Here is a 72,089-nt window from a genome sequence, read left to right as displayed (position 1 = left end):
GATGGTGGAATTCTTTGTTGCCAAGGTGACATGATTTCTACTGACCCTTCAATCCTGCTTCAGATATCATTATTAGAAAAAGATGGCAAAGTGTGTGCAATTCATAGCAGTAACACGAGTTAAATAGACAGCCAATCTAAACTTGTCAGGAAACCTGTTGCCACCCACATCACATTATTATTGCAAGATTGCCATTAAGAGAAATGTACAATTGGTGAGGGAAGTCAGAGGACCATCCCTATCTTTTTTTGCAGCAAATGCTGCTCAGCAGCTTACTTATTGCCCTGTGAGGAAATAGTTTGATTCTATTGCGATGGGTTAGACCAATAAGATCAATGAGACTGACAGAATTGACCCACCCTTTTTTTGTTTGCCTCTGAATTCCACAGGAGAGTGTCAATGGCTCCACTTGGAGCTGATTAAAGAGATGCGGACCTTCTGCAAGACACTGTTCCCAGTGGTGGATTATGCCTACTGCACCATTCCCACCTATCCAAGTGGCCAGATTGGCTTTATGCTGTGCAGTAAAAATGCTGTAAGTGTCAGTCTTTTTTCTGTCTTCAATAACGTAATTCTTAGTGGTTCATTACCTATTGAATTTAATGAGTTAAAGATGTGTTATAATGGTTTTGTATTATTTTTAAGCCAGTAGGTTTGAAAGTAGTGCTCAACAGCCAAAAAGGATCCCCATTAGCTGCTGCCAAGGCTATTATTCCTGGGGTCCAGCAACATTAAGGCAGTTATATACAATTTAAAATATTACATTTCATAACACTTTTCACAACACATTGTGTGCCCTCATGCCACTACTCTACTACCACATATCTACAATACTAAATCCATGTGTGTGTGGAGTGCGTGTCTTATCGTGTGTGTGTAAGCCTGTGTGTGTATACAACGTCATGTTGAGTTAAAACAAATTCTTAGGTGTGCATGTGGTGTATACGTGCTTGGGCCCATCCTGTAACCTCATTGCTTTAACCTTACAACCTCATTGGAAATTATTCCACCTGCCAATCAACATTGTCCATCAGGTTAGGTTGTAGGCTACAAGCCAGCGAACGAGCGAGCGACCGACAGGGTGTTGTCAATGTGATAATGTAATTTTGTAGCCTACAATGGAAAATCTACCCATTGCGAGCTTATGGAATTTGGAATTTTAGATTTGGATGGTTGACATTACAGGAAGGTAGGCCACAATTTACTTGTCTATAAAGAGTGAAAACAGTTGGCTCCTATAGCCTCTATACATTTATGGAACGAATACTAATGTGTGTTGAGACCGGGATATCTAAATGGATTAAAGTAAGTGAAATCCTTATCGTAAAATAGTACCCAAATTAATAAATGCATTGAAAAAGAGAAGTGACACTAACGAGGTCTAATACTGACCAAAGCTCCGGTTCCAATCCAGGTGCCAATGCCGTTTAGCCAAAATCCAGGCGTTTACATGAAAATAGAACCCTTTGGCCACGCACACCGGTGGTGGGTTTGACGTCGAAATGAGAATGCATGAGCAGAAAATAACCCCATACCTACTGTAAAATATGGTGGTGGATCTTTATGGGGCTATTTTGCTTCCACTGGTCCTGGGGCCCTTGTTAAGGTCAATGACATCATGAACCTTACCCCGTACCAGGACTTTGTTGCCTCTGCTGGGAGGCTGAAACTTGACCGCAAGACGATAACCCCAAGCACACATCATCATCCACGTTTTCAATGGCCATCTCAGTCTCCAGACTTGAAACCCATTGAAAACCTGTGGTTGAATTGAAGAGGGCACTCCATAAGTGCAGACGAAGGATATCAAGGATCTGGAAGGATTCTGTATGGATGAATGGTCTAAGATCCCTCCCAATCCAACTCGTAAAACATTTTATCTGTATATCTAACTTTCAATTTGTGTGATGCATTCTAACTTTGGATGACTTCATCCACATATAATTGTTCTATTTTATTCTCGCTGTGATCAAAAAATGCGCTTAGCTAATGTAGATGAAGTCCTTAAATAATTGAATGTAAGGATTTCTGGGATTCATATGCTAAAAGATGACTACAGATGTATGAACCTTACATTGACACGTTGATTCCAAGATGTGAGATAAAAAATAAAAAAAACACAAGTCGTTTTTCAGGCCTCTAAACAAGCTAACTATTTAAAAACATTCTGAAACGCACTTCTGTAGTCATGACCTTTTTCCAATGTTGGTCACAGTCCAAAATGGTCTTACGATAATTGTTTTTCTTTTTGTATTTAGCAAACCAATTTTAGAGATCCAGTGAGAGAACTCTCAACAAATGAAGTGGAAAGTATGAACCTGAGGTATTACAACCCGGAGATCCACAGTGCATCGTTCATCCTCCCTGAGTTTGCAAGAAAGGTAACCCTGTTACAAATACAAAATCAGATTTACTGTACGTGTCAGACACCTCATACAGCAATTTCAAGGGCATTTCATGATGAAGTATGAAAATGTATGCACTCACTAACTGTAAGTTGCTCTGGATAAGCGCGTCTGCTAAATTACTAAAATGTAAATGTTTGAACATTTCAGGGCATTTCCCTCGCCCTAGTGAAATTCCTACACCAGGTCTCTTCCATACTTGCTTTGTCTCACTTTTATCCATACTCTCTTTTACTCTTCACAGGTACTGAGCGAAGCATGAGTGGCATGATGGACACATTTTTTTATCCTTGACCTGATTCTCTTTGGCAACAGAAGCAACACCTCACCACAGCTGCTGCACCTCTTTTCACGGTCTCCATCAGGGAGGACTTGGTGAAGACTTGTTAAGTGGAAAGGAAAGGGCAATTCTGTTCCTTTCAGAGAGAGTATTAATTCCTTCCAGTGCTTCCTTCCAGTCTTACAAACTATTTGTATTTATTTGTTCTGGAATTTTTGTCATGTCTTGATTCTTAATGGTAATCACTTATGTCAACATCTAGTTGGAAAATGAGGTGGGAGGAAAAACATTCATACCTTACTCTTTGGAGCAATGTGATTCTAACACATTATTAGTATGGATTTAATCATAGTACTTGGTTGTATAAAGACAAGATTACCTCTTAAGATTAAGGTACACTCAATTGCAAAACATGCCCACTTCGGTTTAAAGAAAACCGATACAAACGTGTTCCTCTTCGCACCTCTCCGTCAAGTCATCCACCCAAATAATTCAAGATGATCCCAATAGTGCCTGGATTGTGTTTTTCCATTACAGTAGGAAACATTTGTTGAAGTGGTTTCTATCATAGTTTACCTCCAGGCAGATAGACGGTATGATTTTATATTGGTTGAAAATGATGTATTATCTGCCACAATGGAAAAACTCAGGTCAGGAGTTGAGAACATTTCCGCTTTAAAATGTCAACAGAAGTGTTGATTGTTTCCTATATAACACTTGTTTAGATATAGTTTATTCACCAATGGAGATGAAGTTACATGTGTGGGTTGATTGAATACTGAGGATGTACTGCACATCAATTTAGTTGGGTGTTTCTTATCCTTTGCTATACAATCCCTATATGTGGTACTATACGGTTGTTGATCTAGTATGGAATCATCCAGAATAATGATGTCAAAATTATGCCTTTTGGTTTTTATTTCTTTGGGATTTGTTATGAACATAGGTGTTGTGAAATATTGCAATCTATAAATCTCCATGGAGTACGTATCAGTAGTGCATCCATACTAAACCTATGTCCAAGGCAATGGTGTTACACATGAACATTAAGATCATGTTTTTATAAGAGTTATGAAATATAATAAATCAGTGAGGTAAACTGGATATCTGAGACTTGTTTCTCTGTTTTAAAGCTACACATCTCATCTAAAATGGAGTGACTATACAAACTCTATGAAATGAGAAATCCACCCTGGACTAGCTCAGGCATGAAAATTGCAGATGAAATTTTCTATCCCACATTATATGTAGAATTGTGTCCACTGCAGATATACAGTGCCTTCAGAAAGTATTCACACCCCTTGACATGTTCCACATTTTGTTGCGTTAGAGCCTGAATTTAAAATGGATAACATTTAGATTTTGTGTCACTGGCCTACCTACTACACACAATAACCCATAATGTCAAAGTGGAATTATGTTTGTAGAATATTTCACTAATTAATAAAACAATTAAAATCTGAAATGTCATGAGTCAATAAGTATTCAACACTTTTGTTATGGCAAGCCTAAAGTTCAGGAGTAAAGATGGGCTTAGCAAGTCACGTGAGTTGCATGGACTCACGATATAGTGTTTAACATGATTTTTGAATGACCACCTCATCTCTGTACCCCACATACAATATCTGTAAGGTCCCTCAGTCGAGCAGTGAATTTCAACCACAAAGACCAGGGAGGTTTTCCAATGTCTCACAAAGAAGGGTACCTATAGGTAGAAGAGAAAGAAAACAGGCATTGAATATCCTTTGAGCATGGTGAAGTTATTAACTACACTTTGAATGGTGTATCAATACACCCATTCACTACAAAGATACAGGCATCCGTCCTAACTAGTTGCCGGAGAGGAAGGAAACCGCTCAGGGATTTCACCATGAGGCCAATGACTTTCAAACAGTTACAGAGTTTAATGGCTGTGATAGGAGAAAACAGCGTATGGATCAGCAACATTGTAGTTACTCCGCAATACTAACCTAAATGACAGAGGGAAAATAAGTAAGCCTGTAGGGAATAAAAATATTCAAAAACATGCATCCTGTTTGCAATAAGGCAGTAAAGTAAAACTGCGGCAAATAAATTAACTTTATGTCCTGAATACAAAGCGTTACGTTTGGGGCAAATCCAACACACTTGAGTACTACTCCATATTTTCAAGCATGGTGGTGGACGCATCATGTTATCGGTATGCTTGTCATCGGCAAGGACTAGGGAGTTTTTTTGGGATAAAAAGAAACTGAATAGAGCTACACACAAGCAAAATCCTAGAGGAATACCTAGTTCTGTCTGCTTTCCAACAGACACTGGGAGACAAATTCACCTTTCAGCAGGACAATAACCTAAAACACAAGTCCAAATATACACTGGAGTTGCTTACCAAGACGGCATTGAATGTAACTGAGTGGCCTAGTTAGAGTTTTGACTTAAATCGACTTGAAAATCTATGGCAAGACTTGAAAAATGGCTGTCTAGCAGTGATCAACAACCAACTTGACAGAGCTTGAAGAATGTTAAAAAGAATAATGTACAATCCAGGTGTGCAAAGCTCTTAGAGACTTGCACAGAAAGACTCACAACTGTAATTGCTGCCAAAGGTGATTCTAACATGTATTGACTCAGGGGTGTGAATACTTCTGTAAATGAGATATTTCTGTATTTCATTTTCAATAAATTTGCCAACATTTCTAAAAACATGTTTTCACTTTGTCATTATAGGGTATTGTGTGAAGATGAATGAGATTTTTTAAATATTTTTTAAATCCATTCTGAATTCAGGATTTAACACAACAAAATGTGGCATAAGTCAAGGGGTTTGAATACTTTCTGAAGGCACTGTATATGTAATATACATGGTTCTCCCATATCATAGATACAGTGGGGAAAAAAAGTATTTAGTCAGCCACCAATTGTGCAAGTTCTCCCACTTAAAAAGATGAGAGAGGCCTGTAATTTTCATCATAGGTACACGTCAACTATGACAGACAAATTGAGACTTTTTTTCCCAGAAAATCACATTATAGGATTGTTAATGAATTTATTTGCAAATTATGGTGGAAAATAAGTATTTGGTCACCTACAAACAAGCAAGATTTCTGGCTCTCACAGACCTGTAACTTCTTCTTTAAGAGGCTCCTCTGTCCTCCACTCGTTACCTGTATTAATGGCACCTGTTTGAACTTGTTATCAGTATAAAAGACACCTGTCCACAACCTCAAACAGTCACACTCCAAACTCCACTATGGCCAAGACCAAAGAGCTGTCAAAGGACACCTGAAACAAAATTGTAGACCTGCACCAGGCTGGGAAGACTGAATCTGCAATAGGTAAGCAGCTTGGTTTGAAGAAATCAACTGTGGGAGCAATTATTAGGAAATGGAAGACATACAAGACCACTGATAATCTCCCTCGATCTGGGGCTCCACGCAAGATCTCACCCCGTGGGGTCAAAATGATTACAAGAACGGTGAGCAAAAATCCCAGAACCACACGGGGGGACCTAGTGAATGACCTGCAGAGAGCTGAGACCAAAGTAACAAAGCCTACCATCAGTAACACACTACGCCGCCAGGGACTCAAATCCTGCAGTGCCAGGCGTGTCCCCCTGCTTAAGCCAGTACATGTCCAGGCCCGTCTGAAGTTTGCTAGAGTGCATTTGGATGATCCATAAGAGGTTTGGGAGAATGTCATATGGTCAGATGAAACCAAAATATAACTTTTTGGTAAAAACTCAACTCGTCGTGTTTGGAGGACAAAGAATGCTGAGTTGCATCCAAAGAACACCATACCTACTGTGAAGCATGGGGGTGGAAATATCATGCTTTGGGGCTGTTTTTCTGCAAAGGGACCAGGACGACTGATCCGTGTAAAGGAAACAATGAATGGGGCCATGTATCGTGAGATTTTGAGTGAAAACCTCCTTCCATCAGCAAGGGCATTGAAGATGAAACGTGGCTGGGTCTTTCAGCATGACAATGATCCCAAACACACCGCCCGGGCAACGAAGGAGTGGCTTCGTAAGAAGCATTTCAAGGTCCTGGAGTGGCCTAGCCAGTCTCTAGATCTCAACCCCATAGAAAATCTTTGGAGGGAGTTGAAAGTCTGTGTTGCCCAGCGACAGCCCCAAAACATCACTGCTCTAGAGGAGATCTGCATGGAGGAATGGGCCAAAATACCAGCAACAGTGTGTGAAAACCTTGTGAAGACTTACAGAAAACGTTTGACCTGTGTCATTGCCAACAAAGGGTATATATAGCAAAGTATTGAGAAACTTTTGTTATTGACCAAATACTTATTTTCCACCATAATTTGCAAATAAATATATAAAAAATTCTACAATGTGATTTTCTGGAATTTTTTTCCTCAATTTGTCTGTCATAGTTGACGTGTACCTATGATGAAAATTACAGGCCTCTCATATTTTTAAGTGGGAGAACTTGCACAATTGGTGGCTGACTAAATACTTTTTTCCCCCACTGTAACTGCCACATCTAGCTACAGTATACATAACATTTCTACCTGCACTGTTCTGCTTTGCTCCCTCTGAGTACACGTTAATTACATATTTCTGAAGTCTGAAAGTAAACAGTTTTTAGTTAGTCTTGGATCCATATCAACATATCGCTGGGTGAGCAGCTTCACTTTAATATTGTCCTGCGGACATTGTAAGAAGGAGCACATGCCATTCTTTCCACCATTGTAAATGATCATGTTATCTAGTTTGTTCTGTGATTGAACAACTTATCAAATAAATATTACATGAAGATTCCACCTTCAAACTCTTATTGACCTCATAGCCCTTTACAATCGTAACCCGTATACTGTAGGAAAATTATAGATTTGGTCACTGATTTAAACGCCTAAGTTGGAACGCAGTGGCTGTACAGTAACATGCTATACGTGTCAGAGCTCAGGGTCTCCGCGTTATAGCTATGTGACCGATTCCGCAAGTAAATTTAACTTAATTCCCTTTATGGACTTCTCTCTACACATATTCTGACCTTGAACTTATCCTGTTAAACTCTGACCCCCTCTGGTGGCATTTTCTAAACGACACATAATATTGTATACTACCCTCATAAAGTACATTTCGGTTTCTAAACAATATGTCCTACAAATACATGCTTAGTACTGTTAGAAAGGTAAGAACTGTGGGATTCTGATTAAGGTGTCAGACACAACTACTACTACTGACTACTACAGAGCCCGAGATACAGCAGCTTGTGCAACATGCCATGCCTTAATTTTTTGTCTCACAGGAATGATATACATACAAGAATGCTGAAGTCTCTACCTATCCATTGATGTAAATATGTCCCCTGTCTGATTCCCAGCTTGTCCACTAGATAGTAGTAGGGGATCACATGAGGTCTCTTGGCCACTTGAAACCAGTTGCGTCTGGTTTGTGTAGTGAGTTACTGTGCCAAAATGGCTGAATGATGATGTAGTACACATACAAATACCTTTTGCGGTTAAATTCCCATGTTCCGAATAAAAAAATACAAGATAAATGGGTTTCCATCGCATTTTCAACTCTACTGATGTTTTTCTCTAAAAAATGCATTACAGTGCATTCGGAAAGTATTCAGACTCCTTCCTTTTTTCAACATGCTGTTATTAACTCATCAGTCTACACACAATACCCCATAATGACCAAGCGAAAACAGGTTTTTCTGAATTTTTGCAAATGTCTTAAAAAAAAAAAAAAAAACGTAAGTATTCAGACCCTTTGCTATGAGACTCAAAATTGAGCTCAGTTACATCCTGTTTCCATTGATCATCCTTGAGATGTTTCTACATATAATTTATTTTGGTACTTTTTACCCATTTTTCTCCCCAATTTTCGTGATATCCAATTGGTAGTTACAGTCTTGTCCCGTCGCTGAAACTCCCGTACGGACTCGGGAGAGGCGAAGGTCGAGAGCCATGCGTCCTCTGAAACACGACCCCGCCAAGCTGCACTGCTTCTTGACACACTGCTCGCTTAACCTGGAAGCCAGCTGCACCAACGTGTCGGAGGAAAGACCATACAGCTGGCGACAGAAGTCAGCGTGCATGTGCCCGGCCGCCACAAGGAGTCGCTAGAGCGCAATGGGACAAGGACATCCCAGCCGGCCAAACCCTAACCCGGACGATGCAGGGCCAATTGTGCGCTGCCTCATGGGTCTCCCGGTCGTGTCCCCCGGTCGTGTCCGGCTGCGACACAGCCGGACCTAGCTGTTTAGCCGGCTGGACATAGCTATCTGGCTGGCCGAACATAGCTGTCTTGCCGGCCGGCCAGATAGCTAAGTCTGGCCTTCCAGACAGCTAGGTCCGGTCACATAGCTAGGTCCTTACAGATTCCTAAGTCCTGCAGGCCGTCCAGACAGCTAGGTCCGACTAGCCAAACAGCTAGGTCCGGCTGGCCTTCCAGACAGCTAGGTCCAGGCCGGCCGGCCAGCCAGATAGCTAGGTACAGGCCGGCTGGCCAGATTCCTAGGTCCGGCCGGCAAGATAGCTAGGTCCGGCCGGTAGTTCAGTTTTTTTATTTGTAATACATTTGCACAAAAAAATAAATAATACTTTTTCGCTTTGTCATTATGGGGTATTGTCTGTAGGTTGATGAGGATTTGTATTTATTTAATCCATTTTAGAATAAGGCTGTAACGTAACAAAATGTGGAAAAATTCAAGGGGTCTGAATACTTTCCGAATACACTGTAAATGTTTTATTGCTCAATGAAAAGTAGTATATCATAAACCGAGGACCACACTGGAAATGTGTTTTTACACTTCCATGTGTCATCCTCTGGATTTTCTTGTTCTTCAATTGTTTAGTTTTTTTACTGTATAATGTGTTTTACCCAAAACACAATCAATCAAAAGGCTCCTCTCTGCTCTCTTTCTTCACTCTGGACCAAATGCTCAATACATCATAGGTACTCCCACCACCACTCTCAGCATCAGCCCATATTTATCAGTAGAGGAGGGAGAGACAAGATCAAAGTTTCCCACACACCTGGTGGAGCAGTGAATGGTTTGATGACTGAACGAGAGCGATAGGCATACAGTATACTATCTAATTAAAATGACTTTGAGAAAAATGACTTTGAGAAAAGGCTTTGCTATTATGTAGAAAGATGGGGCGGGGGAAAGGTGGAGAAAAAGTATTGTATGTTTCTCTCTTTCTTCTATAGGGTGTAGCTACATTAATCTCTGTTTGAATGAAGACTTTTCATCTATTCCACACCCTGTGAAGGCCATCCGTTCTGCAGCGATGTTTCATTTCCCCCTGCTTTGACTATGGCAATAGTCATTTTCCATCTGACAGCCTGAGTGACTGTTTAGCAGTTGAATTTTAATCACATTTCTCAATAGAAAAGCCCAGACAGGATTTTGATGTGTGCTTGGGGTTATTGCTTTGCTTGAAGTTCCACTTGTGGCCAGGTTTCAGCTTCTTGGTGTGACAGAGGGGATACAAACCCTGAGTCTACCGCAGGAGAAACCAACGTCTTATCATTACACCAAGAGGAAATGTCCTCTTGGGCCGAGGGCAGACACTGATATTGAATTCGCAGGCGGGGCTACACCTTCACGTGACCATTCCTCAGCTCATGTCCACTACACTGGCAGAGATAAATAGGTTTTTGGCTAAATACAGTACATTAGAAATGTGTTATAAGCATTATGCTGACCATGCTATCACGAGACAACCACCTTCTTCGAAGCAATTTGATCTGACGATGGATTACTGACTGAAAAATGACAGGATTTATCATGTGGATACACAAGGATGCATTCTGCCATAATTGTAATTCATATCAGGCATCCAAAACAGCAACTCTTGATCTTTGATAAAATAAAGTAAATATGTCATTATCATTTATCTTGCTTAAATATATTTCTGATGCTTCTGATATCCTTATTAGGGAATATGGAAATATTTATTCTCTGTGGAGAAAAGAAAACAAAGTGGATATTTACATTGATAGCTTTATTTATTTTCCAATTAAAAGTGAAAACAACTGAAAACAATTAATACAAGGAAGGAATTGACGCAGAGGCCTGGGATGGCTATCCTAGTGGGACTCGCATGCTAAAGTGACGATTAGAGTCTGCCTGATGTTGCAACAAACTAGCCGAGTCTGACCATCCTGATATCGTGAACTTACAGTGCCAGACAAATATATTGACACCCTTGCACTTTTCTAAAATAGTTTCCTTTTTCTTCTAAAGTAAGTAGATGTTTTATAGATTTTTTACTTTGGTATCCACACCTTGTTGATGTATTTTCAACATTGCAGAGCCAATTTAATTTTATGTAAACTTATGTACATATCTGGCCGGCCGGCCGACTTTTCAAAATTCTTCAAGCTCTGTCAAATTGGTTGTTGATCATTGCTAGACAACCATTTTCAAGTCTTGCCATAGATTTTTAAGTCAAAACTGTAACTCGGCCACTCAGGAACATTCACAGGTAGGTAGCCAGATGGGACCGGCCGGCCGGCCAGGTAGGTAGATCCGGTCGGCCAGCCAAATACATTTAAACTCAGTTTTTCACAATTCCTGACATTTAATCCTAGTAAAAATTCCCTGTTTTAGGTCAGTTAGGATCACCACTTTTATTTTAAGAATGTGAAATGTCAGAATAATAGTAGAGAGAATGATTTATTTAAGCTTTTATTTCTTTCATCACATTCCCAGTGGGTCAGAAGTTTACATACACTCAATTAGTTTTTGGTAGCATTGCCTTTAAATTGTTGAACTTGGATCAAACGTTTCGGGTAGCCTTCCACAAGCTTCCCACAATAAGTTGGGTGAATTTTGGCCCATTCCTCCTGACAGCTGGTGTAACAGAGTCAGGTTTGTAGGCCTCCTTGCTCGCACACCCTTTTTCAGTTCTGCCCACAAATTGTCTATAGGTTTGAGGTCAGGGCTTTGTGATGGCCACTCCAATACCTTGACTTTGTTGTCCTTAAGCCATTTTGCCACAACTTTGGAAGTATGCTTGGGGTCATTGTCCATTTGGAAGACCCATTTGCGACTAAGCTTTAACTTCCTGACTGATATCTTGAGATGTTGCTTCAATATATCCACATTATTTTCCTTCCTCATGATGCCATCTATGCTGTGAAGTGCACCAGTCCCTCCTGCAGCTGCCACCCCCGTGCTTCACGGTGGGGATGGTGTTCTTCGGCTTGCAATCCACCCTCCTTTTTCCTCCAAACATAACAATGGTCATTATGGCCAAACAGTTCTATTTTTGTTTCATCAGACCAGAGGACATTTCTCCAAAAAGTACGATCTTTGTCCCCATGTGCAGTTGCAAACCGTAGTCTGGCTTTTTTATGGCGGTTTTGGAGCAGTGGCTTCTTCCTTGCTGAGCGGCCTTTCAGGTTATGTCAATATAGGACTCGTTTTACTGTGGATATAGATACTTTTGTACCTGTTTCCTCCAGCATCTTCACAAGGTCCTTTGCTGTTGTTCTGGGATTGATTTGCACTTTTGGCACCAAAGTATGTTCATCTCTAGGAGACAGAACGCGTCTCCGTCCTGAGCGGTATGACGGCTGCGTGGTCCCATGGTATTTATACTTGCGTACTATTGTTTGTACAGATGAACGTGGTACCTTCAGGGGTTTGGAAATTGCTCCCAAGGATGAACCAGACTTGTGGAGGTCTACAATTAGGTCTTGGCTGATTTCTTTAGATTTTCCCATGATGTCCTGTGTATTCGTCTCCTCATAGTGAACCACAAAGTCCAGCATTCATAGCAAATGCAGATACCGGCCCGCTAGGTAGAGGGGGCGTGGCCACAAACTTGGTTCATGCCGTTATTTACTTCAAATGACCAACACATAGTAATCTCAGAACTTCTCTAACATTTTCACTAACATTTGTCATCATGCACGTTTGGTGTTCTGTCTGGCTGTGCTATTTACAATTTTGGATGCATTATTTGCAGCATGCTGCAGTTATACTGCACTATAACTGCAGTTATACTGCAGTGTACTGCAGTTATACTGCACTCTGACTGCAATCTTTTTCATAAGGGAAACAAATGTGAAAATGAGTTATTTTTCACCGTTCTACCTACAAGTGATTTACCCAGATGCTGCCAGTGGTTTGCGGCTATCAAGAACGATGCTTACTGTGACCAAAGATTATCAGAGGGATTTTCAGGCTGAACGGATTTTAGATGACAGCTGAGAAGTGATGTGATAACATCGGTTTCAACCTTCACAACAAAACGGAAGATTCTCCATTAGAGGTAATGTAATGTTAGCTGGACTAGGTAAATGATCTACGTTAGCTAACGTTACAGTCCTGGTAGTCACTGCTAGACTGGTAGCTACCTTCAGCAGAGTAAACATGTAAGCTAGCTAACGTTAGCAAATAAGAGTAACTCAATCTGGTAGCCATCTATTCCACCCTTGTCTCGAAAACCCACAGTTCTTGCTCATGTGAGTAGAACTTGGCAGTGAAGACATCATCATCAATGTACCGCTTCTCTTCACATGCCCGCTCTCTGAGAGAATGGAGCACAAAGAGCCTTTGCTTGAAGTGAAACTCCCCATCATCCTCTTCTCCTCCTGCTCTCCACCTGCACTGCATCCTCATAAACCAGGGCCTGTGAGAGCTTGGAGGACAAACCTTATATCCTCAGGTTGTAGTCCTTCATATTTTTTATGCTACTACCGACCGTGGCAAGCCTTTTGGACAGGCAGTTGGCAATACCTTGACCATCTATTAATAACAGATAATACAGACAAAAAAATATGTTAAAGTTAATCCAATCTAAACAAAAAAAACACTCAAAAATGACAAAAGCTGCTATACAATTACTCTATTACCATCCAACAATCGACCGTTCAGCAAAAAAAAAAAAAAAGTATAAATTATTATTATGCATATTTTCTCATCAGGCCACAGAGGAACCTCCGTTCTAGCACCAGACTGAAGGTTCCCTCCAGATTGGTCTTCAATCTGTTACTCTGCAGTCTGTGGAGTGCAGTCTGGAAGGGACTGCTGGTGGGGACCATCGATGGAGGATGCAGAAAGGTTCTAAATACTTTGACCAGGGAGATCAATTATATTAATTGATTTAACAATTGCACTGTTAAAAACTAACTGAGGAAGTACCTCTCAATCTGCACAAGCTGACCAACAGCTGTTCCATCTCCACTTTCCTGCTGTGCCCTGTATTTTATTTATTTATTAGAGAGGGCATACAATAATGCATGCCAAAAAATAACAACTTTGTTTAGTAATTTGAAATTAATTACATACATTGTGTAATGAATACTCGGACAGAGTGGTAAGATCCAATCGCAGAATAGCGATGCTTTATTAGAGTACAGACAAGGGAATAGCTTAATCGTGGTCGGGCGGGCTGTGGTCAAAACCGGGCCAGGCAGAGACAGGCAGAGGTACCAATGGAGCGGGCTTAGTCGTAGTCGAGGGCACAGGCACAGGATCAGAGGACGGTAATCACTGGGATAGACAAGCAGAGGATTAAGCAATTCGGGGAGTCAAACAACGAGGCACAGGTCGGGTACACGGGTAATCAAAACAACAAACTCTCTCTCTCTCTGAACAAAACGCTTAGCAAGTCACAATGGAACAATACCTCGCACCGACTGAACTTCTGAGCACACCTTATATCCTACACTAATTACTGACAGGTGTGCTCAGAACTCAGGTGAACCAGATCGAGTCTGATGACTCCCCCTCTCTGTAGATCGGGGAAGTGTCAGACTCTGTCTAGACCCAGCCAACCCCCGATCCCTTACACATTGCAATTGTATGTTGCTGGAGCATTGCAACATATTGCTCCTCCCAGCACGGAGCAGGTTTTTGCCTCTCAAGGGTGACACTGACATTCCTGCCCCAATCCGTAATGGTGTCTAGTGTTGTTCTTAAAACATAACAACAGTGACAGATGTGACAACATTTCTAATCAGCACTGAAATTCTATGCTTAGAGAATTGATATATTGGTGTACCTGTTAGAGACTGTGAAATGTCTGCCATTTCCCTTTCTGCCTCTGTTGCAACTTCTGTTGCTCGGGAAAGCCTCTGTGGCAGATAGTCCACTAAAACAAAACAAAAACAGGAAACGTTAGGAACATCACTAGAGTCAACCAGCATCAAGTAAATTAATAACGATTCCAAGTGTACTAATGTTGCCTCTGGTGCATCTTTATCCCATGGTGGAGAAGTGCATCAGTCAGGTCAACATGATGGGACGGCGTCATCTCTTTGGTGACCTTTCCAAAGTGCCTCAGATACAACCACAGCCTCTCCATCTGCCCCCCATGTGCCAGTCCAGCACCTTCAAAATACAGTACCAGTCAAAAGTTTGGACACACCTACTCATTCCAGGGTTTTTCTTTATTTTTACTATTTTCTACATTGTAGAATAATAGTGAAGACATCAAAACGATGAAATAACACATATGAAATCATGTAGTAACCATAAAGTGTTAAACAAATCAAAATATATATTTTATATTTGAGATTCTTCAAAGTAGCCACCCTTTGCCTTGATAACAGCGTTGCACACTCTTGGCATTCTCTCAACCAGCTCCATGAGGTAGTCACCTGGAATGCATTTCAATTAACAGGTGTGCCTTGTTAAAAGTTAATTTGTGAAATTTCTTAATGCGTTTGAGCCAATCAGTTGTGTTGTGACAAGGTAGGGGTGGTATACAGAAGATAGCCCTATTTGGTAAAATACCAAGTCCATATTATAGCAAGAACAGCTCAAATAAGCAAAGAAAACGACAGTCCATCATTACTTTAAGACGTGAAGGTCAGTCAATCCGGAAAATTTCAAGAACTTTGAAAGTTGCTTTAAGTGCAGTCGCAAAAACCATCAAGCGCTATGATGAAACTGGCTCTCATGAGGACCACCACAGGAAAGGAAGACCCAGAGTTACCTCTGCTGCAGAGGATAAGTTCATTAGAGTTAACTGCACCTTAGATTGCAGCCCAAATAAATGCTTCACAGAGTTCAAGTAACAGACACATCTCAACATCAACTGTTCAGTGGAGACTGCGTGAATCAGGCCGCCATGGTCGAATTGCTGCAAAGAAACCACTACTAAAGGACACCAATAATAATAAGAGACTTGCTTGGGCCAAGAAACACGAGCAAAGGACATTAGACCGTTGGAAATCTGTCCTTTGGTCTGATGAGTCCAAATTTGAGATTTTTGGTTCCAACCGCCGTGTCTTTGTGAGACGCAGAGTAGGTGAACGGATGATCTCCGCATGTGTGGTTCCCACCGTGTAGCATGGAGGAGGAGGTGTGATGGTGTGGGGGTGCTTTGCTGGTGACACTGTCAGTGATTTATTTAGAATTCAAGGCACACTTAAGCAGCATGGCTACCACAGCATTCTGCAGCGATACGCCATCCCATCTGGTTTGCGCTTAGTGGGACTATAATTTGTTTTTCAACAGGACAATGACCCAAAACACAGCTCCAGGCGGTGTAAGGGGTATTTGACCAAGGAGATTGATGGAGTGCTGCATCAGATGACCTGGCCTCCACAATCACCCGACCTCAAACCAATTGAGATGGTTTGGGATGAGTTGGACCGCAGAGTGAATGAAAAGCAGCCAACAAGTGCTCAGCATATGTGGGAACTCCTTCAAGACTGTTGGAAAAGCATTCCTCATGAAGCTGGTTGAGAGAATGCCAAGAGTGTGCAAAGCTATCATCAAGGCAAAGGGTGGCTACATTGAAGAATCTAAAATATAAAATATATTTAGATTTGTTTAACACTTATTTGGTTACTACATGATTCCATATGTGTTATTTCATAGTTTTGATGTCTTCACTGTTATTCTACAATGTAGAAAATAGTAAAAAATAAAGAAGAACCCTTGAATGAGTAGGTGTGTCCAAACTTTTGACTGGTACTGTATCTTGTGTTGAATTTTATCTAGAAATATAAAATCATGTCATACCATATAAAAAGGATTATTTGGTTAAACCTTATAAAATATGAATAAATACCTACTGACAATATTAATGATAATGTTCAAGTACCTGACATGGCATGTCATGTCCATAACCATGGAAAACTGGCACAACAAATTTGGTCCCATGCTTCAATTAAGGAAAGTTTCTCTAAATAGTTATGGACAAAATGTTAATGTAAAAAAATATTTTGGATGAAAACTGCTATTCAAATGTTAAAGTCGAGATCTTGAATAAAAATGGTTAATTACTTGCACGTGGTTGCATCTTCATGCAATATCATACATGAAGATGAGATTGATATTCTTGCCTCTCATCCCCTCCTTCATCTCTCAGCAGGTACACTGCATTTAACAAACTACAGAAGAGATACATCATTATTTGCACACTAAATTAATCATACACTGCACAAAATACTGAAAAAGAAAAAGAAAAAAACTCATTATTACTGCATCACACCTTTCACCCTTTTTCATGTTCAATAAGTGAAGCGGGTGCTCATGCTTGCAGGAAACCCCCAACACACCTGTCTCGTCCAATTTCGTTGTTTTGGGTTTGGACCTGATGGCGTTGCCTGCTTGAAAACCCTGGCAACCCTACAAATGTTTTTTAAATATCAAGTACAGTACAGGCATAACGTACTGCGCTGTTGCTTGAAACAGATCGCACACAGTTGTGCCAGGTTCAGTGTCTAAATGGATGATGCATGAGACAACCAATAATATTACATTCAACATATACAATACCAACATACTGTATCCAACCTTAAGACAACTGAGTCAAACAGATGAAGTGGAGGGACAACTGCATCATTTAAATATGAATTAGTGGTGAGGTTTGATATCATGAGTTCAAATAATGCTAGATTTAGTTCACATTCCCTTCCAGTTGTGCATAAGGTAACAATGGAAGGTATCCTTAAAATGCAGTGCATATTACATTCAGGCATAATGTTATCACTTCACCCCTGTTGGTGATATGGGCTTACAAATTAATTGATCCACATCAGCTTGGTTTGCAAAATACTTTTCCTCATGTTTTGGTGGATCATAACTTGATCCAGACAACTTTTTCCTCGGCAAATCAAAAAGCCCTTCCACTGCTACCACCATTGTTCCATTGTCCTGTAAAGAGATGTCAAATATACTTGGATACAACTTAATCATTTTTGGACCCCAGGAAGAGTATTTGTAACAGATCATGGGGATCCCAATAAACAAATAAAATGAAAGAAGTTAGGTAGTCTGTACAATTGTTTGACAAAAATGTAACAGAGATGTTTCTAATAGATAATTTGTGTTTATAAAAGAGGCAGACATCACAATTGATATCCTATGCTTTGATTTGTTTTTTGTGGTTGATAAAAAATGTAATAGGCCCAAAAAAATACAACAAACCTTGGGACAGAGCAGGCACTGGGTTCCATCGGCAGTTTCTGGGGCCAGACGGCGCAACATATCAAGTTCTAACATAGCATGTCAGAACTCCTCATAGGCCTCATTTGTCAGGGCAGTATAAAAGTCTCTTCCCTGAAATTAATTAACAGAGTCACTTAAAGGTACTCTGATTCATTATTGCATTCCATCAGAGTAGGCCATCAACACATACAGCAAATGCACTTGGTTTCTATGACAGATCTGTTTATCAAAACAGGAATTTGGTTATGAACCTTTGCAGACAAAGTAGACACATTATAGAATCAGATTATAAAAGTGATTACTTACTGTCCTATGAGGAAAATTGAATGACAGGCATATGGACCTCAGTGAAACACCACTCTCAAGCTGCAGGCTGGTTATCCACTTGAGTTGAGAGCAGACCACTGCAGTCTGAGGCTGGCGGGGTGTGCAAGGTCAGATCATGTACCTGACCAATGACACTGCTTCCGGCTCACACTGGCAGAGCTCTACTCGCACAGCATGCACTCAGCCTGAAAGAAGAAAAATAGTTAGTAATGAAAAGTTCCATTAAAAAGTCACAAATAAACTTAACAGAATGGAGCAAAAACTACAAATGTTCCAATGCAAATATCAATTGTTGTCCTTGTCATATCTGTGATACGTAACGGCACAATCCGCAGTCGGGAATTCAGTTTCACCATCGTAGGAAACTTTGCATTTCACATATTAAACATAATCAACAAGCTTAAGAAGTTTAGGTTTGGTGAAAAATGTATGGGATATAACGTTACCTCTGGGTGCATTAGAATTAGTCTTGTCCCGGCCATAACAGCCCATAGGGCAGAAGCCTATCTCCTGATTCAGTAGCGTGAGGCAACTTCATATACAAGTATACCCCCTGGACAGGACGCTAGTCTATCGCAATGCCTTACCCCGAATCCATCTGCTTAATGCGGAGTGCCAAGCAGAGATGCATTGGGTTCCGCTTTTTAGAGTCTTTGGTATGACTAAACTGGGGATCGAACCCAACCTTCCAATCTCAGGACCGACACTAACCCCAAGGCCACTGAGTTGATGGATGCATTATGCTTTAAATAAACAACATCTGCTGCAGATTGTCAGCTGCTTTAACTCAAAACTGAGGTTTTAGGTTTTCTCCTTCAATGATTTCACCTTGTAACAAGTTGTTTGTTGGCAATCACATACCGAAACTGTCTTGTGCACTTTTAATATCTGCAAAACCATGCCTTCCAAGTTGTAAAGGGATGGCCAGCCACATAATTTGTTTTAAAAGTCTCCCATGACAACAAAAAATATCCCATTGACTATATCCAGTAATAGTTTCTTATTGTTCTAGTTATGATATCATAACACAGTTACGCTACTACAATTAAGGCATAAGCCATAGTCAAGGGGTATACACTGAGTATACCAAACATTAGGAACACTTTCCAAATATTGAGCTGACATCAATAAGGGATCATAGATTTGACCTTGATTCACCTGGTCAGTCATGGAATGAGCAGGTGTTCTTAATGTTTTGAATACTCAGTGTATATCATTTGAAAATGCAAACAGAATTGCCTTGAACTTGTCGCGCAATAACAACATTTTGATAAACACTAAAAAGGTTATGTAGAGATCAAGTTGAAAGGTTTTTATTTACTGTAAGATATTACAAAAAAATGCTTTATTACTTACTATTACCAAAGTCATCAAATAATCTCAGAAGTCTACTGTGGTAGAGTGAGCACTTATGGCCATCTTTCTGCCTCCAGTGCCATTCGAAAGCAAACGGAAGGGTACTTTTAAATTGACCATCCTTAAGAGGAAGAGTATTAGTTAAGAGTTTGGGCTTGGTTTCAATGATTTAGCCATGGCTAAAAAGCATGACCTGGTGAAAATAAGTAAGTTGTGGGTGGAAATATTTCAGATAGACAGAGAGACAGAGAGAGACAGATAGAGATAGAGAGCAAATACATTTAGTTGATCAGTTTAAGTGCAACTGCAAATAGTACAAATTCTTTGTTTTAAGATGATGACAGTGATCCTTCGTGGGATAAACCTTGGCGAAGGCCTCAGACACTGACCATTTAACTTAACTTATGTTTGAGAAAATTGTTTCTTTGTCAATTGGGCACATGATCAAACATTGTAAATTATAATTACCTGCCAGATTTCCAGGTAGTGGACAATGTTTTTGTCTTTATGGGTCAGAGCAAAATATTGTCTCAACCCCACAGTCAGTGCACCGCCATATTATCTCTGGATGGATCCCACACACGGAGCAGATGGATTTTACTGGGGGGGCATGTTCTCCACAAGGATTTTGTGCAGCTGCTCCCTCATCTCTCAATGCAGCCACCGTTTCCCCGTTCCTCCTCTAAACGCTGGTAGTCTGGGTATCACTTGTAGGCAGACTATGCCCCTCCCTTTGGTCCTCCCTTTAGGCCTGAGGAGGTTCAGAGCTGGAGGTGCAGCACTGAGGGACAACGTGCCTCTTTCGCCTGCTATGTCAACTCCTGCTCCGTATGTGCACAAACCAAATCTCCCCGGAACGCTCCAGCAGGGAAACTACTTCCCCTTCCCGTGCCTCAGCGGCCTTGGTCCCATCCGTCCATAGACTTCTTTACTGATCTCCCCCCGTCTGATGTTTTCACCAATGTTATGGTTGTTGTGGACAGATTCTCCAAATCCTGCCATTTTATCCCTCTCTCTGGTCTCCCTACCGCTCTCCAGGTCGTTGAGGCACTCTTCCAGCAGGTTTTCCAGCACATCGTCCGGAGGACATCGTCACGGGTATGGAGAGCCTTCATGGAGAAGCTGGGGGCCATGGCCAGCCTCACATCCGGGTACTGGCCTCAGTCCAACAGGCAGGTGGAGAGGACCAACCAGGAGCTGGGGAGTCACTGCCAGGACCAACAGGTGGAGTGGGCCCTGTTCCTTCCCTGGGCAGAGTACGCCCAGAATTTACTCCGTCATTCCTCCACCGGGCTGACTCCCTTCCAGTGCGTCCTGGGTTATCAGCCGGCCCTGGCTCTGTGGACTCTGAGCCAGACCGAGGCCCCTGCAGTAGACGAGTGGTTCCGGCGTGCAGAGGAGGTGTGGAACACCACCCACGTGAGGCTCCAGCGCGCCGTCCGCCGTCAGAAGGATCAGGCGGACCGCCACCGCAGTGAGGCTCCTGTGTTCCATCCTGGTGATCATGTCTGGCTCTCCACCAGGAACCTCCCACTCCGCCTGCCCTGCCAGAAGCTGAGCCCCCGGTTTGTGGGGCCCTTCAAGGTCCTCCGGAGGGTCAACGAGGTAACTTACCATTTACAACACCACCCTCTTTTCATATTTCCCTCCTCAGGCTGGTGGTTCCTGGTCCCCTGGCTGATGCCGTCTCCAGCGACACCCCTCCGCCTCTCCTGGACATCGATGGGACCCCTGCCTATGCTGTCAGGTCCCTACTGGACTCCCAACGTCATGGGGGTCGGCTTCAGTACCTGGTGGACTGGGAGGGGTGCGGCCCAGAGGAGCACTGTTGGGTTCCGGCGGCCAACATCCTGGACCCCAACATCGTCCGGGATTTCCATCTCTGCCATCCGGGCCAGCACGCTCCTCGCCCTCGGGGCCGTCCTCCTGGCCGGTGTCCTCCTGGCCGACGTTTTCCTGCAGCTGGAGCCGCGCGGTGGGGTACTGTCAACCCTACTCCCGCTCCCCCTCTCCAGCGCTCGACGTCACCGGTCTACTAACCACCGGCTCTGGCAACCATTATTATGCACACCTGTTCCCCATCATTACGCACACCTGATCACCATTATTACGCACACCTGGACTTCATCATCACCTTGATTACCTTCCCTTTATTTAGCCCTCAGTAGCCTCAGTCATCAGGCAGTATTGGTTTGTTTTGATTTATGTTCTGTACGCTTCTCATGTTTTGTTTATCTGCATTTATCATTATTAAACTCATCTTCTGCACCTGCTTCCTGACTCCCGGAGTATACGTGACACATGCAAATGTAGCAAAACATTTTTGGGGGTCGTAATATATCATACGAAATGGATGAAGTAGTACACAATTTGATGTAGTAGTACAAAGAAACGGGGACCACTTTTGGCTCATGAGCACCACTTTCAAAACTACTGGCTGAAATTATACAGAAGTTTGAGAGTGCATCTTTAAGTAAAAATACTTTAAAGTACTACTTAAGTAGTTTTGGGGGTTACTACTTTTACTTTCCTCCACTACAGTTCTAAAGAAAATAATGTACTTTTTACTCAATACATTTTCCCTGACACTCAAAAGTACTCATTACATTTCGAATGCTTAGCAGGACAGGAAACTGGTCCAATTCACAGACTTATCAAGAGAACATCCCTGGTCATCCCTACTGCCTATGACCTGCCGGAGTCACTAAACACAAATGCTTTATTTGCAAATGATGTCTGAGTGTTGGAGTGTGCCCCTGGCTATCCATTCAATGTTTATATATTTTTATTGTGCCATCTAGATTGTAAGATTTGTACGGAATGTGAAATTATTTATAATTTACTTTTGATACTTAAGTATATTTAAAACCAAATACTTTTAAACTTTTACTCAAAGAGTATTTTACTGGGTGACTTTCATTTTTACTTCAGTCATTTTATGACATTTGGGTACTTTTTCCACCACTGGCTATCGGTACACTATAATTACAAGTAAGTACCCCTCAAGATAAACTTCATTATAACTAGCCAAATCCTGTGTAACACATAGTAATTACATTGTACTTAAGCAGATATTACATTTACTCTGTGGTGTACTAGTGTATTTATTCTCCCACTTGGATCTCGCTTCCACAAGCTTTAAATTGAGGGCCAGGTTGTTAGGATGAGTAATGTACTGTATAAGTACACATTAATTATAAGTAAGTACTCCTCAAGATACACTTAATTTTAATTAGCTAAAACCTGTGTAACAACTAATAATTACATTGTTCTTATGCAAATATTACATGTACTCTATGGTGTACTAGTGTGTTTATTCTCCCACTTGGATGGCGCTTCCAGAAGCTTTAAAATGAGGGCCAAGTTGTCAGGATGGGTATTGTACTGTATAAGTACACATTAGTTACAAGTAAGTATCCCTCAAGATACACAGGATTTAGCTAGTTAAAATGAAGTCTAACAATTAGTAACTACATTGTACTTAGGCAAACATTACATGTGCTTTGAAATAGTGTCTTATTCCTCATCTGGGATGACACTCATTAAATCTGTTTTCATAAGCTCAACCAAGTTAACGCTTTATTTTGGGGGCAAGTGCTAGCAACAACATTGACTGGAGATATATTTTGAACAGTGCACATTCATCATGGTTAAGTAATTAGAGCCTATTGAGCATAGACACACAGACACCCAGCACATCCACAAGGGATCCCAACCTTTGTCACAGTTGTTAATTAATCGGATGCAGCTGAGAAGAAGCGAAACACTAAGTTGGTGAATTTAGTGGAAACCTGCCCATTTGTAACAAGCATTCGTTGTTACACTTCTGTAATTACAGACTGCAACTACTACCATGTACATGTTGTTATTACATTGTAACTGAGTTGTTACAGTTAACTACAATACTTGTTACAGTGTAATTACACATGTAATTACACTGTAATACCCTTACAATGATTTTTTTTGCTGGAAACTTCCTGCAAGTTTGTGGCAAATTTGCTACAAACTAAATAGTGTGCCACGAAATGTTGCCAGAAGTGTGCAAATGTTTGCCACTAGTGGTGAATCTGCGGCAAACCTTTCCCAACAATAATATTTATTGGCACTAGTGGCAAACAGTTCACCAGAAGTTTTTTTCTGGCAGACAATTCTCTCAACATTCAATTTGAATCTGTGGCAAACCTGTGGCAACAAGTTCCAAGACCAGTAACCGTTGATGACCAATCAGGGGGATTTCTAAAGATCTGTTGGAAAATGGAAACCAAGCTATCTAGCTAGCTACCTACCAAAGTTGTCCGGTGAGTATCTAACTTATCAATTAAACTTCCTAATAAACTTAAACATTTAATTAGCTAAATTATGCCTAGTTAGCAATTACATGTTTTATGGGAAAGAGTGAAACACATTTGTTAATACCAGTTTCAATCTGTCAGTGCCACTGACGGGCTAGCTCTTAGTTAGCTAACGTTAGCTATCATATTTTTGCACAATTAATGTGATAGGTAGCTAGCTAGCTAATGATTTCCCTAAACACATATTTATTGGTGAATACGTTGCTGCCGATATGCATGTCAATATGCTAGTGTCACGGTTCAGTAGCATGTTAGCTAGCACAACAGCTAAGGTAGCAACATTATTAGTGATTTGACTTAAAAGAAAAACGTCACTTTTGCAGATTTGTATTTGTACAGTGGGGAGAACAAGTATTTTGCAGGTTTTCCTACTTACAAACCATGTAGAGGTCTGTAATTTTTATCATAGGTACACTTCAACTGTGAGAGACGGAATCTAAAACAAAAATCCAGAAAATCACATTGTATGATTTTTAAGTAATTAATTTAAATTTTATTGCATGACATTAGTATTTGATACATCAGAAAAGCAGAACTTAATATTTGGTACAGAAACCTTTGTTTGCAATTACAGAGATCATACGTTTCCTGTAGGTCTTGACCAGGTTTGCACACACTGCAGCAGGGATTTTGGCCCACTCCTCCATACAGACCTTCTCCAGATCCTTCAGGTTTCGGGGCTGTCGCTGGGCAATACGGACTTTCAGCTCCCTCCAAAGATGTTCTATTGGGTTCAGGTCTGGAGACTGGCTAGGCCACTCCAGGACCTTGAGAAGCTTCTTACAGAGCCACTCCTTAGTAGCCCTGGCTGTGTGTTTCGGGTCGTTGTCATGCTGGAAGACCCAGCCACGACCCATCTTCAATGCTCTTACTGAGGGAAGGAGGTTGTTGGTCAAGATCTCGCGATACATGGCCCCATCCATCCTCCCCTCAATACGATGCAGTCGTCCTGTCCCCTTTGCAGAAAAGCATACCCAAAGAATTATGTTTCCAACTCCATGCTTCACGGTTGGGATGGTGTTCTTGGAGTTGTACTCATCCTTCTTCTTCCTCCAAACACGGCGAGTGGAGTTTAGACCAAAAAGCTCTATTTTTGTCTCATCAGACCACATGACCTTCTCCCATTCCTCCTCTGGATCATCCAGATGGTCATTGGCAAACTTCAGACGGGCCTGGACATGCGCTGGCTTGAGCAGGGGGACCTTGCGTGTGCTGCAGGATTTTAATCCATGACGGCGTAGTGTGTTACTAATGGTTTTCTTTGAGACTGTGGTCCCAGCTCTCTTCAGGTCATTGACCAGGTCCTGCCGTGTAGTTCTGGGCTGATCCCTCACCTTCCTCATGATCATTGATGCCCCACGAGGTGAGATCTTGCATGGAGCCCCAGTCCGAGGGTGATTGACCATCATCTTGAACTTCTTCCATTTTCTAATAATTGCGCCAACAGTTGTTGCCTTCTCACCAAGCTGCTTGCCTATTGTCCTGTAGCCCATCCCAGCCTTGTGCAGGTCTACAATTTTATCCCTGATGTCCTTACACAGCTCTCTGGTCTTGGCCATTGTGGAGAGGTTGGAGTCTGTTTGATTGAGTGTGTGTGTACAGGTGTCTTTTAGACAGGTAACGAGTTCAAACAGGTGCTGTTAATACAGGTAATAAGTGGAGAACAGGAGGGCTTCTTAAAGAAAAACTAACAGGTCTGTGAGAGCCGGAATTCTTACTGGTTGGTAGGTGATCAAATACTTATGTCATGCAATAAAATGCAAATGAATTACTTAAAAATCATACAATGTGATTTTCTGGATTTTTGTTTTAGATTCCGTCTCTCACAGTTGAAGTGTACCTATGATAAAAATTACAGACCTCTACAAGCTTTGTAAGTAGGGAAACCTGCAAAATCGGCAGTGTATCAAATACTTGTTCTCCCCACTGTATTTATTATGGATCCCCCACTCTTCCTGGGGTCCAGCAAAATTAAAGTAGTTAGACAATTTTAAAAACATGACAATAAATTCACAAATGATTTCAAAACACATTAAGTGTGTGCCCTCAAGCACATATCTACAACACAAAATTCAATTGTAAGTGTGTGTATAGTGCGTATGTTATCGTGTGTTTGAATGCATGTGTCTGTGCCTATGTTTGTGTTGCTTCACAGTCCCCGCTGTTCCATAAGGTGTATTTTTTATGTTTTTTTTATCAAATTTTACTGCTTGCATGAGTTACTTGATGTGGAACAGACTTCCATGTAGTCAAAATCAAATCAAATTGTATTTGTCACATGCGCTGAATACAACAGGTGTGGACCTTACAGTGAAATGCTTACTTACAAACCCTTAACCAACAATGCAGTTTTAAGAAAGAATACCGTTGATGAGAATGGGGGCGTGCTCGGTCCTCTTCTTTTTCCTGTAGTCCACAATCATCTCCTTGGTCTTGATCATGTTGAGGGAGAGGTTGTTGTCCTGGCACCACATGGCCAGGTCTCTGACCTCCACCCTATAGGCTGTCTGGTCGTTGTCGGTGATCAGGCCTACCACTGTTGTGTCATCGGCAAACTTAATGATGGTGTTGGAGTCATGCCTGGCCATGCAGTCATGAGTGAACAGGGAGTACAGGAGGGGACTGAGCATGCACCCCTGAGGGGCCCCCGTGTTGAGGATCAGCTTGGCAGATGTGTTGTTACCTACCCTTACCACCTGGGGGCGGCCCGTCAGGAAGTCCAGGATCCAGTTGCAGAGGGAGGTGTTTAGTCCCAGGGTCCTTAGCTTAGTGATGAGCTTTGAGGGCACTATGGCGTTGAACGCTGAGCTTTAGTAGCGCTCATGCATGTTTCAGTGTTACTTGCCTCGAAGCGAGCATAGAAGCAATTTAGCTCGTCTGGTAGGCTCGTGTCACTGGACAGCTCACGGCTGTGCTTCCCTTTGTAGTCTGTAATAATTTGCAAGCCCTGCCACATCCGACGAGCGTTGAAGCCGGTGTAGTACGATTCGATCTTAGTCCTGTATTGATGCTTTGCCTGTTTAATGGTTCGTCGGAGGGCATAGAGGGATTTCTTATAAGCTTCCTGGTTAGAGTCCCGCTCCTTGAAAGTGGCAGCTCTACCCTTTAGCTCAGTGCGGATGTTGCCTGTAATCTATGGCTTCTGGTTGGGGTATGTACGTACATTCACTGTGGGGACGACGTCATCGATGCACTTATTGATGAAGCCAGTGACTGATGTGGTGTACTCCTCAATGCCATCGAAAGAATCCCGGAACATATTCCAGTCTGTGCTAGCAAAACAGTCCTGTAGCTAAGCATCTGCTTCATCTGACCACTTATTTATTGACCGAGTCACTGGTGCTTCCTGCTTTAATTTTTGCTTGTAAGCAGGAATCAGGAGGATAGAATTATGGTCAGATTTGCCAAATGGAGGGTGAGGGAGAGCTTTGTACGCGTCTCAATGTGTGGAGTAAAGGTAGCCTAGAATTATTTTCCCTCTGGTTGCACATTTAACATGCTGGTAGAAATGAGGTAAAACGGATTTAAGTTTCCCTGCATTAAAGTCCCCGGCCACTAGGAGCGCCGCCTCTGGATGAGCGTTTTCCTGTTTGCTTATGGCCGTATACAGCTCATTGAGTGCGGTCTTAGTGCCAGCATCGGTTTGTGGTGGTAAATAGACAGCTATAAAGAATATAGATGAAAACTCTCTTGGTCATGGCTCTATATAGTACTGTGCACCTCCCATAGTCTGTTCTGGACTTGGAGACTGTGAAGAGACCTCTGGTGGCATGTCTTGTGGGGTATGCATGGGTGTCTGAGCTGTGTGCCAGCAGTTCAAACAGACGGCTCGGTGCATTCAACATGTCAATACCTCTCACAAATACAAGTAGTGATGAAGTCAATCTCTCATCCACTTTGAGCCAGGAGAGATTGACGTTAGCTGTCTGTGTACATCTAAGGGCCAGCCGTGCTGCCCTGTTCTGAGCCGATTGCAATTTTCCTAAGTCCCTCTTTGTGGCACCTGACCACACGACTGAACAGTTGTCCAGGTGTGACAAAACTAGGGCCTGTAGGACCTGCCTTGTTGATAGTGATGTTAAGAAGGCAGAAGAGCACTTTATTATGGACAGGCTTCTCCCCATCTTAGCTACTGTTGTATCAATATGTTTTGACCATGACAGTTTACAATCCACGGTTACTCCAAGCAGTTTAGTCACCTCAACTTGCTCAATTTCCACATTATTTATTACAAGGTTTAGTTGAGGTTTAGGGCTTAGTGAATGATTTGTCCCAAATACAATGCTAGATTATGTTGGATTGGCTTCCATTAAAGAACACCCTCTGTCTCACGGATCCCCCCGGTACTGCTGCTCATTCCGTTCACCAGTTCCGGAGGTCTACGTCACCGACTTTCTAGGCGTCACTGACATGGCTCATTACCACCAACCCCGGACTGTCTTGTCTCATTACGCACACCTGGTTCCCATTCCCCCTGATTAGTATGTGTATATATGTGCCCTCTGTTCCCTGTTGTCCTTGTCGATTATTGTCCCATGGTCTTGTGAGTACCGTGTATTGTGCTCTTGTTGTTTACGGGTCTCGTCCCGTGTATTGTGTGGAGGTTACACCTTGCTCTTGGATTGGGTTACATCCCTTTGGTATATATATACGTGTTTGTGTTGGGTGGAGTAAATAAAAACCCTAATACGTATTCCTGCGCCTTTCTTCTATTCATTATACAATGTGAAACTCTGTGTTCTGTTAGACAGGTAACTCTTTATCCACAGTATAGCAGGGGATGTAAAGCCATAACACATAAATTTTTCCAGCAGTAGACTATAATCAATAATGTCAAAAGCTGCACTGAAGTCTAACAAAACAGCCCCCACAATCTTTTTATCATCAAATTATCTCAGCCAATCAGTAATTTGTGTAAGTGCTGTACTTGTTGAATGTCCTTCCCTATAAGTGTGCTGAAAGTCTGTTGTCAATTTGTTTACTGTAAAATATATATGCGGATGACTCAACACTATACACGTCAGCTACTACAGCGACTGAAATGACTGCAACACTTAACAAAGAGCTGCAGTTAGGTTCAGAATGGGTGGCAAGGAATACGTTAGGCCTAAATATTTCAAAAACTAAAAGCATTGTATTTGGGACAAATCATTCACTAAACCCTGAACCTCAACTAAATCTTGTAATAAATAATGTGGAAATTGAGCAAGTTGAGGTGACTAAACTGCTTGGAGTAACCAGGGATTGTAAACTGTCATGGGCAAAACATATTGATACAACAGTAGCTAAGTTGGGGAGAAGTCTGTCCCCAAGATAATAAAAAATGTATTGCAGACATCTCAGAACAAATTAGTCAGGATTATTCTTAAACTTCCAGCACTTACGCATCTTGACCATTCCCACTTTGAAAGCCTTAGATGGCTCAAAGTGGAGGAGAGCATCTCTCAGATTAAATTGTGTCTTGTACAGTGGGGAAAAAAAGTATTTAGTCAGCCACCAATTGTGCAAGTTCTCCCACTTAAAAAGATGAGAGAGGCCTGTAATTTTCATCATAGGTACACGTCAACTATGACAGACAAAATGAGAAAAAACAATACAGAAAATCACATTGTAGGATTTTTAATGAATTTATTTGCAAATTATGGTGGAAAATAAGTATTTGGTCAATAACAAAAGTTTCTCAATACTTTGTTATATACCCTTTGTTGGCAATGACACAGGTCAAACGTTTTCTGTAAGTCTTCACAAGGTTTTCACACACTGTTGCTGGTATTTTGGCCCATTCCTCCATGCAGATCTCCTCTAGAGCAGTGATGTTTTGGGGCTGTCGCTGGGCAACACGGACTTTCAACTCCCTCCAAAGATTTTCTATGGGGTAGAGATCTGGAGACTGGCTAGGCCACTCCAGGACCTTGAAATGCTTCTTACGAAGCCACTCCTTCGTTGCCCGGGCGGTGTGTTTGGGATCATTGTCATGCTGAAAGACCCAGCCACGTTTCATCTTCAATGACCTTGCTGATGGAAGGAGGTTTTCACTCAAAATCTCATGATACATGGCCCCATTCATTCTTTCCTTTACACGGATCAGTCGTCCTGGTCCCTTTGCAGAAAAACAGCCCCAAAGCATGATGTTTCCACCCCCATGCTTCACAGTAGGTATGGTGTTCTTTGGATGCAACTCAGCATTCTTTGTCCTCCAAACACGACGAGTTGAGTTTTTACCAAAAATATCTATTTTGGTTTCATCTGACCATATGACATTCTCCCAATCCTCTTCTGGATCATCCAAATGCATTTTAGCAAACTTCAGACGGGCCTGAACATGTACTGGCTTAAGCAGGGGGACACATCTGGCACTGAAGGATTTGAGTCCCTGGCGGCGTAGTGTGTTACTGATGGTAGGCTTTGTTACTTTGGTCCCAGCTCTCTGCAGGTCATTCACTAGGTCCCCCCGTGTGGTTCTGGGATTTTTGCTCACCGTTCTTGTGATCATTTTGACCCCACGGGGTGAGATCTTGCGTGGAGCCCCAGATCGAGGGAGATTATCAGTGGTCTTGTATGTCTTCCATTTCCTAATAATTGCTCCCACAGTTGATTTCTTCAAACCAAGCTGCTTACCTATTGCAGATTCAGTCTTCCCAGCCTGGTGCAGGTCTACAATTTTGTTTCTGCTGTCCTTTGACAGCTCTTTGGTCTTGGCCATAGTGGAGTTTGGAGTGTGACTGTTTGAGGTTGTGGACAGGTGTCTTTTATACTGATAACAAGTTCAAACAGGTGCCATTAATACAGGTAACGAGTGGAGGACAGAGGAGCCTCTTAAAGAAGAAGTTACAGGTCTGTGAGAGCCAGAAATCTTGTTTGTTTGTAGGTGACCAAATACTTACTTTCCACCATAATTTGCAAATAAATTCATAAAAAATCCTACAATGTGATTTTCTGGATTGTTTTTTCTCATTTTGTCTGTCATAGTTGACGTGTACCTATGATGAAAATGACAGGCCTCTCTCATCTTTTTAAGTGGGAGAACTTGCACAATTGGTGGCTGACTAAATACTTTTTTCCCCCACTGTACATAAGATTGTCCACGGTAGGGTCCCCAGGTACCTGTGTAACTACTTTAACTTGGTACGGGATAACCATAACTATTCCACTAGGAGTGAAACTGACGTTGTTCCTTTTCGATTTAAAAGTGGTATGGGGAAATACAGTGGGGGAAAAAGTATTTAGTCAGCCACCAATTGTGCAAGTTCTCCCACTTAAAAAGATGAGAGAGGCCTGTAATTTTCATCATAGGTACACGCAACATCTCACCCCGTGGGGTCAAAATGATCACAAGAACAGTGAGCAAAAATCCCAGAACCACACGGGGGGACCTAGTGAATGACCTGCAGAGAGCTGGGACCAAAGTAACAAAGCCTACCATCAGTAACACACTACGCCGCCAGGGACTCAAATCCTACAGTGCCAGATGTGTCCCCCTGCTTAAGCCAGTACATGTCCAAACCCGTCTGAAGTTTGCTAGAGTGCATTTGGATGATCCAGAAGAGGATTGGGAGAATGTCATATGGTCAGATGAAACCAAAATAGAACTTTTTGGTAAAAGCTCAACTCGTCGTGTTTGGAGGACAAACATTACATTTACATTTTTTTACATTTTAGTCATTTAGCAGACGCTCTTATCCAGAGCGACTTACAGGAGCAATTAGGGTTAAGTGCCTTGCTCAAGGGCACATTAACGTCATTTAGCAGACGCTCTTAGCCAGAGCGACTCACAAATTGGTGCGTTCACCCTATAGCCAGTGGGATAACCACTTTACAATTTGGGGGGGTTAGAAGGAACACTTTATCCTATCCCAGGTATTCCTTAAAGAGGTGGGGTTTCAAATGTCTCCGGAAGGTGGTGAGTGACTCCGCTGTCCTGGCGTCGTGAGGGAGCTTGTTCCACCATTGGGGTGCCAGAGCAGCGAACAGTTTTGACTGGGCTGAGCGGGAGCTATGCTTCCGCAGAGGAAGGGAGCCAGCAGGCCAGAGGTGGATGAACGCAATGCCCTCGTTTGGGTGTAGGGACTGATCAGAGCCTGAAGGTACAGAGGTGCCGTTCCCCTCACTGCTCCATAGGCAAGCACCATGGTCTTGTAGCGGATGCGAGCTTCAACTGGAAGCCAGTGGAGTGTGCGGAGGAGGGGGGTGACGTGAGAGAACTTGGGAAGGTTGAACACCAGACGGGCTGCGGCATTCTGGATGAGTTGTAGGGGTTTAATGGCACAGGCAGGGAGGCCAGCCAACAGCGAGTTGCAGTAGTCCAGACGGGAGATGACAAGTGCCTGGATTAGGACCTGTGCCGCTTCCTGTGTAAGGCAGGGTCGTACTCTCCGAATGTTGTAGAGCATGAACCTGCAGGAGCGGGTCACCGCCTTGATGTTGGCGGAGAACGACAGGGTGTTGTCCAGGGTCACGCCTAGGCTCTTCGCACTCTGGGAGGAGGACACAGCGGAGTTGTCAACCGTGATGGCGAGATCATGGAACGGGCAGTCCTTCCCCGGGAGGAAGAGCAGCTCCGTCTTGCCAGGGTTCAGCTTGAGGTGGTGATCCGTCATCCATACTGATATGTCTCCCAGACATGCAGAGATGCGATTCGCCACCTGGTTATCAGAAGGGGGAAAGGAGAAGATTAGTTGTGTATCGTCAGCGTAGCAATGATAGGAAAGGCCATGTGAGGATATGACAGAGCCAAGTGACTTGGTGTATAGGGAGAAAAGGAGAGGGCCTAGAACTGAGCCCTGGGGGACACCAGTGGTGAGAGCACGTGGTGCGGAGACAGCTTCTCGCCACGCCACTTGGTAGGAGCGACCGGTCAGGTAGGACGCAATCCAGGAGTGAGCCGCGCCGGAGATGCCCAGCTCGGAGAGGGTGGAGAGGAGGATCTGATGGTTCACAGTATCAAAGGCAGCAGACAGGTCTAGAAGGACAAGAGCAGAGGAGAGAGAGTTAGCTTTAGCAGTGCGGAGAGTCTCCGTGACACAGAGAAGAGCAGTCTCAGTTGAATGACCAGTCCTGAAACCTGATTGGTTTGGATCAAGAAGGTCATTCTGAGAGAGATAGCAAGAGAGTTGGCTAAAGACGGCACGCTCAATAGTTTTGGAAAGAAAAGAAAGAAGGGATACTGGTCTGTAGTTGTTGACATCAGTGGGGTCGAGTGTTGGTTTTTTTGAGAAGGGGAGCAACTCTCGCTCTCTTGAAGACGGAAGGGACATGGCCAGCGGTCAAGGATGAGTTGATCAGCGAGGTGAGGTAGGGGAGAAGGTCACCGGAGATGGTCTGGAGAAGGGAGGAGGGGATGGGGTCAAGCGGGCAGGTTGTTGGGCGGCCTGCAGTCACAAGTCGCAGGATTTTATCTGGAGAGAGAGGGGAGAAAGAAGTCAAAGCATAGGGTAGGGCAGTGTGAGCAGGACCAGCAGTGTCATTAGACTTAACAAATGAGGATCGGATGTCGTCAACCTTCTTTTCAAAGTGGTTGACGAAGTCATCCACAGAGAGAGAGGAGGGGGGGGGGATTCAGGAGGGAGGAAAATGTGGCAAAGAGCTTCCTAGGGTTAGAGGCAGATGCTTGGAATTTAGAGTGGTAGAAGGTGGCCTTAGCAGCAGAAACAGATGAAGAAAATGTAGAGAGGAGGGAGTGAAAAGATGCCAGGTCGGCAGGGAGTTTAGTTTTCTTCCATTTCCGCTCCGCTGCCCGGAGCTCTGTTCTGTGAGCTCGCAATGAGTCATCAAGCCACGGAGCTGGAGGGGAGGACCGAGCCGGCCGGGAGGATAGGGGACACAGAGAGTCAAAGGATGCAGAAAGGGAGGAGAGGAGGGTTGAGGAGGCAGAATCAGGAGATTGGAGGGAGAAGGATTGAGCAGAGGGAAGAGATGATAGGATGGAAGAGGAGAGAGTAGTGGGAGAGAGAGAGCGAAGGTTGCGGCGGCGCATTACCATCTGTGTAGGGGCAGAGTGAGTAGTGTGGGAGGAGAGCGAGAGAGAAAAGGAAACAAAGTAGTGGTCGGAGACATGGAGGGGAGTTGCAGTGAGATTAGTAGAGGAGCAGCATCTAGTGAAGATGAGGTCAAGCGTATTGCCTGCCTTGTGAGTAGGGGGACGGTGAGAGGGTGAGGTCAAAAGAGGAGAGGAGTGGAAAGAAGGAGGCAGAGAGAAATGAGTCAAATGTGGACATAGGGAGGTTGAAATCCCCCAAAACTGTGAGGGGTGAGCCATCCTCAGGGAAGGAACTTATCAAGGCGTCAAGCTCATTGATGAACTCTCCAAGGGAACCTGGAGGGCGATAGATGACAAGGATATTAAGCTTAAATGGGCTTGTGACTGTGACAGCATGGAATTCAAATGAGGAGATAGACAGATGGGTTAGGGGAAAAATTGAGAATGTCCACTTGGGAGAGATGAGGATTCCTGTACCACCACCCCTCTGACCAGATGCTCTCGGGGTATGCGAGAACACATGGTCAGACGAGGAGAGAGCAGTAGGAGTAGCAGTGTTTTCAGTGGTGATCCATGTTTCCGTCAGCGCCAGGAAGTCGAGGGACTGGAGGTTGGCATAGGCTGGGATGAAGTCAGCTTTGTTGGCAGCAGAACGGCAGTTCCAGAGGCTGCCTGCGACCTGGAACTCCACGTGGGTGGTGCGTGCAGGGACCACCAGGTTAGAGAGGCAGCAGCCACGCGGTGTGGTGCGTTTGTGTAGCCTGTGCAGAGAGGAGAGAACAGGGATAGGCAGAGGCATAGTTGACAGGCTGTAGCAAATGGCTACAAAAATGCAGAGGAGATCGGAATGAAATGAGCTAAGCATCTGGGAGCGGAGAGAGCAGGGCCTCCCTCACCAAAAAACGTCTACCTCAGAAACTAAAATTGTTTCACTGAACCACCCGAACAAAAACTCTCCCAACTTCCGCCTTTAGAAATCAGAATTGTTGTGAACCACAGCGGTTCAATGTTTAAAGGAATAGACTCAACCCACTTTATTCAGCTAGCCAACTATGACACCATAGCTAACTAGCAAGCTAGCATCCAATAACAATAACACACCGTTTAGCACCAACACTTGGTCACAACAAACCACCAATAGTGTGATAACACACTAAACAGATAATTCGTGTCTGTGTCAAGTTCCTTTCATGACGCAGCAATGATTAGACGTTGGCTAGCTAGGACAAGTATATTGTATTTAGCTACTACCGTACAGTTAGCTGGTCGTGTTGGGTAGCTAGCAATGGCCACTGTGTTGACTTTGTTTGAAGAACGGCTAGCTAGCTAGCTTCGTGCTACACCCGGCACACAATGGCTATTGTGTTGACTCTGACTCTGTTCGAAAAAACGGCTAGGTAGCTCGCTTCGTGCTACAGCCGGCACTGCCAAGACACAGTAACTACACACAACAACCCACGATGCCTAGCTATGACGCCGTAGCTAACTTGCAAGCTAGCATCCATTAACACACAATTTAGCATCAATACTTGGTTACAACAAACTGCCAAGAGTGTGTTAGCACACTAAACAGATAATTCAAGTCCGTGTCTAGTTCCTTTCATAACGCATAACGCAGCAAAAAAATTAAACGTTGGCTAGCACTACATTAACATTGGAACCAGCTCTCCAGCGTTGCTAATCGTTACCAGTAGCTACCCGCTAGCTAGCTAGCCTCGTGCTTCGATACTAACCTACAATTACCTACGGAAACCTACAATAACAACAATACTAACCTATAATAAATACAATACCTAACTACGGCTAACTACCTACCTACGATCTAATACATGGTTAAGCAAAAAATTAAACGAATGAATGCTGAGTTGCATCCAAAGAACACCATACCTACTGTGAAGCATGGGGGTGGAAACATCATGCTTTGGGGCTGTTTTTCTGCAAAGGGACCAGGATGACTGATCCGTGTAAAGGAAAGAATGAATGGGGCCATGTATCGTGAGATTTTGAGTGAAAACCTCCTTCCATCAGCAAGGGCATTGAAGATGAAACGTGGCTGGGTCTTTCAGCATGACAATGATCCCAAACACACCGCCCGGGCAACGAAGTGGCTTCGTAAGAAGCATTTCAAGGTCCTGGAGTGGCCTAGCCAGTCTCCAGATCTCAACCCCATAGAAAATCTTTGGAGGGAGTTGAAAGTCCGTGTTGCCCAGCGACAGCCCCAAAACATCACTGCTCTAGAGGAGATCTGCATGGAGGAATGGGCCAAAATACCAGCAACAGTGTGTGAAAACCTTGTGAAGACTTACAGAAAACGTTTGACCTGTGTCATTGCCAACAAAGGGTATATAACAAAGTATTGAGAAACTTTTGTTATTGACCAAATACTTATTTTCCACCATAATCTGCAAATAAATTCATTAATAATCCTACAATGTGATTTTCTGGGAAAAAAATGCTCATTTTGTCAGTCATAGTTGACGTGTACCTATGATGAAAATTACAGGCCTCTCTCATCTTTTTAAGTGGGAGAACTTGCACAATTGGTGGCTGACTAAATACTTTTTTCCCCACTGTACACTTTTTTATACTCAGCTGCCATTCTTTGGAATAGTCTTCCGAAGAATTTGAAATGTATAACCTCCATAGGTAGTTTCAAGTTCTCACTGAAAGAATGGCTAAATAATAGCATGTCGCAAAAGTGAGTCGTAAATTATAGTACGTGGCTGAGAAGGTAATGCCCGGGATAGCATATGATCTACCTTTTGGTGCCTGTTGTTTATCATATTGTGATTGTCTTGTATATATTAGGGATTGATTGTTTTATATGTTAAGGGTATGTGAGACAAGGGAGATGTACCTGTCCATAGTTGGTTATTAGGAAAGGGAACTGTACTAATTATCTCATGTTATGTAACAAACAACAATTTTGTCTGTCATTGTTTATTGCCGCTACAATTGCCTCCTAACCTTGCTGCATCCCCCTTCCCCCCTCCCTCTTCAAAAAGACCACAATGGAAATAAGCTTTTAAGCTTAATTGTGTTATCCTTGATGATTTTCTTAAATTGTATGTGGAGGCGTCACCGGCTGGAGCACCCTTATGTATGTATTTTAAAAAATTGTCTAATAAATTCAATCAGTCAATCTGGTCAAGAGTTTACTAAGGGTTGGTAACAGGCTGATTGGTCGGCTATTTGAGCCAGTGAAAAGGGCTTTACTAAAAAATTGCTTTTGTCATTTAGCAGACGCTCTTATCCAGAGCGACTTACAGTTAGTGAGTGCATACATTTTCATACTGGCCCCCCATGGGTATCGAACCCACAACCCTGGCGTTGCAAACGCCATGCTCTACCAACTGAGCTACACGGGACTATTCTTAGGTAGGGGAATTACTTTTGCTTCCATCCAGGCCTGAGGGCACACACTTTCTAGTAGGCTTAAATTGAAGATATGGCAAATAGGAATGGCAATATCATCCACTATTATCCTCAGTCATTTTCCATCCAAGTTGTCAAACCCCTGTGGCTTGTCATTGTTGATAGACAAAAATAATTTTTTCACCTCTTCAACACTAGTGTCAGTGTTTGTTGCTGGCATGTCATGCCTAAATTTGCTAATCTTGCCAATGACAAAATCCTTAAAGTATTTGGCAGTGCCGATTGTAGCATGTAAATCTTGGTTGGGCAAACTCAACCAATTTTTTTCGATGGATGCCAGCAAAGCCACTACACAACACAACACTAAACAATACATTATGGATATTTGACCCAGCCAGTGGCTTAATTCTCCCGCCACCAGCGCGTGAAGTCCACCAGAACATGAGCAAGTGTCAAGACGTGCCAACTTACAAGTCTTCTAGTGCAACTTAGTGACTGACTGAGTGGAAAACAGCTAACGTTATTTCGACAAACTAAGGGTGTTTTGACAGACAGAAAAAAATTATGAATTTGATGGTCATTCAGGTTAAATAGGTTGTCCTATCATAATTAGGTAGCTAGCTAATGTTAGCTTGAGCGTTAGCTAACGACCGCTAGCTAGCAATTTCCTTTGCTAATATCTGTGGTAACGTTTACTAGCTAGCTAGCTAAAGTTAGACTCGCGACCATGCTTGTGATAATGGCTTACTGGAGTCTTGTCGCGGAATATAGCTACAGTGCATTCGGAAAGTATTCAGACCCCTTGACTTTCTCCACATTTTGTTACGGCACAGCCTTATTCTGAAATTTCTGAAATTGTTTTTTTCCCCTCATCAATCTACACACAATACCCAATAATGACATATCAAAAACAGGTTTTTAGATATTTTTGCAAATGTATTAAAAATAAAAAAACTGAAATATCACATTTACATGACTATTCAAACCCTTTACTCAGTGCTTTGTTGAAGCACCTTTGGCAGCGATTACAGCCTCAAGTCCTCTTGGGTATGATGCTACAAGCTTGGCACACCTGTATTTGGGGAGTTTCTACCATTCTTCTCTGCAGATCCTCTCAAGCTCTGTCAAGTTGGATTGGGAGCGTCGCTGCACAGCTATTTTCAGGTCTCTCCAGAGATGTTCGATCGGGTTCAAGTCCGGGCTCTGGCTGGGCCACTCAAGGACAATCAGAGACTTGTCCCGAAGCTACTTCTGCGTTGTCTTGGCTCTGTGCTTAGGGTCATTTTCCTGTTGGAAGGTGAACCTTCGCCCCAGTCTGAGGGCCTGAGAGCTCTGGAGCAGGTTTTCATCAAGGATCTTTATGTACTGTGCTCCGTTCATCTTTCCCTCGATCCTGACTAGTCTCCCAGTCCCTGCAGCTGAAAAACATCCCCACAGCATGATGCTAACACCATCATGTTTCACTGTAGGGATGGTGCCAGGTTTCCTCCAGACGTGATGCTTGGCATTCAGGCATTCAATCTTGGTTTCATCAGACCAGAGAATCTTGTTTCTCATAGTCAGAGTGCTTTAGGTGCCTTTTGGCAAACTCCAAGCGGGCTGTCATGTGCCTTTTACTGAGGAGTGGCTTCCGTCTGGCCACTCTACCATAAAGGTCGGATTGGTGGAGTGCTACAGAGATAGTTGTCCTTCTGGAAGGTTGTCCCATCTCCACAGACAAACTCTGGAACGCTGTCAGAGTGACCATCGGGTTCTTGGTCACCTCCCTTACCAAGGCCCTTCTCCCCCGATTGCTCAGTTTGGCCGGGCGGCCAGCTCTAGGAAGAGTCTTGGTGGTTCCAAACTTCTTCCATTTAAGAATGATGGAGGCCACTGTGTTCTTGGGGACCTTCAATGCTGCAGATATTTTTTAATACCCTTCCCCAGATCTGTGTCTCGACACAATCCTGTCTTGGAGCTCTATGGACAATTCCTTCGACCTCATGGCTTGTTTTTTGCTCTGACATGCACTGTCAACTGTGGGACCTTATATAGACAGGTGTGTGACTTTCCAAATCATGTCCAATCAATTGAATTTACCACAGGTGGACTCCAATCAAGTTGTAGAAAGATCTCAAGGATCATCAATGGAAACAGGATGCACCTGAGCTCAATTTCGAGTCTCATAGCAAAGGGTCTGAATACTTATGTAAATAAGGGATTTCAGTTTTTTATTCATTTGCAAAAATGTCTAAAAACTATTCTGGACTGTGTCAGACATGGTTTCACTCGTTAGTTAACGTTAGCTAAGTTAGCTGGCTAGCTAAGTTACCATAGCTAGATTTTACTTATTCTCCATCTGTCACGGTTTACTAAGCCAGAACCCAGAAGCAGACCAGGACAAGGTGAGTTGAAACGAAGGTGAGTATTTATTTAACAGATTCAAAAAACGATGCAGAATAATCCAGGGGACAGAGTGGGCGGCGGAGATGAGTTGGTGGAGGTGCAGTGGCAGTTCCAAGAATGGCTCGGCAGCCGCCGACAACCAGGCAGGGGTTGGGTGAAGGTTCCGGGGAATTGACTGCAGATAGAAACAAAACGGAGGTAAGTACACGGCAAGCCAACAAGGTGCAAAACAACAAAACTAACGCTAGAAACTCCAAGGCTGATACACTGACAAGCATACTGTTCATGGCTAACGATCCGGCAGGGAATGGATGTCAGGTCAGGGCTTAAGAAGGGTGATGATCAGGACCAGTTGTGCAGACCGCTGATGAGATGCAGGTGCGGTTAATCGGGAGATCTCCCGCCTAGCAACGTCGCCCGGCAACCAGACCGGGAGCGTTCACGAACCCTCAGGAAACTGGAGATTCCGAGCAGAAAAATGGCAACACAGGCAGGAACCGACTCAGGATGCAGGGTTCATGACAGTACCCCCCCTCCGACGAACGCCACCAGGCGGACTACCCGGAGCGCCAGGATGGAGGCGGTAGAAGTCACGAAGGAGGTCAGCATTAAGGATCTGGCACCGAGGAATCCAACTCCTCTCTTCAGGACCATACCCCTCCCAGTCCACGAGATACTGGAAACCCCGGCCCCGCCGTCTGGAATCCATAATGCGGCGCACCGTGTAGGCAGGACCACCTCCGATCATCCGAGGGGGAGGAGGAGGAGGCGGAGGGGGTAACAGAGGACTGAGGAGAACAGGCTTGAGGCAGGAGACATGAAAGGTGGGATGGACTCTGAGCGTTCTAGGTAACTTGAGTCGAACCGCAACAGGATTGATCACTTTCTCCACCACAAACGGACCAATGAACTTCGGTGACAGTTTCTTAGACTCAGTCCGCAGAGGAAGATCCCGTGTGGCCAACCAGACCCTATCTCCGATGGTATAGGTGGGGGGCGGGAATCCGGCGACGATTCGCCTGGAGCTGATACCGGTCAGAAACTCTAAGGAGGGCCTTTCTGGCCCGATGCCAGGTCCGGTGGCAACGACGAATGTGGGCCTGAACAGAGGGCACTGAGAGATCCTTCTCCTGAGAAGGAAACAAGGGAGGTTGGTAGCCATACAGGCACTGGAAGGGAGACATCCCAGTGGCAGATGTAGGGAGAGTATTGTGGGCATACTCAACCCAAGGCAACTGAGAGACCCAGGAGGTGGGGTTGGAGGAGACAAGGCAGCGTAGCGTGGATTCCATCTTCTGGTTGGCTCTCTCCGCCTGACCATTAGATTGGGGGTGAAACCCAGATGTGAGACTGACTGTAGCTCCAATGGCCAAACAGAAAGACTTCCAGACAGCAGAGGTAAACTGAGGACCACGGTCGGAAACTATGTCACTGGGCAACCCGTGGACCCAGAAAACCTCCCTAACCAGGATCTCGGATGTCTCAGAGGCCGAGGGAAGCTTGGAAATGGGCACAAAGTGGGCGAACTTGCTGAATCTGTCCACGATAGTCAGAATGACCGTGTTCCCCTCAGAAGAGGGCAACCCAGTGACAAAGTCCAGGGCCAGATGCGACCATGGTCGCCGGGGAATAGGGAGGGGGTGAAGTAGTCCAGAGCTGGGCCGGTTGGCACTCTTATTCTGCGCACACACTGGACAGGCAGCAACAAACCTCCGAGTATCTTCTCCCATGGCAGGCCACCAAAATCGTCTGCGAAGTAACGCCATCGTCCGAGCCACGCCAGGGTGACAAGCCATCTTGCTGGCGTGGGACCATTGGAGGACAGCAGAACGAACCGACTCAGACACAAACAAATGACCGGGTGGACCGTTACCGGGACCGGGCTGCGTCCGAAGGGCCGCCATAACCTCCTCCTCAATCCTCCACATAACTGCTCCCACGACACAGTTCCGGGGAAGAATCGTCTCGGTCTTGGCCCCACTCTCCTCCGTCTTGGAGAACATCCGGGACAAGGCGTCCGCCTTGCCGTTCTTAGACCCAGGTCGGAACGTCAGGGAAAAATTAAAGCGTCCGAAAAACAAAGTCCACCTGGCCTGACGGGAGTTGAGACGTCTAGCCGATTGCACGTAAGCAAGATTCTTGTGGTCGGTCCAGACAATAAACGGTTGCTCCGCCCCCTCCAACCAGTGGCGCCACTCCTCCAAGGCAAGCTTCACCGCGAGAAGCTCCCGGTTACCCACATCGTAGTTCCTCTCCGCAGACGAAAGACGACGAGAGTAGAAGGCGCAGGGATGGAGTTTCCCGTCAGTGGAGCATCGCTGGGACAGGATGGCGCCAACCCCCACATCAGACGCATCCACTTCAACGATGAACTGATGGGCCGTGTCAGGTTGAGAGAGAATCGGTGCGTTGGTGAATCGCCTCTTCAAATCCAGGAACGCTCGGTCCGCCTCAGGATTCCAACTGACACATCACAGGATTCCAACACACATCACAGGCTGGGAGCAGTTCATGGTCACTTAGGGGTAAAGTGCCTTGCTCAAGGGCACAACAGCAGTCGGTAGTATACAGAGATATTGTAGCTGGGAACCCTTTGGCTGCCGGATCACTCCCTGCAGATTTCCCCACAGGCAGCTAGGGGTTCGAACCGATAACCCGCCAGTAATCAGCCTGCCTTTCTAACCTCGAAGCTACTGCCGCCCCTATTCATTTAGCTCTTTCCTCACTCCCTTGTCTTATCAACCCTTCCCTCCTCAAAGTATATAATTTAGAAATGTGGGTGAAACGATCCCTAAAAATTCATCCCTAGCGGTTAAGAGTGTTGGGCCAGTAACCGAATGGTCGCTGGTACAAATCCCCAAGCCATAAAGGTCAAAGAATTCTGCGGAAGACATTTTGGTTGACTGCATTCAGTTGTGTAACTGACTAGGTACCCCCTTTCTCTTTTGCAGCAGAGGAAATAGACCAGGAAACACTCTTGCTTTTGGATGACTCGACTATAGCCTGAAGTTAAAGAAGAATATTAAATACCTTTTTTATACACGAGGGGAGGTCCTCGGGACACACACATGAATACTTGGGACTGTGGACACACCAAGCGACACACCAAGCTTGAGCAGTAGCCGGGTCTAGCCAGGTACATGTTGAAAGATTTGTTGTGTATTTTGAAAACAGATTGTTAAAAGGAGTGGTCGGGTAGGCTGTTTGGAGTGTTAATGCGACAATAAAAAAATAATATATATATATACAGTACCAGCCAAACGTTTGGACACACCTACTCATTCAAAGGTTTTTCTTTATTTTTACTATTTTCTACGCAGTGGTCTAAGGCACTGCATCGCAGTGCTAGCTGTGCCACTAGAGATCCTGGTTCGAATCCAGGCTCTGTCGTAGCCGGCCGCGACCGGGAGACCCATGGGGCGGCGCACAATTGGCCCAGCGTCGTCCAGGGTAGGGGAGGGAATGGCCGGCAGGGATGTAGCTCAGTTGGTAGAGCATGGCGTTTGCAACGCCAGGGTTGTGGGTTCGATTCCCACGGGGGGCCAGTATGAAAAAATAAATAAATTAATTAATAATGTGTGCACTCACTAACTGTAAGTCGCTCTGGATAAGAGCGTCTGCTAAATGACTAAAATGTAAAATGTAATAATAGTGAAGACATCAAAACTATGAAATAACACATATGGAATCATGTAGTAACCTAAGAAGTGTTAAACAAATCAAAATATATTATATATTTGAGATTCTTCTAAATAACCACCCTTTGCCTTGATGACAGCTTTGCACACTCTTGGCATTTTCTCAACCAGCTTCATTAGGTAGTCACCTGGAATGCATTTCAAATAACAGGTGTGCCTTGTTAAAAGTTAATTTGTGGAATTTCTTTCCTTCTTAATGCGTTTGAGCCAATCAGTTGTGTTGTGACAAGGTAGGGGTGGTATACAGAAGATAGCCCTATTTGGTAAAAGACTAAGCCCATATTAAGGCAAGAACAGCCCAAATAAGCAAAGAGAAATGACAGTCCATCATTACTTTAAGACAAGAAGGGCAGTCAATCTGGAAAATGTCAAGAACTTTGAAAGTTTCATCAAGTGCAGTCGCAAAAACCATCAAGCGCTATGATGAAACTGGCTCTCATGATGACCGCCACAGGAAAGAAAGACCGAGTGTTAACTGCACCTCAGATTGCATCCCAAATAAATGCTTCACAGAGTTCAAGTAACAGACACATCTTAACATCGACTGTTCAGAGGAGACTGCGTGAATCAGGCCTTCATGGTCGAATTGCTGCAAAGAAACCACTACTAAAGGATAAGAATAAGAGACTTGCTTGGGCCAACAAACACAAGCAATGGACATTAGACCGGTGGAAATCTGTCCTTTGGTCTGATGAGTCCAAATTTGAGATTTTTGGTTCCAACCGCCATGTCTTTGTGAGACGCAGAGTAGGTGAATGGATGATCTCTGCATGTGTGGTTCCCACCATGAAGAATGGAGGAGGAGGTGTGATGGTGTGGGGGTGCTTTGCTGGTGACACTGTCTGTGATTTATTTAGAATTCAAGGCACACTTAACCAGCATGGCTACCACAGCATTCAGCAGCGATACGCCATCCCATCTGGTTTGCACTTATTGGGACAATCATTTGTTTTTCAACAGGACAATGACCCAAAACACACCTCCAGGCTGTGTAAGGGCTATTTGACCAAGAAGGAGAGTGATTGAGTGCTGCATCAGATGACCTGGCCTCCACAATCACCCGACCTCAACCCAATTGAGATGGTTTGGGATGAGTTGGACCGCAGAGTGGAGGAAAAGCAGCCAACAAGTGCTCAGCATATGTGGGAACTCCTTCAAGACTGTTGGAAAAGCATTCCTCATGAAGCTGGTTGAGAGAATGCCAAAGAGTGAGCAAAGCTGTCATCAATGCAAAGGGTGGCTACTTTGAAGAATCTCAAATCTCAAATATATTTTTGGTTTGTTTAACACTTTTTTGGTTACTGCATGATTCCATATGTGTTATTTCTTAGTGTTGATGTCTTCACTATTATTCTACAACGTTTGACTGGTAATGTATATAAAAAATGATGATGTCCCCCCCCACTTCTGAAACCAAAGTTGCACCCCTGGCCGGGACCACGCTGGTCTGGAAAGGAGGCTGTTTGTTAATGCAATATTTTTTTGAGACAGGGTTTGATTGGTTCTCTCAAAAAATAAGAATTCCTTGGGTTGAGAGCTCATTGTTTGGATTTGAAAATCCAACCATTGTAGTAGAAGGGGGCGGTGCTTGGGGGCTGAGTGTGGCTGTGCGTGTGGGTGTTTGAATGAGAGATACAGAGGAGAGCCAACCAGTAAAAGCACAGCCCCCTTCATTATTGACGCATTGTGCCGACAACATCAAAGAGCCATTCCAGACTGAGGTCAGGAGGACTTTGAGAGTTAGGTGTTAGCCAGACTAATGATTAACTGCAATGGAAAAGTAATTGTTTGTCTGCTTTACTACAGATTGCTCAGGACTTCTCCATTTTAAACCTGGACTGTTCGGGGAAACTCACTGAGAACTGGATCGCGGTCTTCAAGGACAAAACTTTGCTTCGCCAGCTGAGAGAAGCAGGCTCAAGATCTTTGAAGTGCAGGTATAGTTGGAAATGACCTTGTTGATGGTGCCTCAGATGCTCATTCATTTTTTGCCTGAAACAATCAAGTTATTCACTAAACATTCTTCTCTCCAGATACACAAGGTGACATCGCTTTAGGACTTCTGCCAGTGGTCCCCCCAACACCAGTCTACAAGATTGGCAGGAAGACATGCCGAACCACCTTTGAAGAGACCAGAAAGTCCTTCATTGACTTTATTTTTTATTTATTTATAGTTATGAACGCTCAAGTGTTCAGTTTATTTGTCTTATTTCTTGTTTGTTTCACAATAAAAAATATTTTGCATCTTCAAAGTGATAGGCATGTTGTGTAAATCAAATAATACAAACCCCCCAAAAATCCATTTTAATTCCAGGTTGTAAAGCAACAAAATAGGACAAATGCCAAGGGGGGTGAATACTTTCGCAAGCCACTGTACAGCGACTGAAATCACTGCAACACTTAACAAAGAGCTGCAGTTAGTTTCAGAATGGGTGGAAAGGAATAAGTTAGTCCTAAATATTTCAAAAACTAAAAGCATTGTATTTGGTGAATAAAGGTGATTCTGATATTACATTTACATTTTAGTCATTTAGCAGTTTTAGTGTTACTAAACACTTGTGATGTACTGTCTTATTAGTAATCACCTTTTGTCCCTCCCGAGGTGTTTGCCAGTGCCTGATGGGCATGGCAGTGTAGATCAGTTCCAGGCTCTTCTTGTCACAGATACTGGTCATGAAAGAGCCTGACTTACAGACTTGACCCAGCTACTATCCCAGAGAAGAAGACAGTGGGAATGGGGCCGGCGCCGGAGCGGATGGCTGCCGTTTTACGTGCTCCTAACCAATTGTGCTATTTTGTTGGTTTTTCCGCATTGTTTGTAACTTTTTTGTACATTGTTTGTAACTGATTTTGTACATAATGGTTCTACTACCGTCTCTTATGACCGAAAAGAGCTTCTGGATATCAGAACAGCGATTACTCACCTCGAACTGGACTAATCATTTTTCTTTAATGAGTCTGACGCAAAGGATATACTGTTGCTCCCGAACCAGGCCCAAATCCTCGTCATTCCAATGAAGAAAAGGGGGCGCAGATCCAGGTGCCTTGTCAGAATTCGTTGGAGAGTGGGTAAAACACACCTCTACCATGCGTTCTATTGGCCGACATGCAATCACTAGAGAATAAACTGGATGAGCTCCGTTCGAGACTATCCTTCCAACAGGAAGTTTCACAGAATCGTGGCTGAACGACGACACAGATAATATACAGTTGGCTGGATTTTCCGTGCATCGGCAAGACAGAACAGCTACCTCCGGTAAGTTGAGGGGTGGTGGTGTGTGTCTATTTGTCAATAACAGCTGGTGTGCGATGTCTAATATTAAGGAAGTCTTGAGGTATTGCTCGCCTGAGGTAGAGTACCTCATGATAAGCTGTAGACCACACTGTCTACCAAGATCATTTTCATCTGTATTTTTCGTAACTGTCTATTTACCACCACAAACTGATGCTGGCACTAAGACCGCACTCAACAAGCTATTTAAGGCCATAAGCAAACAAGAAAATGCTCATCCAGAAGCGACGGTCCTAGAGGCCGGGGACTTTAATTCAGGCAAACTTAAATCCGTTTTACCTAATTTCTACCAGCATGTCACGTGCAATCAGAGGAAAAAAAACTCTAGACCACCTTTACTCCACACACAGAGACACGTACAAAGCTCTCCCTCCATTTGGCAAATCTGATCATAATTATATCCTCCTGATTCCTGCTTACAAGCAAAACCTAAAGCAGGAAGTACCAGTGACTCGCTCAATATGGAAGTGGTCAGATGACGCAGATGCTACGCTACAGGACTGTTTTGCTAGCACAGACTGGAATATGTTCCGGGATTCATCCAATGGCATTGAGGAGTATACCACCTCAGTCACCGACTTCATCAATAAGTGCATCAACGACGTCCCCCCCCACAGTGACCTTACATACATATCCCAACAAGAAGCCATGGATTACAGGCAACATCCACACCGAGCTAAAGGTTAGAGCTGCTGCTTTCAAGGAGCGGGACACTAATCCGGACGCTTATAAGAAATCCCGCTATGCCCTCAGACGAACCAGGACTAAGACTGAATCCTACTACACAGGCGCTGACGCTCGTCGGATGTGGCAGGGCTTGCAAACTATTACGGACTACAAAGGAAAACCCAGCCACGAGCTGCCCAGTGACACGAGACTACCAGACGGACAAAATGCTTTTTATGCTCGCTTCGAGGCAAGCAACACTGAAGCATGCATGAGAGCACCAGCTGTTCCAGACGACTGTGTGATCACGCTCTCCGTAGCCGATGTGAGCAAGACCTTTAAACAGGTCAACATTCACAAGGCCACGGGGCCAGATGGATTACCAGGACGTGTACACAGAGCATGCGCAGACCAAATGGCAAGTGTCTTCACTGACATTTTCAACCTCTCCCTGACCGAGTCTGTAACACCTACGTTTCAAGCAGACCACCATAGTCCCTGTGCCCAAGAACGTGAAGGTAACCTGCCTAAATGACGTTGGTAGCCACGAAGTGCTTTGAAAGGCTGGTCATGGCTCACATCAACACCATCATCCCGGAAACCCTAGACCCACTCCAATTCGCATACCGCCCCAACGGATCCACAGATTACGCAATCTCAATTGCACTCCACACTGCCCACCTGGACAAAAGGAACACCTATGTGAGAATGCTGTTCATTGACTACATCTCAGTGTTCAACACCATAGTGCCCACAAAGCTCATCACTAAGCTAAGGACCTTGGGATTAAACACCTCCCTCTGCAACTGGATCCTGGACTTCCTGACGGGCCGCCCCCAGGTGGTAAGGGTAGGCACAAACACATCTGCCACACTAATCCTCAACAAGGAGGCCCCTCAGGGGTGAGTGCTTAGTCCCCTCCTGTACTCCCTGTTCAGCCACAATTGTATGGCTAAGCACAACTCCAACACCATCATTAAGTTTGCTGACGACACAGCGGTGGCAGGCTTGATCACCGACAACGATGATCTTTAGTAAATATTTTCTTAAAACTGCATTGTTGGTTAAGGGCTTGTAAGTAAGAATTTCACGGTAAGGTCTACTACACCTGTTGTATTTGGCGCATATAAAATGTTATTTGATAGCTACCTAATATGCAAATCCCACTTGAAATTAAATATCTAGCTAGCTAACGTTAGCTAGCAAGGATCTTAGGTAGCCAGTTTGAGTTGAAACGTTATTGAATGCTAGCTGGCTTCATCATATCCAACCTGAAATGCCAATGAATAGGTTACAAGATCTGGCATGATAGCCAATCGAAATCCCTCCAATTTGCAGCTGAAAAAGCTGTTGTTAGCAACATATTTGCTAACGTTAGCAATGCAAATCTTCCTCTCTGACATTACATGAAATTACATGTTAGGGAGATCCTTTTCATTTAGCTAGTTACATCACAGTATCATAGCTAGCCTCGCTCGCTAGCATTATCAAATAATGTAGCTAGCTAGTATAACCAACATTCACTCACCAACAACAGTCTCAGGTTTGACGGTTGACAGCCCGCAGAAGTAGTAGCTAGCGTTGGATGTAATCCATATCCTGACCACCTGCTCAAGATTGAACAACTTTATGGAAGCCCATTTTCACAATAATATTTCCCGAGCAATATGTGCGTTGCACACCAAGCTACTGTCAATGCTAATCTGTGCAGACTATACGTGTTCAGCATGGCAGGGGGCATAACCACACTGTGTTGTCTGGGGAAAACTGTTACTCCGTGCATAACTATTCCACCTAGGCGTTGCCACCACGCGTTAATGGGCAAGAGGGGGCATGTATGTTGACAGAATTATAATCCAAACCTCAGGAAACTGTGGCATACCCTTAATTTGTGACATACTGTTTTCCTAATCATCTTGCAAATCTCAGTTTTGGACTATACTGTTTATGACCAAAATTATCCTATTTTCACTTTGTAGTACTTTGACACTAGAATAAATGTTTTACTCATATCGATGCATACCAACCAGAGAAGTAGCTTTTTCGATTCAGTCACTCTTTAATACGTTTCAGTTTCATAATATTAATGTGAGAGTGATTTGAAGGAGTCAGGCGCAGGAGGGTAAATCACAGAATACAGAGTTTATTCTGTAGTACACAGTTACGTTGGATAGCGTCAACAGTCCAGTGTGCAAAACAGGCGCACTGGAACAAATACAGGCACACAGGGAAAATATACCCCGGCAATAAAAGTACAGGTAGCTCCACCGAGCTACACTCATTTCACATGAAACAATCACCCACAAGGACAAGGGGCCAGAGGGAACACTTATACATATGGGGAATATGAACCAGGTGTGTGTAATTGACAAGACAAGACAAATGGAATGATGAGATATGGAGCGGCAGTGGCTAGAAGGCCGGTGACGACGAACGCCAAAGCCTGCCCGAACAAGGAAGGGAGGCAGCTTCGTAGGAAGTCGTGACAATTCATATCGGTTATTTATCTAAATCCAATTTAAAGGCTTTGCAAAGTTAATGCAAAGTACACTAATAATGTAAACATATTCTCAAATATATCCTGGAAATGCAATTAACTCATTGTAAAACTTAATCTTTCATTCAATAATTAATGACATGATTCAAGTGTTCAGGCTGTATAGGCAGGTTTAACACTGGTAGCCCAATTCTGATATTTTACCTCTAATTGGTATTTTGACCAATCAGATCAGCTCTTTGGCCAATTAAATTGGTCTGGCAGTGTAAATGCAGCCTTTGAGTTGTTATCCTGTATCTCATACTAGTTCTAACCAGAAGATGGCATCCTCTACTTTCTGACATATTTGGTCCAGTGAATATTATCAGAAAGCCTGTATCAAAGACATATTTTATACAGTATTTTAAACTCATAATTGAATGTTAACAAGACAAACAAAACTACAATGCGGGATAACTTATATCCTCTGCAGTCAGATTGGCCATGCCAGGTGATGCAGCTGTGCTTCAATTCAAACTAACAAAACCTTTTCAATTCAGAAAATATGTTGGGTAAATTGCCACAGTATATATTTGTTGTGGTAAACAAGGAAATACTTTATTTGAGTTGTACGGAATGATTGTGAAATGGATAAATCAGTCCTTAGTCTGCTCACTTAGCATGTTTTAAGTCAACACTGACCTATAGGTTATAGGTTGAGAGCTTTTGTGAAAGAGCACAGTTAGAAAGATATGGCATATAGAAGCAGACCGGATAGACATCATGAAAATGATCGGAGAGGTTGAGGGTAGAGGAAGTTCAGGAGTGGAAACAGGCAAAATAGAATTATTGTAGGACTGACTGTGTCCATAAAATGTATGTGGTGGTCTAAGGCACTGCATCGCAGTGCTAGCTGTGCCACTAGAGATCCTGGTTCGAATCCAGGCTCTGTCGTAGCCGGCCGCGACCGGGAGACCCATGGGGCGGCGCACAATTGGCCCAGTGTCGTCCAGGGTAGGGGAGGGAATGGCCGGCAGGTAGCTCAGTTGGTAGAGCATGGCATTTGCAACGCCAGGGTTGTGGGTTTGATTCCCACAGGGGGCCAGTATGAAAAATGTAACAAAAGAATGTATGCACTCACTAACTGTAAGTCGCTCTGGATAAGAGCGTCTGCTAAATGACTAAAATGTAAAATGTAAATGGAAGTAGAGGCCTAAGCGTTGTTGTTCACTAGTTTACTCCAATTAGGGAAGGGGTGGTGGGGTTGGAAAGTAATAAAGGGAAATATATTTTTTTAAAGGATATGTATATATATGTATGTATATGTATTTATATGTATGTGTATATGTATGTGTATGTATATATATATATATATATATATATATATATATATATATATATATATATATATATATATATATATATATATATTTTTTGCAGAAAATAACAACATATGGGGGGATTGGAAGTGATGCAGACAATTACATTGATGGAAGTTACAATCGATCTGTGATATTAAAGCTGATCTACCCCCTAAAAAAGAAAAAGAAAAGAAAAAAATTAAAATTTTAATTAAAAAAACAACAACAACAAAAAGAAACAAGAGTGGTAATACAGTGGCCAATTATGGTTGCAACGGAGATCAGCTGTGCGGTTGATCTTAGCCCATATTGATGGTTCAATGAGAGATCACCTCACGGTAATACAGTGGCCAATAATGGTTGCAATAGGCCCATCATGTTGATCTCATGGATGGTCAGTCCTTACATCGATTATACTGCTCTACTAAGCAAAAGAGCAGTAACTGTTCATAGAGTGAAACTGAGAAAAATTACTTCAAAGTTGTTTTATTGTCCAGCCAAATGAACTGTAGGCAGATGATTATCTGTTGTCTTACTATGAGGTTATATTTTATTAATATTGACCCTGACCTCTGACATTATCTTTGACCCTAGACGGCAGTTCCTGCCTTCTTGCTTGGTACACCCACTGGAATACGTTTCCATGACAATTATTTTAACACAAACTTGTGTTCATGTATTTATTTACATGTGGCTATCAGTGTCATATAGTTTGATACTTGTATCAGCAAAGAACAATAAATAATACCAAGGTAAACCGTAGACACTGCAGCCCAAGGCTCTGTGAAACCAAGGTAAAAGGCAGTAACTGATGTACTATAAAATCTGTCCAAATGGAACGAAACTCTCTTTTGCAACTGTTGGACTAATGATTACATCCAATATCAGCTATTTCTATTTTCTTTTTTAAACTTTAGTCAGTTAAGAACAAATTCTTATTTACAATGACGGCCTACCCCAGCCAAACCCTCCCCTAACCGGGACAATTATGCACCATCCTATGGGACTCCCGATCACAGCTGGTTGTGAAACAGCCCGGGATCGAACCCGGGTCTGCAGTGACACCTCTAGCACTGCAGTGCAGTGCCTTAGACCGCTGCGCCACTCAGGATCCCTAAAAAGTAAGATGCAGGCAAGAGTGTGCAAGGTGGTATTGAATGTGTCACTGTCTGTCCATCTGTCACTGTCTGTGCACCTACATTGTAAACTTTCATTCATAGTCTAGGTTGTAGCAACCTCATGATGGATATAGGGAAAATACCAGTATCATGTAGTAGCCTAAACCTATCGCTGTTACATTTAACTGGGTGAATGGAATATGAATGACAGTCATCCAATATGCTGTAATATAAATAAGGCCATGCTCGTGAAAAAACGGCACTGACCGCTACTGTACCCTACACATACATTTATCTGTAAGGTCCCTCATTTGAGCAGTGACTTTCAAACACAGATTCAACCACAATGACCAGGTAGGTTTTCCAATGCCTTGCAAAGAAGGGCACCTATTGGTAGATGGATAAAAAAAAGCAGACATTGAATATACGTTTGAGCATGGTGAAGTTATTAATTACCCTTTTGGATGGTGTATCAATACACCCAGTCATAACAAAAATACAGGCATCCTTCCTAACTCAGTTGCCGGAGAGGAAGGAAACCACTCAGGGATTTAGGAGAAAACTGAGGATGAATCAGCAAAATTGTAGTTACTCCACAATACTAACCTAATTGACAGAGTGAAAAGAAAGAACATGCATTCTGTTTGCAACAAGGCACTAAAGTAATACTGCTAAAAATGTGGCAAAGCAATTATCTTTTTGTCCTCTTTATAAAGTGTTATGTTTGGACCAATACAACACATTACTGAGTACCACTCTCCATATTTTCAAGCAGAGTGGTGGCTGCATCATGTTATGGGTATGCTTGTAATCATTAAGGACTGGGGAGTTTTTCAGGATAAAATAATAAACGGAATGCACAGGCAAAATCCTAGAGGAAAACCTGGTTCAGTCTGCTTTCCACCAGACACTAGGAGATTAATTCACCTTTCAGCAGGAAAATAACCTAAAACACAATGCCACATCTATACTGGAGCTGCTTACCAAGAAGACAGTGAATGTTCCTGAGTGGCCGAGTTAACAGTTTTGACTTAAATCTACTTGACAATCTATGGCAAGACCTTGCAATGATCAACAACCAATTTGACAGAGCTTGAAGAATTTTGAAAAGAATAATGGGCAAATGTTGCACAATCCAGGTGTGGAAGGCTCTTAGAGACTTACCCAGAAAGACTCACAGCTGTAATCGCTGGAAAAAGTGCTTCTACAAAGTATTGACTCGGATGCAAATACTTATGTAAATGAGCTATTTCTGTATTTCATTTTCAATACATTTGCAAAAATTGCTAAAAACATGTTTTCACTTTGTCATTATGGGGTGTTGTGTGTAGATGTTTTTTTATTTTAATTTTTACTTTTTTGAATTCAGGCTGTAACACAACAAAATGTGGAATAAGTCAAGGGATATGAATACTTTCTGAAGGCACTGTAAATCATTGGTTACAACCAATATTACAAGTTATTTATTGTGTAGGCTGCTATCCTACTGTAAATAAAATCAAGTGGGAAGGAACAAATTGTCACGTTAGCTACCGCCGGCGACATGTGATAAAGTAGTCCGGTGGGAAGCAACTCATGTTGGCAACCACCTCGATACAACACCGTTGTACTGGTCATTCGCACCGGCTTGTCGTAACGTTAGCTAGTTGGCATGTCACGCTGACATCCAAATGGTGACAAATACTACAAGTTATTTCTCCCTCACCCATCGAAATAAACATAACTTTATTTTACAAGTTTTAACTATCGCCATGCTGCTGTTGTTGCTAGCTGGGAAGGGCTCATCAGGACCACTCACTGAATTAACTGAACCGTGGGTGGTTTTATTTGGCCCCCAAAATTCTCTTCGCAGTTATTATTATTTTTATTTTAGTTTATTGTTGGACAAAAAAAACTGTAAAAACAACAAGAAATCAGGTCCATGTGATTTTAATTTTGGAAATCTGTTCCCAAGTATTCCCACACATAATAGAGAGACGTGATCATATACAAATGTAAGCAAGGTTTGAAATGATTAGGTTTTAGTCAAATATTATATATATTTGGCTTCTTGTGGACAATTTATAGCCTACAAATGATTTGTAATTATGTTCCTGCCCCCCAACCATTCAGTCAAGAAGAAAATTGGCCCGCGGCTGAATCTAGTTGACGATCCCTTCCGTATAGCCTCTCTCTTGCCACTGCTTCCATCCACCACCAACCACAGTTGAATCATATCTTCCAGCTTGCTTTAATTTAATGGATGGCCTTATTTCAATGTTTAGTGGCTGATGAGCACTGAGATGTTTTATCTCTACATTTCTATTCATAATGTTAAGTTTGAAAATGATTAGATAGTCAACATGATTCATGATAACTATTAAGCTAGCTAGAAGTGGTAAACAATGAAGTTAACACACTTCAGTCCAATCAAAGTTATCAGAGAAAAAACGTTGATTTATCTAAGGCCAATGACCTTGAGCCTTATTGGACGGGCACTGCCAATGTAATTCTATGGCAGCACCCAAGGGGGCAGAAGCTGCTTGTCCTAAGTGGGCTCTCTCAGTAAGTGCTGTGGTGTTGTGAGTGACATCACCCTGAGCCAATCAATTGCAAACAGATAAGATCAACGACGCCTACACTCTGTGCTTTCTCTGGCTTCCCTTCCGCCACAGAAAGCACTGAGAGAGGATGAAACAGCTGCATTCTGAAGCAATGGTTTTGTTTACATTGTTCGCTAACTGATATTATATGGTTTTGTGACACAAATTAATGCCAGCATTACATGCAAAACAGCACCATCTGCTGGATAATGGTGGGACTTTTTATTAGATCAGCTTTAATATTGCAGATAGATTGCAACTTCCATCAGTGTAATTGTCTGCATCACTTCCAATCCCCAATATATATATACATATACATACATACACATACTGTACATACATATAAATACATACTTATATATACACATCCTTTTTATTGAAAAATTCAAAGTTTTGAATCCGGCGTCGTTTTGCCTATCAGTTCATAAACACTATGCCATGGAATCGGTACATCAAAAATCTCTTCTCAACTATTTTGCAATCTATATGGGACGGCTGTCAATCCTTTGGTCCTTAAATGAAACTGGTATACTTTTTTATTTATCACAATTTTCTTTAACCAATTATGTTCTTTAATGCAGGGTCGACAGACAAGTTCCTTACTTTTTCCCCCTTTCCCTCTTCCATTTTTGTGGTATGCTGAGATTATTTGGTTGTAATTTTGGGTAGAGCAGACATTTCCATATGTTTTTGTTAGCTGCATGTGCGACATAACTCCACCAGTCCTACCTATAATATCATTTACGAAGACTATACATTTTTTAAACATTTTTCAAAAAATTAAATTTTTTATCAATTAGTATATTTGAGTTTAACCACAAAATTTGTTGCATTATTTGTTCTGTCGTTTCTGGAGGATTAAATTGAAATTGTAACCAACTTTCTATGGCTTGTTTCAGAAATAGTAATATTTGAGAGATGATTTCCTTTTCAAATAACTGAAGTGAGAGGTTGTAATCTGAATAAAGGGGAAAAGGCCATTCTTGAACATTGGGTGAGACAATCTTACTAATTTGCTAGAGAACCAGTTCGGATTTAAGTATAACTTTTGTATGACTGAAGCTTTTAGTGATAGGTCTAAAGCTTTAATATTTAATAATTTATATCCTCTGAATTCATATTCATTATATAAATAGGCCCGTTTAATTTTGTCTGGCTTGCCGTTCCAAATAAAATGGAATATTTTTTTCTCATATAATTTAAAAAATTGTTCGCTAGTCATAGGCATGACCATAAGCAAATAGGTAAACTGGGATAATCCTAAAGAGTTAATCAGGGTGATTTTTCCACAAATAGACAGGTATTTACCTTTCCATGGTAGCAAGATCTTAAAAATATATTGGAGTGAGATCTTTTATTTCATTTGGGATATGTATTCCGAGCACATCCACATCACCATCAGACCATTTTATTGGTAAACTACATGGTAATGTAAAAATTGTATTTGTTAGTGATCCAATACGTAATATAGTACATTTATCATAATTTGGTTGTAATCCAAAGAGGTTAGAAAATGTATCTAGATCCTCTATGAGGCTGTGGAGGGATTCAAGTTGTGGATTTAAAAGAAAACAGCTTTTGTTTTCGAGATGAGTACTGAATTGCATGTTCTCTAAAGGCACATTTAAAAGTGTCCCATACAATAAGGGGATTTGCTGTACCTATTTTATGTTGGAAAAAATCAGTTATAAATTCCTCTGTCCTAGTTAAAAACAAGTTATCATCCAATAGGCTTTGATTAAATTTCCAATATCCTCGCCCACGTGGAAATTCAGTAAGAGTAATGTATATGCCAATTATATGATGGTCCGACGGCATCCTCTCCCCTATCAACACTTTTTAAAACTTTTGGTGTCAACAAGAATGACATAAGAAAGAAGTCAAGACTCACACAAATCACACAAAAATTATCAATGGAAATCAAATTTATCAACCCATGGAGGTCTGGATTTGGAGTCACCCTCAAAATTAAAGTGGAAAACCACACTACAGGCTGATCCAACTTTGATGTAATGTCCTTAAAACATGTCAAAATTAGGCTCAGTAGTGTGTGTGGCCTCCACGTGCCTGTATGACCTCCCTACAACGCCTGGGCATGCTCCTGATGAGGTGGCGGATGGTCTCCTGAGGGATCTCCTCCCAGACCTGGACTAAAGCATCCGCCAACTCCTGGACAGTCTGTGGGGCAACGTGGCGTTGGTGGATGGAGCGAGACATGATGTCCCAGATGTGCTCAATTGGATTCAGGTCTGGGGAATGGGCTGGCCAGTCCATAGCATCAATGCCTTCCTCTTGCAGGAACTGCTGACACACTCCAGCCACATGAGGTCTAGCATTGTCTTGCATTAGGAGGAACCCAGGGCCAACCGCACCAGCATATGGTCTCACAAGGGGTCTGAGGATGTCATCTCGGTACCTAATGACAGTCAAGCTACCTCTGGTGAGCACATGGAGGGCTGTGCGGCCCCCCAAAGAAATGCCACCCACCGCCAAACCGGTCATGCTGGAGGATGTTGCAGGCAGCAGAACGTTCTCCACGGCGTCTCCAGACTCTGTCACGTCTGTCACATGTGCTCACTGTGAACCTGCTTTCATCTTTGAAGAGCACAGGTCGCCAGTGGCGAATTTGCCAATCTTGGTGTTCTTTGGCAAATGCCAAACATCCTGCACGGTGTTGGGCTGTAAGCACAACCCCCACCTATGGACGTTGGGCCCTCATACCACCCTCATGGAGTCATGAGGTCATTTTGCAGGGCTCTGGCAGTGCTCCTCCTGCTCCTCCTTGCACAAAGGCGGAGGTAGCAGTCCTGCTGCTGGGTTGTTGCCCTGGTAGCGCCTCCATGCTCTGGACACTACGCTGACAGACACAGCAAACCTTTTGCCACAGCTCGCATTGATGTGCCATCCTGGATGAGCTGCACTACCTGAGCCACTTGTGTGGGTTGTAGACTCCGTCTCATGCTACCACTAGAGTGAAAGCACCGCCAGCATTCAAAAGTGACCAAAACATCAGCCAGGAAGCATAGGAACTGAGAAGTGGTCTGTGGTCACCACCTGCAAAACCAGTCCTTTATTGGGGGTGTCTTGCTAATTGCCTATCATTTCCACCTGTTGTCTATTCCATTTGCACAACAGCATGTGAAATGTATTGTCAATCAGTGTTGCTTCCTAAGTGGACTGTTTGATTTCACAGAAGTGTGATTTACTTGGAGTTACATTGTGTTGTTTAAGTGTTCCCTTTATTTTTTTGAGCAGTGTATATCTCACAAGATCAGGATATTTAAGCCTCCATATATCTACTAGTTCTAATGTATCCATGACATTCATGATTTCCTTAAGAGCATGAAGGTGATAGTTTGTAATGTGATTTCCTTTACAGTCCATTGAGCTATTTAAAACGGTATTATGATCTCCCACCATAATAATAGAGTCTTGTATTAGCTTGCAGGGTTGATAATGTATTATATATATTGTCAAAGATGTGTGGATCATCATTATTTGGTCCGTAAAGGTTAATGACCCATATCTGTTTATGGTCCAATAACATATTTAAAATAATCCATCTACCTTGCGGATTTGTTTGGACAATTTGCACATTCGTATCGAAATTACTGTTAATTAATATCATCACCCCTTTTCAGTTTCTTTGCCCATGGGAGAAGTATATTTGCCCCCCCACGCAACTTCATCTAGAATTGTTGAATGAGTTTCCTGTAAACAATAGATATTATACTCCTTCTCTTTGAGCCATGTAAATATTGTACTTCTTTTGTTATTATCTGCTAAGCCATTACAATTATAACTGGCTATACTTATTTCACCACATACCATAATGAGATACAAGTTTCAAATCTATTTATCATTATATATGTTTGTAAATTTACTAATATTAATACCATAGTGTTTGAGTGTCCATATAGCTGTACCATGATATTTGCATTGCTACTAAGTAACCCTCCAATTGTTCTCCACTATTCCCCCCGCTAAAGCCCCTCCCCATCCCAAGTTGTGCAGTCATCCCAAGATCCTTAGGCCCCCGAGAGGCAAGGACCCCTCCATCGAAAACAGCACACAGTGCCACCCACAAAACAGAAGCAGGTCAACTGCCAAAAGCATTTCCGAGGCTCTCACCTCAATATATATATAGCTATTTAAAAATATATATCTATTCAAATATCTTACATATCTTAATTTCCATCATTATCAATTAATATGCGTAATAATGTCGGCAGTTCATGCGTAGGATTGTCACCTATAACCCGGATTACCAATGTATTACATTACATTTTTGTCAAGCAATCATTATTTTAGCAAACAATTATTGTGGTTCATCCTATATTCTCCCTAACATCTTTACCCCCTTGCAACAGATGTGGGATAAACACACACGCACATACTCTAACACACTCAACCCCTTTCCTCCACAATCAACCATAAGATCAGATGCTCAACGATTGTTACATCCCAGAGCCCAACTCAAGAAAGGACCTGATTTACGAATACTTATACAGTTACAGCTGTTTGAGAAAGCATGCCAGATTGAGCAAAAATTTACAACAATATGAGATTTGATTAATCTATGTAAAGTCCTAGGTGATGGAGATCAGATCCACCCTCTTCCCCTGAGACACAAACTCTCTGGTCCCCCGTTGTAACCATTTCTCCCAAGCATCTCCGTGCAGTCAGACCTTTGATTATTTTGTGCCACCAGGGCCACAATAATATGCCCCCTCTCTGATTGTCCGAGTGTGACCCCCTCCCCATGGGTTACTTCAGCCAGTGTTGCCAGCACTGCCACTACCTGGGTGGGGGTACCCCACCGGAATCCCAACCTGCTAGGTACAAGGTCGTCAAGGTTCTCATTAGCAGCTTTGAGAATGTCCTTGTATATTATGCTCTCCCATCAGGGGGCTCTGGCTTTGTAGGACCAACCCTGCCAGGCAGACTCAGAATCTTGAGGGGGCGGTGCTGCTCAAGTAGGTCTCTGACCGCATTTATTTTTCTGTTTTGGCTGCATATAGGCAACTCACAGCAGGGCCATAAAACAGATGGGGACTTCTCTTTGGTGTATGGGTCGCTCAGGTGGGTGTCTAGGATATAGGTTTGGGGATAGTTCCATCATGATAGGACAATAAAATAAATAGATTCGATGTATACTTTATTTAAAAATGTATATCCCTCATCTGCACAAAATTGAAAGCTCCCTCTCACAACCCCTGCTCACAGACACACTTTGGTTCTGGGATATGCAACTATTTCCTTTCTCACTCACTTAACGCCACACTTTTTTCAAACACAGAAGCGCACACCACACCTTCCATCACAATACATCCACATATCCCCACATACACTTGCCTTTATGACGTGTCGCCACTACTGGTCTCTGTGGCTTTTAACTCTGATATAGTGACAGTATATCATTTCTGGCTACATTTTCTCGCAGTGCAGTACTTATGATCAATGGCTTTCCTTTTTGTTTCTGCAAGTGAAGGGTATTGATATCATGGTCAGTAACCTCTTGCAGTGCAGCTTTGTGATGAAGATGCGTATAGAATATAATATCCCTCATGGCACAATGGATAACATATGAAGCCCTCTGTCTGTACAATGTACAGCTTCATGTCTCCCTTTATTTATGATTGCAGTGCAGCTTTGTGATGATGGGTAAGAATAGAAGTACCCTTCATGGTACAGTGTATATATGATATATTCAGTCCTCAGTCTGACATTAATTTGGACATGGACATTGTTTTATTAAAAAGTTGGAATATAAAAGATGCCTTTATATTCCTACTTTAAAAGAAGTACACATTATAAAGGTATATATAGCATACATAAAGGCTTCATAAGCACTACATTAATGCTTTCCCTCATCATCTATAAACATATGTCATACTCTACAAATGGTGTGTAAAGGGTGACTTAACAATTCCATTGTAGGGTGAATTGCCAAATATGACAACGCACTATGTATGTTTATATACCATTAAAATAAATATTACAATATAAATAGACGCTTATAGATACCCATGAAGGGTACTTGGCCTTTCTAGGGAGTTTTTCCTAGCCACCGTGCTTCTACACCTGCATTACTAGCTGTTTGGGGTTTTAGGCTGGGTTTCTGTAAAGCACTTCGAGATATTAGCTGATGTAAGAAGGGCTATATAAAATAAAATTGATTGATTGATTGATTTGTGAAGCATGTATGTAGTGTTTATGATACCTTTATGTATGACATATAAAGCCTTTATAATTGTACTTTGTTTGAAGTGGGACTGACTTCACTAAGCCTGCCAATAATATTTTTAGGGTTGTTGTGAACTTTTACTCTGTGTGTGTGTGTGTGTGTGTGTGTGTGTGTGTGTGTGTGTGTGTGTGTGTGTGTGTGTGTGTGTGTGTGTTTGCGTGCGTGCGTGTCTCTCTGTGTGTGTGTGTGTGTGTGTGTGTGTGTGTGTGTGTGTGTGTATCTAAGTTCCAGAGAGGTCTGTCAAAGTGAAGCTCCAGGCCAAGTGATATGCATTTGATGATAGGAAAATGAAGGAAATCATGCCTATTAGACATACTTCGTCAGGAACTTTGCAGGGTGTCATGCTGACAGTTCCTATATTTGAAGTTTCTCTCAGGGAGGGCTGTGTATATTCGATACAGAGGTCTGTTGCCGTAAATCCTTCAAACACACCTCAGGGCACTCTCATTTCAACACATTAATCTTTGGATTTTTTCAGCCATGAAGTGTAAAAAAAAAAGAAAAAACAGTTTGGCCTCATGGGGAATCCATTTGGACCTTTGTGCAAGAATATCAAAGAGGCTGATGTGTGGGTGTCCCCTGAGGTTCCACATCACACAATGGTGAGGTCAAGACTGCGAACCCAAGGATGTTGTTGGTGCAGAAAATTGCAGTATCACTTTCATAAACTGAACCACTGGCCTTTCCTCTCCAAATACACACAAGACAGGTGATACAATTAACTGTGATAATAATATCATGAATGTTGTCATGGCTAATCAGAAATACAGTACATCATTGAGACCTATGTCTGGGCAGATTGATTTAGCCTAGGCCTATACGCAACAAGATAAAATGGAAATTCAATCAATGCATTGAAGGGGCAATCAGGATTTGAAAAATAACATACAGTGGGGAAAAAAAGTATTTAGTCAGCCACCAATTGTGCAAGTTCTCCCACTTAAAAAGATGAGAGAGGCCTGTAATTTTCATCATAGGTACACGTCAACTATGACAGACAAAATGAGAAAAAAAAATCCAGAAAATCACATTGTAGGATTTTTAATGAATTTATTTGCAAATTATGGTGGAAAATAAGTATTTGGTCAATAACAAAAGTGTCTCAATACTTTGTTATATACCCTTTGTTGGCAATGACACAGGTCAAACGTTTTCTGTAAGACTTCACAAGGTTTTCACACACTGTTGCTGGTATTTTGGCCCATTCCTCCATGCAGATCTCCTCTAGAGCAGTGATGTTTTGGGGCTGTCGCTGGGCAACACAGACTTTCAACTCCCTCCAAAGATTTTCTATGGGGTTGAGATCTGGAGACTGGCTAGGCCACTCCAGGACCTTGAAATGCTTCTTACGAAGCCACTCCTTCGTTGCCCGGGCGGTGTGTTTGGGATCATTGTCATGCTGAAAGACCCAGCCACGTTTCATCTTCAATGCCCTTGCTGATGGAAGGAGGTTTTCACTCAAAATCTCACGATACATGGCCCCATTCATTCTTTGCTTTACACGGATCAGTCGTCCTGGTCCCTTTGCAGAAAAACAGCCCCATAGCATGATGTTTCCACCCCCATGCTTCACAGTAGGTATGGTGTTCTTTGGATGCAACTCAGCATTCTTTGTCCTCCAAACACAACGAGTTGAGTTTTTACCAAAAGGTTCTATTTTGGTTTCATCTGACCATATGACATTCTCCCAATCCTCTTCTGGATCATCCAAATGCACTCTAGCAAACTTCAGACGGGCCTGGACATGTACTGGCTTAAGCAGGGGGACACGTCTGGCACTGCAGGATTTGAGTCCCTGGCGGCGTAGTGTGTTACTGATGGTAGGCTTTGTTACTTTGGTCCCAGCTCTCTGCAGGTCATTCACTAGGTCCCCCCATGTGGTTCTGGGATTTTTGCTCACCGTTCTTGTGATCATTTTGACCCCACGTGGTGAGAACCTGCGTGGAGCCCCAGATCGAGGGAGATTATCAGTGGTCTTGTATGTCTTCCATTTCCTAATAATTGCTCCCACAGTTGATTTCTTCAAACCAAGCTGCTTACCTATTGCAGATTCAGTCTTCCCAGCCTGGTGCAGGTCTACAATTTTGTTTCTGGTGTCCTTTGACAGCTCTTTGGTCTTGGCCATAGTGGAGTTTGGAGTGTGACTGTTTGAGGTTGTGGACAGGTGTCTTTTATACTGATAACAAGTTCAAACAGGTGCCATTAATACAGGTAACGAGTGGAGGACAGAGGAGCCTCTTAAAGAAGAAGTTACAGGTCTGTGAGAGCCAGAAATCTTGCTTGTTTGTAGGTGACCAAATACTTATTTTCCACCATAATTTGCAAATAAATTCATTAAAAATCCTACAATGTGATTTTCTGGATTTTTTTTTCTCAATTTGTCTGTCATAGTTGACGTGTACCTATGATGAAAATTACAGGCCTCTCTCATCTTTTTAAGTGGGAGAACTTGCACAATTGGTGGCTGACTAAATACTTTTTTTCCCCACTGTAGCTGTCACCCCACCACTTGTTTTGGTAAATAGCTGAGGGATGGGGCTGGAGAATGTTACCGCTCTCAAATTCATAGACAGTGCTATGGATGCAAGGATATAAACAATTATAATTTTAACCATGTTTTGAAGCAGTGTTTAAAATTTTTAGCTACATTGTTTACAAACAATGGAATAAAACAGGTCTTCAAGAATCAATGGCTATATACAGTATATAATTAATTTAGAAGTCCAAAAATGGATGTACCAATCCCAGATTGCCCTTTTAAAAACATTGATGGCTTAGTTTAGGCAGAAAGCATTATAGACTCCATATTCTTCCACACTGATAATCACAAAGTATATTGTCTGAATAGAAGTTGAGAGTAGAGTCACCTCAGTTCATATCCGTGTGCTCAACCCAAACACAAACTCCATAAGAATATTAATCCTTAGGGTGAGCATGGAAACAGAAAGACTCTAACAACTACAATTACCAACTGGTAAATTAAGAAAACTGGATATCTGCACTTCAAAATTAAGAGTGTCTGGCTTAATACACATTTCTCTAGAGTGCCTCATTCACAAGACTGAAACAGAGGAGGGCGGGCTTCTACTCGTGAGTAACCTACCTGTCAAGTGATCGGAGCCGGTGAAAACTTTCTCTCTGGTGTATTATACATGGAGCCATTCCACAATTTGATCAAAGAGTATGGTTTGATACAAGTGCATTAGCTAAAGGGACACCAGTTAAAGCAGTTGTGTTTTGTTGAATGAAGTGCCCAAATGTGACATGCCGTTGACAGTAGATGCATTTATTGTCTCACAGGCTCACAGATTGTTCTCATCTGGTGATCAGAAAACAGACAGACGGTCAAACACTTTGTAGTCAGCGCAGTGCTGTAAGGCATACCAGGCGTCAGACAGTTCGATTGTAATCTCAAGGTTTTGGAGTTGAAATCAGAGGGCGAGGAATTATATGCAGAGAAATATACAATAGATCTGTGGAAAGAAAGGGTGGTAAAACCAATGCACAGAGTTAAGGGCACTTATTTACTTGGTTTTATTGTATTTTTTTAATAGAAACATTTGAAGGAAGAAGTAGAACATTATTTGGATTAATAAACTAGAATCAGGATGAATAACCTTTTTCAAGCTGGTTATCTAATGTCTGAAGTCCTCACGTACCGTGCCGCACACATCTGGTAAAACCCCGGAAATGACACCTGCCAGAGGTCACTTTTTTGCAGATGGCTTGATACACATAAAATTACTGTCAATGTATTATTTTGATATTGATGTCAGAACCATTTTTAGACACATGACGTGAAAACGCCTTGCCATTAGTCAAGGGGTTAACTGATCAATGACTCCATTTGTTTTCCTCTGACCCCCCCACCCCACCGGCATACACCCACCACTTTCTGCGTCAGTGGTAGACAGGGAGAGAGGGCTATAAAGGAGTGGGGGACTTTGGAGGTAGAGCTTAACAATCAACATCGCTTTAGTGTTCAGTGACAGTAACCTATCCAAGGCTACCAGTGCACCTTCTCGACCACTCTCTGTTCTCCCACTGAACTCTCACCACTTTGTGCGCTCCCTCTATCTGTCTCTTAATCTAGTGTCTGCCTGTCGTCCATCCCCTGCGCTCTCTCTCAGCATGCAGCTCCTGGTCATTTTAGCGTCTCTCATGGGGGTTCTATACAGTGTTAGAGCAGCCGCCGTGCTTCCTGTCGAAGAGAGGAGCCCACTACTTAACAGGGTGAGTAGAGAATTTGTTTTTATTTTATCATTATTCATTAAAAAAAATATTGTCATAATGTTTTATTATTACTTGTATCATCAATTGTTATTTTCAGTATTCTTTTTATGGTTGTCAGATAAATCTGTGTTCAAATTTATTTGAAAAATGATTTGAATTGTGTTTGATTTGACAAATTCATTTCCAGTGATCAATTATCAATAACTGATAATTGATGAATTAGTACAATGACATTTAATGTTTTTATATTTATTTTTAGTAATGGGTTTGAAATGTCATTTATAAATACTCATAACGAATTAAATGATGGCTTTTTTATTTGAGTGAAACAAATATTTCTAACCTGGTTTGTCAGTTGATAAAGAAATAGGTCATCTTGATCAATAAAATATACTATTTCTTTGTAGCTAACATTGACATATTTACATATTCTCTACATATACGCAGCCACTGATATGCCACCTCTTCTGCCTTTCTATTAGGAATTGAGTAAAGAGCGCAAAGAGCTGATTCTCAAGCTGGTGTCTGGCTTGTTGGAAGGAGCGACGGACACCAACATGCTGCCAGGAGAAGGGGTGTCCCCTGTGGATCTAGAGGAGCCCCTGGAGTCTCGACTGGAGGAGAGGGCCGTCTACAACAGGCTATCACAGCTGCCGCAGCGCGACCGCAAAGCCCCCTGTAAAAACTTCTTCTGGAAAACCTTCACCTCCTGCTAATAGTGATATCCAGTCAGCCCACGCTATGCTCCGGTTGCATACCCCCAACACAACACAATCTGACCCAGACCCAACATGAACTGTGGTAGACCTGAGCTATACATATCACCCACCCAGTTTGAAGAGTGCTCTCAATGGCCTTTGAGACACTGACAGTCTGTTTGTTTTAAATATTGATGATTTATTTCTCTATTTATGTATGTATTTATTTCCGATTATCCAAAAACAATAAAGCATGGTTATGGTGAAATGTCTCTCTTTTTTCTTTGTTCACATTACGTTTGATAAATCTATTGAAGAACTCTCTGAATTAATTTACTAAAGCTGCAATATGTAACTTTTTGGACAACCAACCAAATTCCCTTAGAAATGTGAGTTATAGATCTGTCATTCTCATTGAAAGCAAGTCTAAGAAGCGGTAGATCTGTTCTATGTTTCCAGTTCTTAAATTTCGTTTTTAATCTTTTACTTTCTGTTTTGTACACCAGCTTCAAACAGCTGAAAACTAAATATTTTTGGTTATAGAAAACATATTTCACAGCAGTTTAGATGGTATAATGATTCTCTACATGGCGGAGCGATTTCTGCATAGTGCATCTTTAAGTTATTACATATATTTTTTTATATATTTTACACCCAATAGATGTCATCATAGAAATGTAATCATCTATAGGCTTTAACACATTTACATCAATTACATTTGCACTCCTTGCAGTTGTTTTCTGATTTCAGGTGCAGACTTTTATGATGTTGGGAAAACTGTATGTTGTGGTTCTGGAATTTAGGAAAGGTTCATGAAGTAGAATTATATTCAGCCTAAAATCAACTGTATGGTTTCACTGGATGTGTATAGATTGATAAGGCTTAATCTCTTGGTGAAGGATTGTGCAAATGAATGCCAGTGCCAATTAATTATAGTTGTGTGGACAGGTATGTTTGAGATCTGTTTACATTTTCTGGTCTTGTCCAGAACAACAAAACAAATTGCTGAGCATAGCTTACCCTTTCTGCCAAGCTTAATTTATCAGCTCTTTATCTGCAAAGCATATCCTAAAGAACACTAGTATTGATAAAATATCATCATCAAATATCTTCTTTATTTGTCAACTAATATTTTAACAGTTTGTAAGTGATATTTACAGGATCTACAATTGAGCTACAATTAAGATAGAGTTCACGGATAAACCTTTTTTTAAATGATTTTTTATTCATTTTGGCCAAGAATAGATATTTTTGTAACATTTGTTAGTTTTCTTCAAAATGTGAAGCCTTGGTTACATTAGTTTTCTAACCCTATCATGCAGTCATAATTTGCAATGGAGACATCATATCTAGTCTTGTCCATCAGCCGGATCGCGCTCTGTCAAACTAGTCACTGTTACATATGGTAGTAATTAGTCTGGGGACAAGGTTGCATTATATTCAATATAATGACCCACATATTACAATTAAAATACTTAACATGGTCAACAAAACACAAACATTTGTGAGAGATTAATTAAATCATATGCAAAAGGATTTATCAGATGACTTTCTTCTTTGGTTGTGAAAAAGGTAAATGTCTTTAAACAGGTAGAATATAACATAATATACTATTGATATCGATACACCACAAAAAATTAAGGCAGTGATATACATGCACATCTGGCTAAATGTCTGCAGGTTTTGTAGATTGAAAATACAGGACCTACTGTATGATTGTAAGATTTCTGTTAAAGTCTTGCTGTTAAAAGGTTTGAACGTCAGATGTTTCTTTCTGGACCAAATTCACTTTTTTATCGATCAGCTCCCTTGTTGCATTTATCCTTATTTATTCATGGTCACATGTTGGGACTGATGGTTCAGTGAATTATAGCAGGTAATAAAGCATGTCAGTAAGGATAGGACAATCATTCAAGAATCTAACCATGTATGCCTAAAAGCTAACATTAGGTTCCCCAGCATTTAAATTGGACTACAATTATCCTGTTTTGCTTGAGGAATGGGTTGGTTTTCCACATTTTTGTATCTATTTGTGATGGGTAAAAGTCTGTCACAATCACCCGCATACCGCATTATTTTATTATGCAAAAGGTGCAGTAGTGCTGCTAATATGGTGTGCAAACAATCTGATGTGAGCGACCTTCACAGACAGAAATATCATGCCATGTCATATACAAACTCCTCCCTCATGAGAGTTTAGACCAGTGGCAGTCGGTGCCGTTTAAGATGAGTGAGGACTATACATTTATTTTTTTGAGCATGGCCTTATTTCTATTACAGCATATTGGATGACTGTCATTCATATTCCATTCACCCAGCTCAATGTAACATTGATAGGTTTAGGCTACTACATGATACTCACATTTTTCCTATACCCATCATGAGGTTGCTACAACCTAGCCTATGAATGAAAGTTTACAACGTAGGTGCACACAGGTCGAGAGAAAGATTTGAGGTGACAGACAGTGACACATGGACAGACAGTGACACATTCAATACTGCCTTGCACACTCTTAGATGCATCTACAGTAGCTGATCCAGGGTTTAATCATTAGCCCAACAGTTGCAAAGAGTTTCTATTGGACAAATTCAGGTAAGTTTATCCCCGTTTCGTTCCGTTTGCTTCCGTTTAAGAAACGTTTTTCAACAGAATCGGCGGAATGAATACACCCCTGATTACACGCAAACAGTTCACTTTCAAACAGCTCAATTCCTTCTCGCATCTATGCGCTCTCCTCCTCTCACCTTTTCTCTTCGCTTGTAGACTTCATTGCACAACACATCAGCTGTCTGTGACCAGATGAAAATAACTTTCCAAGACAAACTTTCATATCATAACCGCTACACACAGCCTGCATCGTTGTCACCATATTAGCTAAAGTAATGTCATAGTCAACATAGCTAATAGTACTAACGCGTTAGTAAACCCACTACAATCATGCAGTACAGTGTACAGTCAGTAAGCAGTTTTGTAGTTACACCGGAGGGCCACGGGGGCAATAAATGAGTAAAACCAAAAGCTTATCTTGACTTGGAAGAGTTCCAGTGTTGGATAGTCATAGCCAGCTAGCTAACATAGCATCCCTCTGTTTGAGCCGGTTGTTTGAGTAGGCTAAACTAGCTAGCTGCATTTGCTAGCTAAGTGAAAGTGAAAGTGAATTTTTTTGGGGGAAATATAGCTAGCTAGCTCTCTCTCTCTCTCTCTCTCTCTCTCTCTCTCTCTCTCTCTCTCTCTCTCTCTCTCTCTCTCTCTCGCTCTCTCTCTCTCTTGCTCCTCCAATTAATTTGTTCAAAACTGCTATTGTATTTCTCTCTCTTTGAGTCAACTACTCACCACATTTTATGCACTGCAGTGCTAGCTAGCTTTAGCGTATGCCTTCAGTACTACATTCATTCTCTGATCCTTTGATTGGGTGGACAACATGCCAGTTCATGCTGCAAGAGCTCTGATAGGTTGGAGGATGTCCTCTAGAAGTTGTTATAATTACTGTGTAAGTCTATGGAAGGGGGTGAGAACCATGAGCCTCCTACAGAAGCTAGCTGTCCTCCAGCTACACCATGGTGCTACCCTACAGAGTGCTGTTGAGGCTACTGTAGACCTTCACTGCAAAACAGTGTGTTTTAATCAATTATTTGGTGACGTGAATATATTTTGTACAGTTTTATCTAAAAAGGATAACTTTTTTAATGTTTCAATATTTAAATTTTTATGAAAATGAGGAGGATGGTCCTCCACTTCCTCCTCTGAGGAGCCTCCACTGGTTTAGACATATAATCAGAGGAGGGATTAAAGTGAAATGGACCTCTCTATTCCCTACTGTATATTAAAGGTCTAATTTGATGCATTGAAACATTGCCAGTATCTACCACAAAACATATCTAGCACAAAACGTTCTAGTATGGTTAGAGTGTGGTTGTCCCCATGGTTATTTTGCATTCAGCCTTTCTACAAATGTCTGGGAATGTTGCAGGATAGTTGCTTGTTCTATTTTCTTGGTATTTCATTACTTTAACATAACTTTTTCTAAGTTCACACATGGTTACATTTAATTAGATTTTTGGTAATATCCTAGAAACGTTCTCAAAATAGTGTGACATAGGTCATGTTCTCAAATAGTTCAGAGAACTTTTTAAAAAGGAGGTGGAGTGTTTTATTTCATAAATAACAACTGGTGTGCTGCTTCAATTATGAGGGAGATCTCGAGCATTTTCTCACCTGATATAGAATACCTCATGGTAAGCTGCAGACCCTTTTCTCTATGAAGAGAGTTCTCATCCGTAATTATCATGCCTGTCTACAAGCCAACACCACTCTGGCACTCAAAATGTATGGGACAATAAACAAACAAGAAACCACTCACCCAGAGGCAGCATTTCTGGTGGGAGGAGACTTTTGTATTTGTATTTATTAGGGATCCCCATTAAAATATCCTGGGGTCCAAACAAACGTGGGGAGACTTACAACCGTCCTACCTCACTTCTACCAACACGTCTCCTGCACCACTAGGGTGGCTAAAACTGTAGACCACTGCAAACTGGAAAGCACATATCCTGAGGCTGCATTTATTGTAGCTGGGGATTTTAACAAAGCAAATTTGAGGACTAGGCTGCCGAAGATCTATCAACATATCGACTGTAGTACCTGCACTGCTAAAACACTTGACCACTGTTATTCAAACCTCCTCGATGCTAACAAGGCCCTCCCCCGTCCTCCTTTCGGCAAATCTGACCACGACTCCATTTTCCTTCTCCCTTCATATAGGCAGAAACTCAAACAGGAAGTAACCGTGCCAAGGACTATTCAACGCTGGTCTGACCAATCGGAATCCACGCTTCAGTATTGTTTTGATCACGCGGACTGGGATATGTTCCGGGTAGCTTGCGAAAATAATTTTGACGAATACACCGATACGGTAACTGAGTATATCAGGAAGTGTATAGGAGATGTCGTACCCACTGTGACTATTAAAATCTACCCTAACCAGAAACCGTGCATTCTCGCGAAACTGAAAGCGTGAACCACCTCATTTAACCATGGCAAGGTGACTAGGAATATGGCAGAATACAAAGAGTTTAGTTATTCACTACGCAAGGCAATCAAACAAGCAAAACGTCAGTATAGAGACGAAGTAGAGTCGCAATTCAACAGCTCAAACACAAGACGTATGTGGCAGGGTCTACAGACAATCACGGACTACAAAAGGAATACCAGCCATGTCGCCGAGACCGACGTCTTGCTTCCGGACAAACTAAACACCTTCTTCGCCCACTTTGAGGATAACACAGTACCACTGACGCAGCCCGCTACCAAGGACTGTGGGCTCTTCTTCTCCGTGGCCGACGTGAGTAAAACATTTAAACGTGTTAACCCTCGCAAGGCTGCCGGCCCAGACGGCATCCCTAGCCGTGTCCTCAGAGCATGCGCAGCCCAGCTGGCTGGTGTGTTTACGGACATATTCAATCTCTCCCTATCCCAGTCTGCTGTCCCCACATGCTTCAAGATGGCCACCATTGTTCCTGTACCCAAGAAAGCAAAGGTAACGGAACTAAACGACTATCGCCCCGTAGCAATCACCTCTGTCATCATGAAGTGCTTTGAGAGACTAGTCAAGGATCATATCATCTCTACCTTACCTGCCACCCTAGACCTACTTCAATTTGCTTACCGACCCAATAGATCCACAGACGATGCAATCACCATTACTCTGCACATTGCCCTATCCCATCTGGACAAGAGGAATACCTATGTAAGAATGCTGTTCATTGACTATAGCTCAGCATTCAACACCATAGTACCCTCCAAGCTCATCATTAAGCTCGATAGCCCTGGGTCTGAACCCCTCCCTGTGCAACTGGGTCCTGGACTTCCTGACGGGCCGCCCCCAGGT

General features: G+C 42.5%; 2 protein-coding genes and 1 long non-coding RNA gene across 3 annotated transcripts in view; 2 read left to right on the top strand and 1 right to left on the bottom strand.

Moving 5' to 3' along the window:
* Positions 1-3,789, top strand: part of srm (spermidine synthase) — a 5,682-nt gene extending 1,893 nt beyond the window's left edge. Inside the window, exons 5-8 of the mRNA XM_041846312.1 lie at positions 1-25; positions 390-535; positions 2,259-2,381; positions 2,650-3,789. The exon at positions 1-25 is cut by the window's left edge and continues 59 nt beyond it. Coding sequence (XP_041702246.1) covers positions 1-25; positions 390-535; positions 2,259-2,381; positions 2,650-2,667 — 312 coding nt within the window. The 3' untranslated portion in view covers positions 2,668-3,789. The remainder of the gene's footprint in view (positions 26-389; positions 536-2,258; positions 2,382-2,649) is intronic.
* A 10,899-nt stretch (positions 3,790-14,688) lies between these two features.
* Positions 14,689-17,444, bottom strand: LOC121537499. Its single transcript, XR_005995085.1, has 4 exons — positions 17,406-17,444; positions 17,168-17,237; positions 16,893-16,999; positions 14,689-14,748 (listed from the first exon to the last, which is right to left on the bottom strand). It is a non-coding gene; the product is annotated as an uncharacterized LOC121537499 (long non-coding RNA).
* A 47,790-nt stretch (positions 17,445-65,234) lies between these two features.
* On the top strand, positions 65,235-66,469 carry LOC121537500 (somatostatin-1B). Its single transcript, XM_041845118.1, has 2 exons — positions 65,235-65,503; positions 65,986-66,469. Exons 1-2 carry the CDS (start codon positions 65,402-65,404, stop codon positions 66,217-66,219), a joined length of 336 nt encoding a protein of 111 aa, XP_041701052.1. The 5' UTR covers positions 65,235-65,401; the 3' UTR covers positions 66,220-66,469.
* The last annotated feature ends 5,620 nt before the right edge of the window (positions 66,470-72,089 follow it).

This window comes from Coregonus clupeaformis, chromosome 24, assembly GCF_020615455.1.
Source record: "Coregonus clupeaformis isolate EN_2021a chromosome 24, ASM2061545v1, whole genome shotgun sequence".
In the NCBI taxonomy this organism is placed as follows: domain Eukaryota; kingdom Metazoa; phylum Chordata; class Actinopteri; order Salmoniformes; family Salmonidae; genus Coregonus; species Coregonus clupeaformis.
This window is presented reverse-complemented; position numbering and strand designations above follow the sequence as displayed.

What these genes read in the sequence shown, in the direction of transcription:
- LOC121537500 (XM_041845118.1), top strand. Translation starts at nt 65,402, where the DNA reads ATGCAGCTCCTGGTCATTTTAGCGTCTCTCATGGGGGTTCTATACAGT. An exon ending in GGAGCCCACTACTTAACAGG is followed by an intron (nt 65,504 to 65,985) that starts GTGAGTAGAGAA and finishes CCTTTCTATTAG; the next exon opens with GAATTGAGTAAAGAGCGCAA.